The sequence below is a fragment of the Salvia splendens genome, chromosome 4 (assembly GCF_004379255.2).
Source record: "Salvia splendens isolate huo1 chromosome 4, SspV2, whole genome shotgun sequence".
NCBI classification, from domain to species: domain Eukaryota; kingdom Viridiplantae; phylum Streptophyta; class Magnoliopsida; order Lamiales; family Lamiaceae; genus Salvia; species Salvia splendens.
In genome coordinates, this window is record NC_056035.1 from 33,179,850 (window position 1) to 33,251,938 (window position 72,089).

Genomic DNA, 72,089 nt, shown 5'->3' on the forward strand with positions numbered 1-72,089 from the left:
AGCCTGCAATTGCTTCAAGTACTCTATCACCTCGTCCAACATTGATGCTTTGTCATTCTGAAACAAATAATAGTAATAAACAAAGCTCAATTGAGACCCATCTATCAAAATTAATTTTTCATGAAAGGTAAAAAATTTCTATTATTGATGTAGGGATAGGCATGCACATGAATGATTGACAGAAGCAGACAAGCATATGTATGTAAGTAGACATGTAATTTTCCAAGTCCCTACATAAAAGGACTAATGTGGGTGATTATTGTCTTGACAAGAAGCAACTCTGTGTCTATATGTCTGAGAATGAAGATTTGTATGTGGACTATATTCTTTCTATAGCTATGCTAAATTGACATTCACATCAAATTATTGAATAATGCATAGCCAATCATACAAATAAAATTTGTAAAAGACAAACAAATAGTATTGAAGTGCAAGAACATATGATTATAATTTTAACAATAATTTTATAATAAAAATGTATGTGTGCATCAAATAAGTGGTGCAAGCTGATGGGGTCAATAGCTTTTAATGTGGTTTGGTGTCCGCATTGAATAAATATTTACCTTCCTATAATGAAGGGGACATTTTGATTTATTGCGGCATATTCATTTAAGTGCCTAAAAAAGAAAAATTAGGTATACTTTCCATCAATGGGTCAAATATACATGGAGTAATAAACAATCATCACACGCAACAAAAGAATACTACTAATGTTAATGAATTTTCCCCAATAATTGCAAAATGTGCTAATTGCTGTAAAATGATTGATGGTCCTTTTAGAGAGTGAAACATAAATGTGGATGAAGTGAATTTGTTATTTAGATCAACAAATTAATTAGACTAGTCTTCATCAACATACCTTGCTGGAATTCGGGACCAATTTCTGCAATGTCTTCATTCTTTGGTTAATTTTGTCTCTTCGTTTCTGAGGTACCAAAAATGGCCATGTTATTAAATAGAGATGGAATATATGGTTGAGTTTAATAAAAAAATGTAGAAAAGCATAATTGCATTTTTCCACATTTTTTAATTCAGCAAAAAAGTTAAAAGAAATGATAACGAGTGAGAAAAGAAACGTACACGTTCGGATTGGTTATGAATTGCGGCTGCCCTACTCCTTTTTGTACAAACTGAGGATTTTCCATTGTCTCTTCTTCGCCCCTCCTCCTCTTCTCCATTTCTCTATAATACAATGTTACTATTATATGCCAATTCTTATACTACTACCATATTTTAAACAAACCATATATTCTGCTACTTTCTAACGTCAATTCTTATATGTTCCAAAAAATAATACTCCATGTCGCTATAAAAAGTATATTTAAAATATTGCACCGTCTATCTATAAAATAATACTAGCTTAATTTATTATTTTGATATGTTTATGATTTAAAGTCTCATTTATCTCTTTTTTTCAATTTTAGATAAGGGACCCATTATATATATAACTTATTCACTACATTCACATTCTATTATAAAACTAATATATAAAAATAGGATACACTTTCCCCTAACTCATTTTTCTATTTTGAATTCTATTATAAAATTAATATATAAAAGTTGATTCCACTTTCCATTAACTCATTTTCCTATTTTTTCATAAAATTAAATAATTTCTTAAAGTAAAATAGAACTATAAATAATGAACTAAATGGAGAGAGTATTAGTAAAATAAATTATACTTTTATATATTAGTTTTGTAATAACTGTTAATAGAATGAGTCTTTAAATAGGTGGTTTCATGTGTACCAAAGATAATACTTAAAATTGAATTAAAACGACAGTATAATTGGACAAATATGAAAAAGATCATTAATGGGAACTAGGAGTATTGTCTATATTTTCTTTTACTGTGAATGCCGCAATTTCTAACGACTTAAAAAAAAACCACAAATGCGATTTGGTATCGTAAATGCAATTTTTTAACAAAAAGAAAAAAATTCAAAACAAAATCAAAAAAAGAAAAGAAGATAAAAGAAAAGAGTTGGAGCGTACATCAGATGCCCGAGACCTGCTGTGAAGAGAAACGGAGTCACGGTCGTCGGCGGAGGTCTTCGTGTACTCTTGGCCGGAGATAGTGTTCTCCATCGACGTCGTCGACGTGAACCCAGCCCCACCGAACGTCTGGACGCTCTCGCGCGCCACGTCCAACGGCGCTGCAGCGCCACTGCACGACCCCACGCGCGTGGAGCACGCCGCCGCGTGCTCCTGGCGCTCATGGACGTTCTTGGCGCAGGGCACGAGGGCGTCCATCGTAGCGGTGACGGACCCCGTGGGGCCCGGGTTCGCCATCGCGCAGTGGCTCTCAAACCACGGCATCAGGTCGGCCGCGGGCGGCGGCGGGTAGAAGGTGGCTTGGTTGACGACGGACTCGAGCGTGCCGCCGGCGCGTGGCTTGTCCCAAGTCGCGGGAGAGGACGACGCGCTTTGTTTGCCCACCACGCGCGGGACGCCGAGGCCATGCATGGCTAGTTGACCATTTTCCCATGTTAGCTCTGCAACTTCATATTCCAACCTGGAATAATTGAGTATATAATCATACAATATATTAAAATTCTTAATATCTTGTACTACGTTGGCTTAGTGATGATCATAGCTTATCTATTAAAGTGCGGATAACCCTCCCTCTTATAAAGCTTTTTAAGGAGTGAGTGGCAATATTATTTAACACTGTCTCTGTTCCATAGAAATAGAGATTACAGTAAGCAAGAGAGAAGGCTTACGAAGGGACATCTTGAGGGGAACTGGATTTGTACTTAATCTTGGAGCAATCGTCGAGATCACAACTCGGTACACATTGATTCATCTTGAAAGATAGAAAGTTGATCAATAGTGTTTGAGCATTTGGGGAAAAATATATAAGGGAGAGAAGGTGAGTGATACTATAGAAAAAGGGAACACTTTCTTTTTAGGTTCAATATATGTGGGTGTGGGCTCTTTTAGAAGGGATCTAATTACTATTCATAAAGATAAGAACAAAGCATAATTTGAGATAGAGAGAGACAGGGAGAGGGAGAGGGAGAGGGAGAGGGAGAGGGAGATGATCCATGAGAAGAAAATTATGGTATTATTTAAATTGTGAAAGAGATCTTTTGTAAGGAAAAATGGTACTTGAACCGCCGGTGGACTGTCAAATAAAAAATAAAGGTGCATTGAATAACTTTTTTGAGGGCGAAGGGTTGAATAAATAAGTAATCATTTGCGTATGCACAAGGAAATAGATAGATATACAAAATATACTCCCTCCATCCTTAAAAAATATATATTTTAGGGTCGACATAAATTTTAATCTAAAATTGGTAAAGTAAGTTAGAGGTAAAGAAAAAAAGTAAGTAAAAAATTATTAGTGCAGAATGAGTCTCACCTTATTAAAGAGAAGATTTTCCAAAATTAAAAAGTGCATATTCTTGTGGGATGGACTAAAAAGGAAAGAATGCATATTTTTGTGGGACGGAGAGAGTATATATTTATATACAAGTAGTGATTTAGGGAAATCATTTTACTTAAATGCATAACTAGAGAATATGAATTCAGTTCACTATAACAACGATTTAGTTCACTATAAGAGTGATTTAGTTCACTAAGGAGTGAACCAAGACGCCATAATAGTGAACTAAATCCTTCACGGAGTAATATAATGGTATTTTGGTTCACTCTTTTTTTTCAAATTCATATTGTGAACTAAAACGCTCATATAGTGAACTTGATCATTTTGATCTAATGGTTGAGATTTGTTCTCTAGTTATGCACTTAATATTAGTTATATTTTTATCATTTCCCTATATATATATATATATATATATAACTTGAATTTCAATAATATATTGTTATTAATGTCTTCGTTATAGGTGTTATTATGTTTTAAGACCATCTCCAACCATTTATCTCAAACTCAATTTTGAGTATAAAATATTAATTTACTCTAACTATTTATAACAAATTCAAATTTTACCTATTTTTGAGTATATGTCGCACAAAATTTTTGCGAGACTTGTAGTATTTGATATTGTTCTGTAGAAAAATACAAAAAATGAGTTTAAATTTACAGTATAATTGGAGAAATTTTCTACATCAAAATGAAATTTGTTGCATATTTATAGATGGCCTATTATAATCTAGATAGAGCCCTCGTTTGATTGGGGAAACTGACTAGCTAGTCTGTTATTTTCTTCTATTTTCATCCCACAATAAAAAGTCTCAATTTGCTATTTCGATTAGTGTTATATTAAGAGTCATATTTCACTTTTACCATAAATGGTAAGTAAATCCCTACATTCTACCAATTTGTTTCACACACATTTTATTATAAAATTAATAAATATAAATGAGATTTATAATCCACTAATTTATTCAATTTATTTTTCTTTATATTTCTTCAAACTTGTGATCACAATAAATGTGAGTTATATGTGAGATGGAGATAGTAATAAAAGTCATGATCTTTTAATGGAATGAAGCATCACGATATTTTTTTGACATGTCATGTGCTTTTGCTTATTTTATGCACTTATTTTCGGGTCAGTATTCAGATTTTACAACAACTGAAAATGATGGGACAACTTCCTTACTGATAATTAATTTTTTCAAATAGTCCCAATCATAATATAGCAATATTGGTCGAAATAAAAGCATCTCTCCTAGTGATATCGATATAAGCACTTAGTCCAGGGTTATCTGAGGATATTTTTAAAGTGCAGGGACTATGGATGAGATAAACCCATAGCCCATGGATTATTTTTAAAGTTCACTCAATAAATAATATGGATATTGGCTCCTAATATAATGGAACTCTTTAAAAGTTAGATTTTTACCATGAATTTTAAATTTGACAAATAATATTATGAACTTTATCTTAGTTTGTTATTTTTTACCGGTGAAAATATTACGGCAAGTAATATCATGATACGAATATTTTTTTCGAAATTTCTCGACAAAAATTTCGAGAGCTTCAAGTTATTTCTTACCGGTGAAAATATTACGGCAAGTAATATCATGATACGAATATTTTTTTTGAAATTTCTCGACAAAAATTTCGAGAGCTTCAAGTTCTTCAATCTTTGATGATAGTTTTTCTTGAAGTACACTCTCCAAAGTTGCTCTTCAATCCATTAATATAGTAAAAAAAATTCATCAGTGGAAAATAACAAACTCGATAAAGTTTATGATATTATTTGTCAAATTTAAATTTTATGAGAAAAACCTCATTTTTTAAAAATTTTATAATACTAAAACCAATATCCCTAAATAAAATGAAAAAGTGCACAAAAATCACAACTTAGAGTCAATTAAGTTGGAAATTGAACACGAATTTTAAATTCATGAAAGATGACATGTATTTTCAAAATTTTAACACATTAAATTAACATTTTTTCTTGCGAACAAACTACTCCGTGGCTAACAAACTTTTACCTCGGTGCAAACATAGGCTACGATGAACAAATAATGCCGTTTTGGACAAAGACTTTGCGGAGTAATAATGAAAAAAAATCACAACCTTTGAGAGTAGTTCAACAAAATAATTAAGAATGGTTATATTTTAATAAAACTTTAATTAAATTTTAAGGAAAATAATAAAAATAATGGAGCATTCACTTTTACCAATTGCAATATACCGACTTTCCATTTTTGTTCTCTTATTACAAATGATCGATTTTCTTTTTTAAAATAAAAAAATAATCCATTTATTTTTTCTTATATTTTGATCTCATTTAATTTCTCCACTTTATCATATCTACTACTTTATTCTTTTTTATCAATAAATAAAATTTTGTGTAAAAAAATTGATTACTTATGATGGGACGAATGAAGTAACAATTATAACTAAGTTAGAAAAAAATGGAGAACTAATAAACTCTAATTACAACATTAAATAAGAGTTTCATTGAAGATTAATTCATCTCTTTTATAATTATTCATTATTCTTTACATTGCAAGTTAACTGATGCTTTTTTTTATATTGTGAATATAGACAATAAAATAGAAAAAACTAGTAGAAAATAAATTATATAAGTTGCTTTTTTGATAAAAGAGAAAATAACTTATTTAACTTATACATCACGAGAAAACAAATTTATTAACTTGAGGTGAAAAAAATAATTAGTTATTCAATATTAGTTGTTGACATACGTACAATTTAACGTGGAAATAAATCGGACTAGGGGAGTACTGATTGTAGCGGCAGGCTCGGACTCTCGACGTGTAGATATGTACAACTGCAATTAGGCAGTTGGTTTATGGAAGCGCGACGGATCAATTTCACGAGTATCTCCATGTTGCCGATATAATTGGGCGCGAATTGTAACGATCCGATTTCCAAACTGACAGCTGTCCCTACAGACCAACACAAGTCTTTCTAGCATGCTTTGTCATCACTCACATGCTCCCCGTGTAGCAGCTTCCCAGGGAACCACTCATCTCACAATTGCTCCAAACTAAGCACGATTAACCTTGAAATTCTTATGAGACAAATGTCAGAAAAAAAATATGCATTTATTGGTATTAGTAGTACCTATTGAATTTGTTAAGCTCTCCTCGATTATACAGTCTCATACTAACATATCTCCGGAATCCCTCTTATTTGGGTGTGTTTTGGTTCATCCATGTCCCTCTCCGTTTCAAATGTAAGAGTCGTTCCTTGTCTGTATCTCTGCATCGGCACTCCCAACTCTTGCCCAGAGTTTTACGTGAATGCTTGAAGAAACTTTAAATCTATGTTATTTTGCTATTTTATCTTATTTGCTAACTCAAAATTTTTAAAATAGGATGAAAAATGGTGAAATAAGTTGTGACTAGTTTTGGGGCTAAATATTACCGATGTTGTGGCTTAAATTTAAAATTCCAGTGTGGCAGAAGAAAAATGAGTTGTAGTTGATTTTGTGGCTAAATTTGAAATCTTTATTGTGAATGTCCTTATACTATACTATAAAATAGTAAGTGTTATATCGACCTGAAATCAAAAATTGTAATTTTAATTTTTAGGATTTCACTTATGTAAACTTTAATTTTTAAGAATTTGTAATTGCATTTTGGATTTTTTAACAAAGCTTTATTATTAAGAAAATATTTTTAGTAATTATAATTTTTAAATTGAATAAATAGAATAGTGGGATCTATGAATAATGAAGAGCATGATTACGAGTGTTGTGCCATAGCAAAAAGTGAAAAATAAAATATGAATAAAAATAAGACCGTAACTCATAAACACTGAAGAACATGCTCTCCGTGGAGATCGCGTTGTGCATGCTCTTATAACTAAATTTTGGAGTGAATTGAGATTCATCGAATTATGTCATGCATGGCGTAATCCGAGAAATGGGCAAAATTGGAAAAACAGAAATCCACTTATTTTTTAGAGTAATGATAATAGGAAAAATTGTTACAAATTGATATGAAGGGCTGCACTGCACTGTGAACTCGAGATTTTGGTAGCGCGTGTCAGCAGGTGAGTCAGATTGCGCGTCGGGAATGCAAACTTTGTACGGGAGCAGGCGATGAAATGCCCGCGTGTATTGAAGCTCCTGTAGACACGAAGATGGAGAGACGTCCACATACAATTCCACGCGCTCTGCATAAGCTGTCAATTTACGCTCAGGATAAGTGTTCCCTCTTATGTTAAATAATACATGTACTGTACACTTTGATAATTTAATTTACTGACATTCGGATATCTATGATCTTCAATTTAATTTTATCGAGGTTGATAGTGGACTGTTTTGGCATTATTAAATGAACAATTTCCACAAACAATTTCATTCCGTCATTAGCTTATGAGAATGATGACGTAGATGTGACACATGTCATGTACCAGTACGTCTAAATGATTAGGTCATCCACAACGCTATTCTTATACCTTCCTAAACCGTTTCTTAAATTACTCCATTCCTTAATTAAGGAACGGAACCTGCAACCCTCCGTTTCTTATCTGTTCCTTAACCGTTCCTTAAATTACTATTCATTCAATTTCATTTCTTATTTTTATTTCCAACCCAATTTAATTAAAACAAACACACTTTATTAAAAAACACACAACATTAAAAAAAATTACAACTTAAACTTAAAAAAATAAAAAAACACACAATTAAAATCCTAAAAAAATAAAAAACACACAATAAAAAATACACAATTAAACGTGGGAAAATAAAAAAACTACTCCGAAGCGATCGAGGTGGAGGGGGAGTCGGAAGGCCAAGTTGTGCCGCCATATGCACAATTCCGTTCCACCAGGCCACGTATTGGGAGTGCGAGAAGCGGGAAGTGTCCGCCATTGTGGCGGTAATGTACGCCACCATAAGTGTGTCCGAGCCTCCCCGCGAGCCCGATCCCGAGGCCGGCTGGCTTGATTCGCCTCTGCCCTTCCTCTCTCTAGCCGCCTTCGCCGCCTTCGTCCCTTGCGGCCGACGGCTCCCACGGCTGGATCCCCCGTATTCGCCGGCCGTACCCCCAAACACTTGCTGTTCACCCTCGCTGGCTTCACCGGTGTCACCAGACGAGTAGTTGCCGCTCGCCGTGTGCTTCGTGCGCTTTGAGGTTCAGCTCGAGCTGGAGCGGACACCGCCGACCCACCTTTCCTCGTCCTTGACGATCTGCCAAATATCAACAAATTTGAACTGTAGACCGGTGTCCTGGTGGAAGGCGCGCAAAGCCTCCCTCAGAATGTCGGCGCCCGAAGCTCCGCTTTGGTAGTGCGCCGCTTCGGTCGAGTAGATGCCGCAGAATTTTTTGACCTGTACGTCGACTTGACCAAAGTGAGAATGTAGCATTGTATATTTGCGCTTCCGGGCCCCTTTCGGCTTAGTCTGGTGGTAGACATCACAGACCTTTTCCCAGAAGCACTTGGCGGCTTGTTGATTCCCGACGATGGGATTGTACGAGACAGTGAGCCAGGCGTCGCCTTTGTTTCTTCGTTGTTGTACGGATGCCGGCCCAGATCCTCCGGTTCCTCCTCCTCCTCCTCCTCGGCCGCCTCAGACGCAGCCCTGAAGCTTCCACCGCCTCGGCCTCCTCCCTGGGTGGGTTCAACGGGGATATCCTCCCGAATCTGGGACAATCCCTGAGAAGGCCGCGAGGCGGAGGGTCGAGCGTATGCATCCACATCGAAAGTGGGTGGTTGGTACCCACCCGGCATCGCCGACCCCTGGGTGCCCGGCGTCGACGAACCGGAACCACCAAGTGTGTTGTACATGGTCTCCCAATAGCCGAACGCGTTGAGATCCCACCCACCGGAGCCGCCACCGCCGTAGTTGCCGTAGCCGGACATTTTGTGAAGAGATTGAAAATGAAAATTGGAGAGGAAATGAAGTTGATTTAGGAAGAATAGATGTGTAGTTGTGTGTGAAATGAGGATGAATTAGAAGTATTTATAGAATAAGAAAATAAAAATAAAAATTTTAAAAAAATTAAAAAACGGTAAAAAAACGGTAATATTACCGTTAAATTTTTTTTTTATAAAATTGATTTTTTTTTAAAAAAAATTATTATTGCGTCAGCACGTGATGTCGCCCACTCGCGGGCCGGCGAGTGAGCGTCACGCACGACGCGGGGAGAGCCAAGTCGCCGAAGCGCGTGGCGGCACAGACCGTGCCGCGAGTCGTGCCGCCGGCACACGGCACGGCATGGGAACGACACCGCGACGAAACCATGCGCCGCAACGCGTTCCGCTGCGCTTTCGTTCCGGAGGAACGACAAGCGGAACGCCAGCGGCCCGCGTTGCTGGTGCTCTTAGTAGCACTTCCTTCGTCGAAATATTTGTGTTTTAACATTAGGTTTTATATATTAGTACTTCTTCCCACTGATGGATTTTTTTTGACACGGACATTAAGAAAATGATATATATTAATTTAAGTTAAAGTAGAGAGAGTAAAGTATGAGAAAGGAAAAAGTAAGAAAGATAAAAAGATAATAAAGCAAGAAAGAGAGAATGAATAAAATAAGAGATGATTGAAGCTTTGTTTTTAACTAAAAAATGAAATTGATCAATCGTGGTGGGACAACTCAAATGGAAAGTTGATCACTTGTGGTGGGACAAATGGAGTATTATTTTATGATTAAGTAGAAAGAGAGAATAAATCGACATAAGTATTATTTTTATATGAAGAAAAAATTATATTTTGTAGAACAATAAAAACCTTCTTCCCATTTAAAATATCCACGTTCTTAAATAGTAGTATAAGATTTTAGGAAGAATTCCTAGAGGAAAGAAGTAGAAAGAAAAAAAAATAAATTAAATAGTCTCATTGCAGCTGCGAACCCATCAATGACTATAGCAAGAGATGCAGTTTGGCTGTGGTTTAAATTGTTTGTATTTTCAATACTATCGTCTACAAGAAAATAGTTTTATTTTCTATTTTTAGTACTACACTAAAATTAGTCTATATCTATTAATTGTAAAGATTTTATTTCCAAAATAAGGTGACTTTCATTTTCACTAACAATACTTTAATCAATTCACCATTTCTCTTATTTTTTCAATTTTTCTCATATTAAAACTCATAACTTCCATAGTCAAAATTATTTGGCTTTTATTTTCACTAACAATCCTTCAACCAATTTTTTTTCTCCATTTCTCTTTTCATTTTCACTAAAAATACCTTAACCAATTCTCCATTTATACCTTATTTTTTCAATTTTTTTCATATTAGAACTCATACCTTCCATAGCCAAAATTATTTAACTATCATTTTCACTAACAATACTTCAACCAATTTTTTTCTCCATTTCTATCTTATTTTTATCAATGTTTCTTGTTTGTCGATATAGCGAAGGCATTGTTCAATTTTCATGTTTATAAGTTGGGCTTAACCAGGAAACAGTGCAAGGGTTTTTATTGGGTCTTGACATTGATTATCTTTTGAGTCCAGGCCATATGCACAGATCTGGGGCGTGACCATAATATGAAAAGTTCATAAATCCCACTTTTTAGTACTACTTTAATTTTTATAGTGATTAAACTTTTAGTTTTAGGATATGTTGGTTGAAATTAATTTTTCATTTTACACAATCCATTGCAGACCAAATGTTTCGGTATTTGATCTTTCATCGACATTGAAAGTTTTTCCTCCAATGCCTAACTCAGAAAACATTGACCTTATTAATCATCAAATCAAAAATGTTTAACTCAATTCAATCACATTGAAATACTACTACTGAAAAATTGCATTATTTTTTCATAACTTATGCATTTTGATTTAATATTTTAATAGCAAGTCTAACTAGAAAGAGAAGTTAGCGAGTTGGATTTATACAAAGAATTCTTTTTATATTTAAAAACTTTGTGTGGTATCTGAATTGTAGTTATAAAATAAATAGGAAAATTAGTATGACAAGCATAAACGTCAAATAACAAATTATCCAATACTATGACACATATTGCTTTTGATGTTTTTTTTTTAAATATGATTTTGTAACATGGAATGAGGAAATCTTTACTTGGTGATATTCCGATTCCTCTGTCTTTTAATCTGGAGCGGCCACTATTTACAAAACAAAAAACCCAAAAATACCGAGGCAAAATAATCTCCTGAAAAATTAATTATTATACCGAGACAAAGTAATTTGTGAAAGAGATTTTTTGAGTTATTATTCATAAACCAATATATAATTTCAGAAATTCGAACCAAAATGCCGCCTTGTATGACTCGGCTTCGGATCCGTCGACTTGGTATACGTGTCAGGATTTGATTGGTTTTGCGCATGTGTTCGAACCCGTAACGTAGTTCTATTGTTCAATATATAGCTTGTTTCTTTTCTTCCATTAACGGCAAATCTGTATCACCTCAATTGCGATAGATCTGAATTTACGAAGACTTTAGAGAGACAAAATCAAATCAAGTCTAATTCAAGGTCAGCCCTGCATCTCTTAAATCGGTACTCGAGCGAATTCATTCATACATGTTGCTCTATTTTTTCAGTTGTTGCTTTAAATTGTAGAATTGTTTGTTTGGCTTTTGATCTTGTTGTGATTGAACGGATGAGATCTGGCAATTAATCTGTTAGATTACTTTGTTGTTATAGTCCTACAGAATATTGATCTGGTAATTAAAATAAAATTTTGTATTGAATGTATGAAGTAGTTGGTGCAGAAATGGCAACGGGAGGAGCGGCTCCTGAGAGGGGAAGTGCTGCAGCTGCCGCAGCTAACCTCCGTAGGAGGAGAAGTGGAGGCGGAGCAGGAGGGGCTGCCGGTGGAGCAAGTGGAACAATGCTTCAATTCTACACAGATGATGCTCCTGGGCTCAAGATTTCCCCAAATGTTGTGCTTGTTATGAGCATCGGTTTCATAGCTTTTGTCGCACTTCTTCATGTCATGGGCAAACTCTACTTTGTTCGCAAGGAGTAGATTTCTAGGAGAGACTCATTCTGTTTTTTGGGCTTTAACCATTCAACTCACTTTTTTATATAACTTGCACCTTATGATAATTTGTCACACATCTCCAGATTTTAATTCAATTGTATAGAAGAACCCCTATAAAGGAATTGGAGAATCTATACATTCACAAGAGGTTTGCAATGGACGAGGCCTATTGACAATCAAACGTTCCAATAAATATTTCTAAGAGGGTTAATAGGGGGAACCAAACAATTCGCACCTGGTTTGATTCAGCAAACAGATAAAGAAGAACGGAGGAGAAGTAATGGGTATGGTTATTTGGATAGTGCAATTGGTTGGCAATGGCATTCAGGAACAGGTACCGGCCCTCTCTGTCGAGATCCGTTTGGAAAACATCCAGAGCAGCACTCACCAAGAATGCACTCATATTACCCATGGTTTGAGCATGAGGGGGTTTTCTCGCTTGCAGTTGCTGAATAGCATAAACATGATTTTGAAATGATTTTTTGTTTGGATCATAAATAAAAGAAAACCACAAACATACAAGGTAAACAGGTAAAAAAATAGCAAATATTCAAGAAATAGTAGTGGATTGAGTTTAATAGGAACTGGAATCTAGAATGACAGACCTGCATCCCCACATAAAGAACAAGGGAGTTAATTAAAGGAGCATTGTAACGAGTCCCAGCACATGCAGCATCACTTGAAGAGAGTAGAAGCTTCTGCTTCAACTCAGCATCACTTAGAAACGGGGATCCTTGCTGCCTAGTCTGCGACAGAAATTGCTTATAACATAAGAACCACATAAAAAGTTTTGAAATTCATTAATTTTCTTCTGCTCTTTACCTTTAAATACTCCTCCACATCATCCTTGATCTGCTTTGCTTTAAGTGCGGTATCAACATCTGAAAGAATTCTTGGCGTATGATTAATCTCCGCCAGAAGGTCCATCTACATCATCACATAATGTGTCATTCAGATACCAACTTTACAGTCCAAGCAATAGATCATATTAAGTTAAGTTATGGACCTTTAAGTTGGGAGTAGAAGGATCTGGAAGCCTCATATTGCGACGAAATGCGCTAAGGATTATATTCCGCATTTGTATGCAGCTGGGGGGGGGGGGATGACATCACAAAAGCTGAAATGATAATCACAAAGGAACTCTGGAAAATCATGAAGTAGCACCAACAACACTCGGAGTGTTCCTTTGTACAGAAATTGCACCTAGCGATATACAAGATTCATATTGCATCAATATCAACACACAATAATGGTTGAGAACATGGAAATAGTCCAAGAACTGCATTCAAACCGGTTCCTCAAGTTCAGTCTTCCTTAGGAATGGTTCCATGAACTGGAACAAGTCCACCAGTAACCTCTGAAAATATGGCCATCCTTTTTGTGCATTTGCAGTAAGCAGCTTTGGCATAAAACTTCTATGACTAACCAACTCGAGCCATGCAAAGCTGAATACAAAATTGAGCAGCTTTAGGTAACCCTATGGTACTGGAAGGAATAATATTATCATCCCTCAAAATAAGCAGCTGATTTTCATTTCTATATGATAAGATATAATATGCAAACAGTGTTTGCAATTCGATAAGTACATCAATAAAAATAAAGAACAAACATAACAAATCGAAGCATTCATGACAACCTATATTCACAATTCTGAACTTAAAGACAATGGTTGGCTGGAGTTAAAAATAGAGTACATAGGTATTGGTTCACCAGGCAGTTTTTCGGGGAAGAAGAAAATAGAATCAGGAATACTAACCACAAGTTATTCTTAGATGTGAAAGACCTAAGATTTTTATACTTCTAGAAAGCAGAATGTAAGTAATAGATTGAGTGCTATAGATGCGAGTTTGTGTCAATGTATAAGTGAGTAATATAATATTGTTCAACCAAAATCAAATCAGTTTGAAGCTATACAAAGCGACTCAAAAGCAATATGCAGATCCCATATGCAAACAATTAAAACTGAATTCTTACAAAGACAGCAAAAAATAATTTTAAGTTTATCTAATTGTTCAAATCATACATTCTCCCGGGATCAATAGGAGCAATTAAACAACCATTCGCACAAACCTGAACCCTGGGACCTTGAGAGGCTGAATTGCATGGAAGGAATTTGCCAAAGCAGTCAATGCCTGAAAATTTTATTCTTTAGTTAGAAAATAGTAGTTGTACGATGCAGATAGCTTTAGTTAAAAAGACACCTAGGCTAGGAATTAAATCTCTGAATGAGAAGAAAGCTAGCAAAGTTTGACCCTATAGCTGAATTAAATGCCAAATACAGTACCTGAAAATTGCCACCTTCAAATACAGGATCCAATGAACACAAATCAAGCAGCCAATTAACAAACAACCTAAAGTAGGACCTTGGATTAAATGACGCCTTTCTCTCCTCAGCATCTTTTAGAATATATTTCACCGTAAGAGCAAGAACTTTAAGCAGCCATGGTAGAGTACATTAAAAATCTAGACACTTAACATTAAACAATCAAGCTCTGATCTCAAGGTCGTACCTTTGGCAGAAGTGAAAGTTTCCTCGAACCTTGATCCACAGGGCCAAACTGGAAGGTTTGAAAGAGTAAACACAGATAGTATGAAGGGCGGAGATTTCAGAGAGAGACTGTATATACATTTTATTCCCCAAAGTACCAATATGAGATGCTACCTTCAGAACTGAGAAAACTAACTTCGCATTTATAGACAATGTGATACAGAGAGTTCCTGAATTCAGGACGTAACAAATAAAATACCCATTACACTTGAACTAAATCGTTTATTACAGTAAGAGTGGAATAGGACCTCACCATAATCCTGCGGAAAAATCGATCAGTCATATCATCTCCTTTAAGCTGCCCTCTCTGTTGCAAGAGTGAGACATGGCGAGCACAAGCCACATCATTTGCTCCAGGAAGTTCACATATATGGTACCATTCAGCAAACAACCCAAATACCTAAGTCGTGTATCAATTTCAAAACCAAAGGTCAGAACATATGATTTGAAAATGGGGAACCCGTAACAAAAAGCTGTAACTTTCCTAAAAAGAAAAAAATATCTGACTACCTTTAACAGAGGAGTATGGGAGAACTCTCTGTACTAAATAAAGCATACACAAAGCAGTAAACTGCACATATGAAAAACACAATAAAATTTGAACTTCTAGTTAATGCTGATTAACAAAAATGTAACTATAACCTCAAAGCTTGTAACGAAATGCTCCGTCCGTCTCTCCATTTTGGGCTGTCCCATTTTAGACGTCTCATTCTATTTTTAGGATAAAATCAAATGGGCCATATCACTTTTTTAACACTATACATGTGGTCCCTGGGACACCACTTAATAATCCAATTAACCTTCTCTCCTAAATAACCTTTCCCAAAAGAAATTAAACATTTAAAATGGGACGGAGGGAATACTCAGTTAAGGAGGTTTCATGGAATCAGCTAAATGTTAAACTGTGTAAGCCAATGTGCCCTTTTTTGAGCTCGAAAATCAATTCAAGACAAGAAGACAAATTGATGGGACTGCAATGCAAGTTATCGGTAGATAAAAATTGCGAAGCATTCATTTGTGTTCAGGAGACAAAATTGAGAAAAATCTCTAAGCACGTCCTCTTTTATGAATAAAAACAAAGTAGGTTATATACAATGTCAGATTCAAGCATAATAAAAAGAAAATGGGAGACAAAGAGAAAGAGTTGGGAGATAAAACCATTATGTAGTATGTGTAGAGGGCAGAAGCATTATCAAACCTCCCCATATGACAAATAAAATACATAAAACCATCAAATATCTTCCAGAACCAGCATTGTACTACTGCTGCCTGCATACATAAATATAAAATGTTAGGTAGATCCAATATTTAGTACCTGTTCAGAGAAACCAGCAGCATCAAAATCCACCAATTCTGTCACATTGAATTCTTCACTGCTTGTCCCAGGAAGCCCAGGTTCCACCAACTAAAAAAAAGGTTTTAGATAGTGTGAATGTGTGTGTTGGAATGCACCAAGTGTGAGATAAAAGGAATTTCTGCGAACCTTTTTGTCCCTGGAGGTTCGTGCAATTTCTTCTTTACCAACAGCCGAAGGAGACAAATTTCCAGCATTAGCAGGGTTCATAGCTATTTCAATCAGCTGTTGTAACGACTCTGGGGATTCAGGTCTTGCAGTAATCTAAAAAATTAGGAAAATAGTTAGGGACTCTAGATATAATATATAATATCTAGGACATAACTGAAGCAGACATGCCTTTTCCAGAGCATCAACAAGATTGTTAAACTCTGATATCACTTTAAATTATTTATAACCAAAGTTTGTATGAGAGAAATGGAAAATAATTATATAAACATGATATAGCCTTTTTTTTTACCTGAATCTCAACCTCTTTCGCTTCATTAGCCAACTGAATTTCTAGCTGAAAGAGGTTGTTACAAGTTAGTTAAAAGCCAAAAGAAAGAATACAGTCACAAGAAACTCTCAACAAATGAGTTAAATCCATACAACATGAAAGGCGGATAGTAAATATACCTTCTCTGAGATATTCTGGTAGTTACCCAATGTGTCACCAGTGGTTATTAATGGCTCAGAGACATTTGTCCCAGGATGCTCAGAAGCCAGAGTTGCATTAGTAAGATGTGAAGCATTTCCAGGTTTCTGCATTTATGAATTCCTATGTTAAAAAAGTGCACATGCAAACAATGACAGATATATAAACAGAATGTACTCACTTTTGCAGAATGGGAAGGTTCTATCTGTAGCATACCCGTGTCCAAAGCAGGAGGAAATGAAGGAATGATGTCATTTTCAGGAGTTTGTGGACCATCGCCAATTGAAATATGAGATGAGGGAACACTGAAAAATGATCACCATAATTTTACTAATTTGATACCTTTTTGTTTTTGTTGCTCGCAGGTCTTACTCATAGGAAAACAAGAATTAATAATTGATAAATTATATAAAAATCAAATAAAACCTTGCAGGAATCTGGCATCGAACAGGCGCTATCTCATCAGAGTCAATTTCCAGTGTCTGGGGCATAGCACCAAATCCTGTGCTAACAAGGCCAGATGAGTAAATGCTACCACTCATTTTGGCAGAAGTAGGTGCAAATTGTCGGGACAATCCACTTTCTGATGAAGCAGTGGGGCCAACTGGGACTGCATTTGAGCTCTGGGTGGATCGATTCTGGCCTGGGAACCGAGCAAAATCCTGCAAACAAAATGACAAAATGAAATGAGATACAATAAAGATCACAAAGATGAACTAGATAAGACATATCTGACCACGTGAATCAACTTAGATGTCCTAGAATTTGTCAAAGAATCACCTCATAAACTCGCTGTTGTGCATGTGACAGGTGGCCTGGCTTAGGACGAAGGGCCTCAGGTAAAATACTCATTTGACCTTGGGCATAAAGGCTAGCATAATAAAAAGCAGCACCAACACTGTCTCTATGCTTTCTCCTAATAGAAAGTTGTTGATCCATTTCCCCATCAATAATTTGGACTGCCTGTAAACGAGGTTAAAATGCAACAAGGATAAAATACAAGCACTATGTCCAAACCCATATACAATGGACTAATATAACACAAGACTTAACTAAATTTATTATATCAGTTATTTGCTAGTAGTATTGCTCTAATAAGTAAAGCCCATTCAAAAGAGAAAACATCAACAGACTCCACGTTCACCACATAGAAAATATCAAGAGACCTTTGTAACTCTCCACACATATAACTCATGAGGCCGTACAATCAGGATTTAGGACCCACCTAATATACTCTGGAAGGAACTTCATCATCCACTTGAGTTAAAAGTGTTTTTCAGACATGATATGCATAAGCTTACTTGACACTGAAACATGCATGACCTATACATTGCTTTTATCTTGATAAAGGCTTCCAAATTCATTTTAAATAAATCATGAAAATTACCAGTGGAAAAAAGTCACAAGAAAGCCTAAATTAACTTTTCATCCACAAACAGGCCAAAGAGAAAGAGTAAGAGGACTGGGAAATATAAGAAATGCACTGGGTCAAGAGCACCTTGTTCAGCAGCAGTACCAAGTCATTTTCATATATTATTAAAATATTAAAATTAGGTGTTTTAAAGAAAAGGAGGGGAACTCTTTCCCAACAGCTCAACTTGAAATCTCAACTACTCTAGTGTAATAATACTCCCTCTGTCCATAATAGATGAAACACTTGAGTAATGGCACGAAATTTTAGAAGATGTTTTGTGTGTTAAGTGGGAAGAGAAAATAGTATACTTTTATTAATGTGAGAGGGAATTTAAAAAAAAATAAAAGAAATGTGACATCATTTGTGGGACAAACTAAAAAGGAAAGTGTGACATCTATTATGGGACGGAGGGAGTATAATATAACATTACATATCATAACACTCACAAAATAGAGCTCGATAGCATAGGTATTTTTACTTTGAAGTTTGAACATTATTAATACTACTTCTTGCTTTCGAACTCAATTTTTAAATATTTATCAATATTGGTTGTCCAGAGACAATTGTCATAATTGTAAATTTGATTGAACCAACAGATAACTCATAATAATTTCAGTTTACCTTCTCAGTTGCAGCTTGTTCAATCAACACACAGCCTAGGTCCAGATTTCATTGATCACCAGTTGAAATGCCTGTTCTAGAAGATCACTTGCTATGGCCAAGCCCTGAAGTGAGCTTCTAAGCTGGCTTGATATTGAACCATGTAAAGGTTCCTAAATGTGATGAAAAAGCCTCTTCAATCAGCATGCAAGGTATATTAAAGTGATGTTCTGACAATTCAGAAGATCATTAACATTTTAAACCTGAAAGTAATAAAACAAAGGTCATCTATACCTTGCAGGTTACATGAGCAAAACTTCCCGCCAACCTTGCTACCATCAAATGTGCTGCATTTCGTATAAGGGTCTCATCAGGCTCCATGGCATAGTCCTGCCATTTAAAAACACATAACTTCTTTAGTAAACAATTCGCATTGTTATATATACACTACTGAAAAAAGGACCCTTCAGAATCAATGAATTTGAAAGAAATACACCTTCAAGACAAGTTCCTTAGTTGTGTCAGTCGCAATAGAAACACTGCATGGCACAATACCAGACACTATTTCTTTAACAGCTCTATCCATGGCAACTGGAAGTACACTGAACCAAATAAAACATGTAACTGAAAAACATTTGATGATTTTCATTGTCAAATAGAATTTCAGTTACTAATTCAGACCTCTGAAAATGCAAGTGTAAGCCATAAGCCTGAAGCCTTTGACAACCACTTGGTGTTCAATATTAGCTGCTGTGACAGGAACCTGCAACATTACAAAAATAATAGATCATCAGTCAATATTTAAACAGAAAAACATCGGAAGCACATACAAGCGGAATCTGGAGAGACCTGATTAACTGGATATTGTGACTGTCCTTGTAAAAGGCCTTGAGCAGAAGGAAGCTGGTCAGAATAACCCAAGTTAACTAGCTTCTCATCCTCAGTCAAAGTTCCAGATGAATGAGGTACAGCTGCAGCATAACTGTTATCGTGATCACAAAATCAACCTCCAATCATGCTACTAAATCAAAATAGAACAATTGAAGCTCTAACCTGAGACATAATACGAGATCGGCTGGCAGTATGGGGAGAGGCAGCAACATCAAGGGGTATCTCAACTTGGTTAAGTGTCGAAATAATTCCAGATTTCACCTCATTCATTCTTGGTGGCTGTGAAGATCCAACATCCTAATTCACAAAATCAGGATTACCTTCAACTTCTGGAACTATGTCCTTCAGAAGAGAAGTGGGTGTGACATCCTTGAGGTCAACACTTAAATGCATAAACAGAACCTGAACCAAAGAGATATCAACAAAGAAAATCATCCCAAATTTAAGATGTTTGCTCTGCAAGCAAAGAATAACCAGATCTGTGTATACAGAATCACCTCAATCTCAAATTTGAGATTCATCTTCAAGTTCGGCATCACATATATCTCAGCAAGCAACCCAAGAATTCCCAATGTCCAAGGGTTGGGAGGCCCATATGCAATACTGTTCAAACAAGGTACAAGAATCTAAAACAAGCACATGGAGTCAATAAACTTGGATTGGCAAATGCATAGAAAATAAACAATAGATCGTACCTTTGAGATAAAAGGAATAACAGCTATCATGAGTCCCTTTTCATATGCCTTCAAAAGCATACAGCACATAATATATATCCACGTGTGAGAAAAAATCAAATCAAGAAGATGAGATAATCATGGCAACATGAGGATCTCAGACAATTTAACTCCAAGTTTATGAAGTGAACTCAAAAACAAAATAGAAGAAAAGAAACCTCTATAATCAAAGCTTTTGGATCCATCTCTCGTGCCCTTAGAACTTTATTTTTTCCGATAGTAATCTTCCCAGGCCAGCTTCCTAAATTTTTCAGCAGTGATCGTTCTTCCACACTAGATTTTATAAGTTCTGATCCCAAGAGAGCCTAGACATAGTACAAATACCAAGAATAAACACCAGCTTTCCAAAATGAATAAAGTAGAGTGAAAAAAATCAGACCTTGCAGTTTTCATAAGTGGCTTGCACAATCTCTATGTTCAAAGGTTTCAAATTTACTTTATCAAGAAACTTCAGGTACAAATCTTGAAAATTTGGTTCAATGCTTACCCTGCCAAAAATAATAAGACAAAAAGAACCGAAAAGTTCAAGATGTCATTCTATTTTCTTTCAAAATGCCAGACAGGAAGAGTAACTCCAAAGGTAAATTGCATCTAGAGAACTGTTTTAGGTAAGAATGTATTGGCAAGCTATATCTCTACCTATTCATAACCATATACTGCGCGAACCAAGGATAGTATCTCTACCTATTGATAACTCTTTAGCTTTAACCTCAACATTTGCAGTCGACAAGTTATTTATAATAAAAGATATCTTGTCCTGAGCTTCTGATGCTGGAGCCTGTTCCAAAGATGGACGGAAGAGTCAGATACTGAAAGAGAATAACAAAACAGCAGATTAGACAAACATCATGGTAGTGGAATAGAATGTCAGACTATACACCACACATAATTTGTATACAACCGGAATATAGTCTAAGTAGGACATATCAAGTACTCCCTCCGTCCCACTACAAGTGATAGATTACTCTTTTTGGTTGTCCCACTACAAGTGATTGATTTCCATTTTTAGCAAAAAACAACACATTTACTCTCTCTTACTTTATTCTATCTCCTACTTTATTTTCTCTTTCTCTATCCTACTTTATTCTCTCCAGACTCCACTTAACTCAATAAATATCATTTTCCTAAATCCTGTACCCAAAAGAAATCAAGCACTTGTAGCGGGACGAGGGAGTACATCATAAAACTCCAAATTATCTTAGAAATACTATGAAATTAACATTTACAGTCCTACCCAGGATTGAGGACAGTAACCAATGCTCCAGAATATAAATTAGCTTTTACCTGTAGTGGATTCTTCAATGACTATTTGATACCAGAAAGCACAGAAGCCTGGAAATTTTGTGGTAACATGTACCAGCATTTATGTATTGAGGTGTCATGTTGTGCTAAATATTTGAACTACCGGTATATGCTGGCAGCGAGAAGCAATTAAAGCATATGAAATATGAAAATTAGTCTAACTTTGTTTTAAGGAAACAATAAAAATATTTGAAAATTTGAGGATGGCAGTGAGAAGCAATTAAAACAAAACATTGTTTTCTAAATCAGATCATGATTCATACCAGTGGATTACCAATGATCTTTCACTTACTTCAGAAGGTGGCATTCAAACATATGAAGTATGAATATTAGTCTACCTTTATTTTGACGCTCAGCAGATCATAATATTCAATCAGCACAGTCATAAAATGAGTTCATAAGGAATGTCACAAGTACACACTTAAACCCTAGTTGAGACTTCATAAGGTACATCATTGCTAGAGAAAGCACACTTCCAAAAAGCAACATCTAACTGACAGAGCAAGCCATCATCATTGTTAGAAATGGGTCACTCACCCCCTTAAAAGGCCTTTTAAGGGTGTGAGTGCCCATTTCTACAGGTTTTTTTAACAAAGAAACCCATCACCGACTTGGGCCCGCTCTTACAACATTACCACGGGATTTCTATCATGGTGTCAGATAGGCCCAAGTTGATGTTGATCTCTTTGTCTGCGTGTATGGAAGTCTGATGTGCATTCCAACCCACACGTGCGGGGGTGCGTTGAAAACCCCCATTCTAGTCCCACATCGACTTGATGATGATCATGTCTCGTCAATATATACCTTGATAAACCTCCCCCACTCTACAATTATTACATGAATGCATGTAGGATCTATATGTCTGATTTAGGCTTTTCCTGGCAGTTCCACATAATAAGCTTCCATGTACATGGTGGATTGGTGGTCATCTTTAAATCATCATTCATCATACTTGTACAAGTATCTAGATGAACATAGGTAATGATTGATAATTCAAGAAACATGAATTGAATTGAGAATGCAACCATTTTTTTCTATGATGATTGAGAGAATTATAAGTTAGCACGTAGGTAACCAGAGAGACCGAACAAAATTACAAGTCATTCAAGAAAGGGGTCCATAAACAAGGAATAAAATTCTCCAAAGTAAAAGCACGCGAAAACCAAAAGGGTGAGGATCAAGTATAAACAAAGACTAAAAAGTATAAGACAGCTACATCCAATTACCTCTATTGGAGTTTCTCTTCTCTCAGCTGCAGCAACTAGGGTCTCAATGTTAAATGCAGAGCCAGACTCTGTAACACCAGTCCCAATGTTAATGTAATACATAAGCACACAACGAGAAAAGTAGCACAGCTAAAAGTGATAATTTACTTGCTGAGGCTGATCTAGAAGACCGTGAAAAACTCGACGAAGCAGATTGTATTGACAGCCCAGCGCCACTGCGTGACTGCATTGTGGGTTTGAGTATATTAGCACTCGAAATACAGAAATAACAAGGTACAAATAGAAAAAAGATCAAGTGAACTACATCAAAGTAGACAAAGACCCTATTACTTGCCTTAGGAAGGGTAGGTGTACTGTTCAAAGGAGCAATTACAGGCTGCACATAAGATTATTGTGCTGGCTTCATGTAATTAGAAAGAGTCACAGAGGGTTTTCTCTCATCTAGAGAGCTTGGTGGTCTCTGTGGTGGTGGGATCGAAGAGGAAACTGGTAATCTAGACACTGTGCTGCCGGGTCCGATCAAAGAAAATGGCAGGCCTGCAATCTGAAAACAAAAGGACACAATTGCAGTGATCATGAGTTCATGCAGGAGTAAAAATATTATCCACAACCACATAGACAAGGCGAAACCAGAAACCACATATAGACATGTGGGGAGACACGTTTGGATGATGACATCCAGATAGCACTTTAACATTTGTCATGTTTTCTAGGAAACATTCAACTGTTTCTCATATATGCAGGTTCAACTACTTAACAGGCCGATAACGTTACTATGTTTAATACCTCCATATTTGGAGCAGAAGATTGAATAAGACCCTGATGGTGATCAGTATTGGCACTATGGCCAAGATCGGGCTCACTATGAGCAGCAGAAATCCTGTTAAGTGCCCTCTCTATAAATGCTACAAGGCCTGAATGAGATACACGGAAATGAGATATTTGCAGTATATGACTGCAGTACTGTGGCCACTCAATGAGCCAGTCGACAAACTGCTCCAATGCCTTTGTCCCAAAGGAAAACATCTGTGTGTTATAAAACCAAGGTCAGACTGAAATTCACAATAATAACATTAACTGATAACCTAAGAAGGAATGAACTTTTGAATCTGCAGGGTTCTTTAAAGCATCTAGAACAGCTCGTAAAGCAATACCCAGCGTAAGGTGAGTCACGAGTTGATGCTTAAAGAGTGATCCTGGAGCAGAAGCATTTATAAAGGATAAACATTATCAGCAAGCTGAAAATTTTAGAATAGGAGAACAATACAACTAGCATAGTTAGGTTGAAAGTATTTCACAACACTATTTATCTTTGCTCATGTTCACTCAGTAAAACAGAATTTATTGTTTAAAACAGAATTGAGGAGTATCAAATATAATTATCAAACGGACAGGTAATATAACAAACTCAAAAACACAGTAGACTACTGTATAAAACTACCTAACTGACATATAACAGATGTTCAGAGTCAAATTAAACTGTTGAGGAACTTGACCAAACATATAAATTCAACAGAAGAGGAAAAAAAACCTCTTGCCATCAAATATGCAGAAATCTGAAGTGTAGAGTCCATACATTGATATTAAATTAAGTAAAGTTCATTTTTGGTACTAAACATATGGTCATTTTATGATTTTGGTACAATTACTTTATTATTTTTGAATACCGAACAAATGAAAACGGTCCTGAAATGGTCCTTTTTTATGGTCCCATCAAAACTCAACGTTCAAAGGCAATTAATTTACTTTTGACTGGATACGATTACTTATCCAAAATTAATTAGCAACTTAAATATTAACTAAAATTAATAGCAATTTAAATATTGGCTAAATATTTCAAATATGAAACTTATGCTATGATAGCATAATCCATTAATTACCATTTCATACAAAGAAATTGACTTCAAAATTCCAATTTCTGAATCCAACAACATATATAAGAAAAAGAAATGATAACTAAGATGCACAAGATGTCACAGTAATCAGTATATGAAATTTTGGCTAAACATCATGACAAATCAAACAACAAAACCAGCCTATGGATTCAATAATTCCATGCACAGATCATACCAGACAACACATCGCACTATTTTGAACATAAAAATAGTTTCAGTATATTAGAACAATCAGTATATAAGATCTCACCAAGAAGTACTGCTGCAATCCTCAGCTGCCTTTCAGGGTACTTTGAGAAAAATTTGTATTCCTCAAACAGATTAGCAATCATGCACTCGTATACAGACTGTTCCCTTCAGAGAGTTATGCATTAACTAACAAAATGCTAAAATGCCAGAAGTATTCTCAATCCTAGCATCAGTATGTGGCCATACAATTCAACATATAGAACTTTGAAATACTGATCACTTACAAACTAATTTCTTCCAATAATGTGCTCAGTTAACTATAATTAATTCTAATAAGATACCAATCTTTTAGATATAAATTCCACCAAAATGGGAACATGGTGATGTAGAGTAATAGATTCCACTAATAAAATCAGAATAATAGCTCGAGAGAAACAACATGATCAGCAAAGTGAAGGTCTGGTTTAGTGGTATCAGCATATTCATAACAAACAACCACAATTTTGAATCTATAAACCAAAGTTGTGTGAAGCTTTTCAAGCAACATACCAGGGGTGATCTTGTAATTTATGGGGTTGAAGTACCTTTTGTCCGGAGATTCCTTGAAGCGAGTGAGCATCTGAATCATATCATCGATAGACAGATGACCAGAGAACATTTGATGGAAGTATGAGTTTGCTTCTGTTTCAAAGTCATCAGCATAACTATCAGCAGCTACATCAGAACCCCCAGCACTTTCCATTCTTGAATTAGCATGCATATGAGAGACATCCAATTTCTTAATTTCCTCAGACAAGTTATTAGCAGAAAGCACACCAGCATGACTCTGAAGTACCTGTACAGCAATAATGTGAAAGGTCACATACTAGTAATCAAGCTGGCTGAGATGAAAATGTAATAATGTATGTGACAATAATACCTTTAAAACAATGGGACAAGCTTCCAAATAGATGTTCAAAAGTGAACCCAAAGGTTGAAAGTGACTAGGAGAGAGGTCCTGATCTCCAATTTGAACATCCTTTAGAAACTTGATGCATTCCTGGAGGCATGTACATGAACCAGATCTTGGAATTACAATTATTAAAGGACACAAAATGGCACTGAAATTCTAAAATTAGTCTTGGCTATAATATCTTAGAGAATGATTTCTTTACACAACCACAGACGTCAACTTGCTTTTCTTTGTATCTTAGGAATCTTAACAGGGAGGGATTTTAAAAAGAGAAAACACTAACCTCATAGAAAGCATCTTTACTTGACACTGATTGAGTGCTCAACCAGCTTTCAAGGTCCATGATTTCTTTTTTAGATGCAAGTACAGCCAACCGAATGCCAAAGTAAAAAGGAAACATATCTAGTACTTGGGAAAGAGCCTGTAAAACATTTAACAGATATTAAGATGCCAAGATTTGACAATCAATGGGGTATATATATCAAAGAAACACTAAAATAGCACATTTATGGTTGGTAAGAAGTCAAAACCTTTATTTCCTGGAAAGCATCCAAAAACCTAGTGACACTGTCTGGATCAAGATTGACAGTCTCTATAAGTCCACGTAGCAGCATGTTTTGATTTACATGCCAAAGAGTGTATAATAAACCACATGTAGAAGCCCTTTTAAGAGCCATTGGGAGCACAGCAGATGCCACCTCATTTTGGATGAGATTATATGCAGTCTACCAGTCATAGTTTGGTTAATAAACAATAAACTGCATAAAAAGCAGAACAAAAAATCAAGATCATTTCTGATGTCACCTACATTAACATGGGCCATTCCAAGAAGTAATACTTCAGGGAAGTTATTAAGAGGAGATTCAATGACAGATCTCACGAAACTTGCATGGCACATCTCAGATAGCTGGCACAGAACCACCAGCAGATCATGACATGACCAAGCACGATTTGGTCCAGACTGCAATGTATGCCCAAGCACAGCATCATCATAGGAGTGCACAAGGAAAAAGTACAATAAGCTCATTCCAAATGGCATAACTTTATTGAAAAACGATAAAAGAAAAGTGACAAGTAGTCACTAGTTCATTTGGAAACAGCTTAACATTTGGAGAAAGCATACCAGCTGCCTTTCAGAATGAGCAAAAGTAAATACTTCAGGTGGTGCAGCGACTGCATTTTTTAGAAAAGATAGCTGACCCTCAACATTTTTCCAAATAGATCCACAAATAGTATGGAGAGGGAATGGTTCCTGACAAATTAAACCATCAAATGAGATATTTAGAACAACAGATTGGATATCTTGCTTGATTCTTTACATTAATACATTCCTACAGTAATAGATGAAGGGCAATAGTTTGATAATCAATTTCTACCTGGCATGCATGCTTGTAGATTGACATAAAAAATGAAAATGCTGCCTCATTAGGAATATAAAATCCCTCATGATCCAGATTCTCCATGACATTAATCCAGTTAATTCCCGGAGCCTGAAACAAAACAATCAACCAAAATAATGGGGCACTTTTATAATTGGTGAAGATAGATAACATGTTACAACTTAAATGATAAACTATAAGCATGGAACTTACAAGTTGCCTGATTGAATCTACAAGGACATCAACATTCCAAGAATTCAAAGATGGCATATCCAGGACAGTATTACCGCCAAGGGCAGAGCGGAATGTAGTATAGACATTTTGGCTGTTATCAAGACCTGCATAAGTTCTGGCAATCGTACCAAGTATCTTTGCAATTGTGGCATCAGTAAGAGGCAAGAAAAGAGAACATTTCTTTGCACTGAGCCAAATTAGCAGTACACCCATAACCTAGCTCACACATTACATCAGCAATGCTAATTTCTTTCTCCATTTCTGCTAGAATGGCATCAAAATCATCTTCACCCCCGTCATCCAATCCACAGCATATAAACAAGCACAAAGGTAAAAATAGTTTCCGAAATATATTCCAGTCTATGTATGCACTGAGAACTATCACGAAAAGCACCTGAAGAAGTTATCTCCACGTAGTTCATTGTGAAGAAAAGGTGTGATGACAAATTGAGTCTCGGCCTTCAGTTGCACAAGATATAACATTTGCAAGAATGAATCTAAATGCTTAGAGAGGCCTTCAGACCGACAAAGTAACACAAGAATATGCTGAATTATCTCAGTTGACTCAAATGCAACAGGATTGGCACACAGCTCCGTAATCTGACTCAAACAGAAATTCTTTCCTACATACAGCCAAGAAAAGGGTTATAGGTTTAGCGGAACATGTAGAAAAATAAACTGTTGTATGTATTCCACTTCCTGCAACTAAACAAAAAATTATATCTACAAGGAAGAGAATAACTAACCACACATCCTGGTATCATGATCTTCAGAATTAGACAAAGCAAGACCAACTCCAATTTTATCAGGTACCAACAAGTGTAGAGCATCAGAAAGATTCTGCAGTAGTTCTTCATTGATGGCTTTAGTCTGAAGTGACTCACTTAATATTGAACTAAAGTTAGGTTTATTGAAGCAAATATCGGTTGCAGCTTTATATCCTTCAACATGCTTGAATAAATATTGAGGTGGTCAAAACAGGCTTGGAGCAGTAATACGCTACCCTCCATTTCGTCCATTGTATACTGTCCGAGGAACATAATAACATCAAAATCAGCATATAAGTAATAGCAGAAGTCAATGCCAGTGTCAGAAACAGGAATTAAGCAACACAAATGCAACAAATTTTGCATACTGGAGTCTGGACTGGTTCAAAGTCTCATCACTTGCTAAATCTCAAAAGGCACCTCGCATTAACCAGATTGCATGACCTAGGCCTTCTTCTCACTGGTCTTTTATGAAATATCATGTTTAACTCTTTTCTTGAAAGATTGAAATATCAAAATAATTGAGCCTCATAGTTTTGACTTTTGTAGCTAACAAGGTGAGGCAGGCTCAAAAGTTTTTACGAAAATCTAAATCCAAATTCCAAAGTATAATTCAGCCTATGGCTACTTCGTGTCCAAACAAGACAAAATATAATGTCAAAGCAAGTCTCATATTTCATTCATCGGTAACAACTGACTTTTATATGAGAAACGAGCTCAGTTTCTAATGAAGTTATCAACACAGATCATGAACGAAGAGACACCCACCTATCTCAAGATAAATTCTTCACTGCTGTATTCTATGTCAATTTGCTTATAACATTAAACATGGTTGTTACAGGATTAAAACTCAGAAAATGCATTTAGATCAACCTGCTAGGATTAATGTTGTAATTTAAATGAAATGTGACAATCATGGCAACTACAATCAAGACAACTCCACGAGAATAAACACAATCTTGTCAATACTGCAATTTATTTCAGGAGTTCTGCTACTTTTCAAAGAAAAAAATATCTTAAATCAGGCCTACCTCAAAAAGATAAAATCATTTGCACACAATATATCGTAACCCCGTCAAAAAGGGAAACAAAGAAAACGAGAATCATTTGCCTTGGCTATAAAACAAACGATTCACTATTAACTGATGCCAAAACCAGAGAGAATAAACTATCTGACTACACCCTGGCCAGTGGCCACCACACCCCCCAATAAAAATGTTTCAAACAAAATCATTTCCGATTATTAGAGTGTGAATAACACAAGTACTCGCAACATAGAAAACTACATTCTTATAGTATTTGACGCATCAAAATCAACATGAATGTGCACAGTCTTTACTTCTTGAAATAAAAATTAAAAACACGTAAGAAAGAATCAATTGCTTGATTAATATATGGTAATATTTTAAAAACCAAAAAAAATAACAGAATCAATTATGAACTGTGCTTTAAAACTGAGCATGTATCAGCATTAGAAAGGTCCAAAACCATATACAATACTTAATACACTATAGTGTTTTTTTCCAGTAAAAAGGAACTATATGATGATTAAAGCAACAATTTCCATTAAACGTATCAGTAAGAGGCATAACGAACCGTGATATAAAGGCTTACATTGACTTCACAATGGAACATAGCACATATACCATAAATTCTCACATTAGACGTAAAAAAAACTCCATTGGAACAGAAAATGCAAACCAAAAAATTATAAACCAGTGAATATAACCCAAGAAAGAATGAAAGAAGAAAGGTAAAGAACAATTGGTTATAACAGATTAATAGATGCAGCAGTTGCAACTGTTTGAAGAGTTGCAGCTAGTAAACAAGATAAATACTAGATTAGAGCTAAGATGTGTAATCAGATTTGACATTTGGTTCAATGAATTTTGGATAATTCTTGAGAAGTTGCATCTCTTGTTCATCATTCGTATCAGCAATACAGTTGTTATAACCTCTATATATATGCAAACAATAATCACTATCAGCTCGCGCACAATGCTTGAACGTAGTTAAATGCTAACGGTTTTACAGTATAAACACAAGATCATCAGTCAAATGAGAAGAAACAAGACAAAATGAGAGGCATGCATTTGATAAGTTTAATGCAAAAACACTCAAAATTAAATGTGCTTACATTGCATAGCTCTTGGAAAACCGAATCGGAGTTGGAATCGTTCAAGTTGGGCAGCAGAAAGCTAATCTGCCGGGAAAGCTTGGAGGAGAAGTTAACCATGTTCAGGCGAATAGCAGATTACCCTCTCCTCTGTAAATTTTAGGAGATTCACGATCAGAAATTGATAGGGCTTGATGAATTATTATGCAGTTAATTGATTAGTCGAGTGTGTTCCCGCCGACCCGGTACTGTTTTTGGCAATGTCGAATTGTTCGTTGTTAGCAAATTTAGAATTACTACGATGCTACTACTATAACCATAAGCCTTCCACAACGATGTCTCTTATCCGTCTCTTAATCGTTTCATCTCTTAACTATTCATGGGCTCTACTATACTTTTCACTTCATCTCTTAACTAAGAGATAGCACCTGCAACCATTCATCTCTTATCCGTCTCTTAACCATTTCATCCCTTAACTATTCATTCAATTTCATTTTTTATTTTTATTTCCAACAAATTCAATTAATAAAAACACAATTCATTAAATAAAATAAAATTACAACTTCAAATTCTAAAAAAATTTAAAAGATACATAATTAAAATCCTAAAAAAATATTAAAAATACATAATTTAATTTCTTCCGCGCACTCTACTGGTTGCCAAAGTTTGCCCAAAATGTGCTCCATTAGATCATCTTGGAGTTGGGCGTGGGCGGTAGAATCACGTGTCCTTGCCCGAATAAACAACCGATCTTGCATAGACGGATGCACTCCACTGCGAGGCGGACTACTTGCGGTAGAGCTTCCCGGGGTTTCAGTGTCGAACCAATTTCCCGCCTCAGGTCCTTCGTCGGCGACAATTATGTTGTGCAAGATTATGCACGTATACATGATGTCGACCATATTCTCCATAAACCACGTGCGAGCCGGGGCTTTGATAATGTTGAAGCGCGCCTAGAGAGCCTCGTACGCCCTCTCCACATCCTTGCGAGCAGCCTCTTGCTTCTGCGCAAAAAGAGCCTGTTTTTCGTTCACCGGCCTGTTGAACGTCTTCACGAAAGTTGGCACTTCGGGTAGATGCCGTCGGCAAGATAGTACCCCATTTTATACCGCCGATTGTTAGTGATGAAGTTTTTTTTTTTTAAAAAAACAATTATTATCAACGAAGCATCAATTGATTAAATAGTAGATCCAAAATCATGTAGTTCATAACCAACTAGTATGATATAACAAAATTCGAGAAACAAAATACGAAAACAAAAACGCTGGGAATTGGGGAGACTACTTGGATCTCTGCCTCATCTTTCGGCGCTTCCTCTTCAATCTCCTCATACGCTTCTTCTTCCACTTAGCTCTCATGGTTGAAGGATGAAGTCTACTCTAGTGATAGAATTATCTCTTTGAAGAAATTGGGATATGGCAATTCTTGTTAGCGATTAAGTTGATGGCCGGCGCTTTACCATCCAAAACTTCAGCGAAGAGGTCGGATTGGTTGAGCACGTTGACGTCGTTGTTCGATCTGGGGACCCCGAAGTACGCATGCCAAATCCATAGCCGGTAGTCGGCAACGGCCTCGAGTATAACGGTGGGGTGGGTGCCTTTGTGGCCGCTCGTGTATGACCCCCTCCACGCCACAGGGCAATTCTTCCATTGCCAATGCATGCAATCGACGCTGCCAAGCATCCCGGGGAATCCGTGCACTTCTTCGTGAAGGTGGAGCAGAAACTGACAATCTGTCGTGCTTGCCTTCTGGAGAAATTCGTCGATGAAGGCTGCCCGGACGCCTTTGCAGAAGTTCATCAAGCACATTCTCCCAGTGCTTTCTCCAATGTGGAGGTATTCGTCGAACAAATCCGTCGTTTGTCCAATAGCAAGCTGACGGATTGCTGCAGTACATTTCTGCAGCATCGTGTGGCTGGGACGGCCAACGGCGTCGAACCCTTCTTGGAAGAACTCTTCCCGGGCTGCCAATGTATTTGCGATGTGCAGAAATAGCGGTTTCCGCATGCGAAAACGACGACGAAATTAGGTCTCTCCCCATACCGGGTTATCACAGAAATAGTCGAGTACTAACCTTGCGTCGGCTTCCTCCCGGTTACGATGGATGTAAGTCCGAGATCGTCGTTGGGGCGGCGCGGCTTCCTCCGTCTCCCTACGTCGATCTTCTTCAAGCGATTCTTCCATTATTCGACGCATTTGCTCAAATGGATCCATGAATGGATTAAATTTGGGAGAAGAATAAAAGAGATGATTTGAGTTGAAAATTGGAGAGGAAAGAGAGATGATTTGAGAAGAATAGATGTGTGTTTGTGTGTATGAAAGGGGAGTATTTATAGAATAAAAAAAGAAAAAAATATTTTTTTAAAATGACTGTTGAACGGTCATATTACCGTTTTTTAATTTTTATTTTTTTATTGAATTTGATTTTTTTAAAAATGATTTATTGCGTCAGCGTGACGAAGCCCACTCGCGGACCGGTGAGTGGGCGTCACGCGAGGCGCTAGCGCTCGCCAGCCGTCTCGGCGAGACAGGGACGAAACGGGACGCTGCAACGCGTCTCGCGTCCGTCTCGTCTCAGAGGGACGAGATAAGAGACACCGGCAGAACGCGTTGCGGGTGCTCTAACAATTTCCACAAATTTTCTTCACCATGCCATAACAATTTCCACAATTGAACGCCCTCTCCTCATGCCTCACTTCAATTTACATTATTTATAGTATTTATTATTTTAATTGTAAAATTAAATAAAGAGACTAATACTATTTCCTCTGCCCGTCATTAGGAGTCTCATTTCTTAGCAAAATGAGTTTTTTAAAATGTTAAGAAAAGTGAGTGCAAAAAAGTTTGTGTAATATGAGTACCACTTGTATAATATATTATTAATTTTAAATGAAATATGAGCAGAATAAGTTAGCGGAATGTGAAATCCTATTACGATTTATAGTACTCCCTTCGTTCCATAGTAGTGGAGTCATTTTGTCATTTTGGTACGTTCCATAATAGTGAAGTCATTTCCATTTTTAGTAAACAAACACATTCTTTTCACTTATTTTACTCTCTTACTTTATTTTTCTCTCCATCTTTTTATCTTTTTTCATTCATACTTTATTGCTCATTTACTTAGCTTACTTAACATAATTTTGCTTAAATCACATGCAAAAAAAATTGCCTCCACTACCACTGAGCGGGTAGAGTAAAAATGAACCGAAACCCCTATTCGCGGACGGGCTAAAATTCAAAATTATTTGACTTTTTGAAGAAAAATACGTTAATGTGAGTCTCATTTTTATATATTTATTTTATAATAGAATGTAAATGTGTAATGATTTAAGTGAATTGTAAGGATCAGTTATCTAAAATAGAAAAAATCAAATGAGATTTTGAATCATAGACATCCTACAATAATAAAATGATACTTTTTTTTTTCACAGATTGAGGGGGTATGTTTTAAATACAGTTTTAATTAGTGATTGTGGTTCAAGCGGAAATTCCATCCACTAATGTTAAATTTTTCACAAAATACGCAAGCTAAAAATATGAGTTATGCTCGACGTATGCATGCATATTCAAATAAACAATCTTTTGAGATTTCGATGCAACTTTGGAGAAAAGTGGATGTGTTCATTCCTCAATAATGCTGAATGAGAATTTATTCAAATGTATTTTGTAAACCCCGATTAGCCAAAAGGCCCAAAACAAAGATGTCATTATAACGGTAAGGGGCTTTTTTGGAGTAAACCGGTCTTCTGCAGCAGGGGCGGACGCAGAAATAAATAACGATAAGGGCTGTGATTTCTAAAATTTGTTGTAAAGTATATTTTTGGGTGTTTTAAATTATTTATAGGGGCTTTTACATGATAATTTGCATTAAATTTAGATAAATTTTAAAAATTTACAAAAGAAAAAAGGTTGAAAATTAATTTTATTAAGGGCTTTAGCCCCACACCCATTGTACATGGGTCCGCCCCTGTTCTGCAGAGTGTTTCAAGGATAACAATTTTAAATGAATAAACATCCATCTCAAAGGTGAGACAAATTTTTCTTATATATCTCAACAAAAACAACAATTGCACTCCTAGTTCCCAAGTAAAAACAACTGTGTTAAGAGAGCTATAAAGCTAAACCTACATAAAAGTTCACGCCGGTGCAATTTAAACATAGATCATCAAAGACGGGGTGTGATCCTCTGCTGTGCTGAAATGCACCGCAGCCCCTGCGGCTCCTCACAAACCATTAAAATAATATTATATTTATTTAATTAATTTATTTATTTAATTTATTTGATTATTTTATTTTTTGTGAGGGACAGCACGTCGACTAATCACTACTGAAGTTCCTTCTATTGGGCGATCTCCATCCCACCAAAGAAGCCATTTCCACCTTTTTTTTTCTTTCCCAATAAAAAATGATTCCACAATTACATCAGTAATACAACAATTTTCTTTTATTTCAATAAAACATAGTACATCAATTTAAATTAAATCACCAATCGTAAATAATTTCACCAAGCATCATCCTCTCTTTCCCTCTGTGCAACCTCATGGATATCGGTTTCATCTACTGAAAATCAATTTCCCCTTAACAAAAACATGAAGAAACTAATTAGGAGTACATTAAATTTTAGATACTATGTGGTCAAAATACGGACTTGGATTATGATCATTACATAATAATATAAGTAAAGTTTTACCTTAAGGAAAAGATTAACAAACGTGACGATCAGTTGTCATATTCGTCCTGTAAAATAATTCAATCCCTATTAATTTTTTTTAAAAAAAAACGAACACAAGAAAAACTTAACCCTAACTTTCCGAAGGGGAGGTTTAAAACCATTCCAACAGTACACCATGCAGCGATCGCCTAGAACCCAACTCAATCCTCCCCATTCAGACTTTCATCTTTGAAAAGCTTGATCATGTCATCGATCCGAAGGATAGTAATAACAGCTTCCGTAGCAAACTGACCAGAAGCGGAGTAGTTTGAGTAGAAATTTGTAAAAGTTAATGACACAATTATAGTTTGAGTTAACATCAATACCATAAAAGGTTGTGTCAAGCATCGTGTTTGAATTATTTTTACTTTGCACATGGCAGGTTCAATGACTCCGGCCTTGACCAAGTCTAGACCCATGCTGCAGCAATCAGATACAAAAACAATCAAGAGATTCTAAAGTATTAGCACAAACAATAAAGAGCCAACATAAAAAGATACTGCTTGAAAACATGGATCAATAATCATGAAGAAGTAGCTAAGCATTGATAAACAAGAAAATATGTGACTGAAGTTTCTGTTTTGTTGAATTGTAAAATGCTTACAACGTTCTCATACATATTGAGGCTCATGGAACAATCCAGAATGTTTCACTAATCTACTCTAGTACAAGATTAACCACTTAATCATAACAAACTATCTAAGCTACATTCTTCTTTAATCCTCGGATGACCACGTCTCTCCAACTAACCGAATGGTCCCCAATCTGAGCTGGAATCTCCGGTACAACCACAAGTGGAGCTCGTGACTTTGTTGGCTGTAAGGAGACATCAACAACTTGTGTCGAGCTGCAATCTGGATTCATTTGTGTATGGAATATTCCATCACTTGCATTCTTCTGATCATGTAACTCCATATGATGAGCTCCAGCATAATCAACATGGCCTTCACTTCTAACACGCCCCCTCAATCCGAGGGAGGCCAGAGAGACTAGTCCCAAACGTTCTCTGAGTCTCACAAAGGATTGATGGCACAGTGGCTTAGTAAAGATGTCAGCTATCTGATCTTTAGTCGGGACATGCCTCAGCTCAAGTTTATTGCTTAGAACCTTGTCTCTCACGAAGTGCATATCCAATTCTATGTGCTTAGTTCTTGCATGAAGAACAGGGTTTGATGCTAAAGCTATAGCACTTAAGTTGTCAACCCATATCACAGGAACATGCTTCCTTTTGATTCTCAACTCACTGAGCAACGAAGTTAACCATGCCACTTCAGACGCTGCTTGAGCCAAGCTCCTATACTCAGCCTCAGTACTCGATCTTGCTACAACAGTTTGCTTCTTCACACACCAAGAAATTAAGTTTCTCCCATGATAAGCACACACTCCAGTAGTAGATCTTCTGTCATCAACATCAGCTGCCCAGTCAGAGTCTGAAAAAGCTGAAATTTCACCATTTGAACGATGGAGTTGTATGCCATAATCAAGAGTTCCAGATAAATATCTTAAGATTCTCTTCACTGCTCTCCAATGTGTATCCAATGGGCTTGCCATGTACTGACTAACTTTGTTCACAGCAAAATTAATATCTGGACGAGTGATGGTAGCATATTGAAGTGCTCCAACCACACTCCTGTAGAGCTTCGGATCAGAGATGGGATCACCACTATTCTTACTCAGTTCACAATTAGCAACCATAGGAGTTGGACATCCTTTTGCACCTGTCATGTTAGCTCTCTTTAAGAGATCTTTGATGTAATTGGATTGAGACAAATGAAGACCATTACCAGCAGTTTTAACAACTTCAACTCCTAAGAATAGGCTCACCTCCCCAAGATCTTTTAAAGAGAAATGGGAGTTCAACTGAGAGATTACTTGTTTGATGGAGGCAGGAGCATTTCCAGTAATTAACATGTCATCTACATAAATTAATAGATAAATCACCTCTCTGCCTTGTAATCTAAAAAACATTGAAGCATCAGCCTTTGATTGAGTGAAGCCAAGAGTAAGAAGAGTGGAGTGAACAGTGAAGAACCATGCTCTAGAGGCCTGCTTCAGACCATAGATAGCCTTATTAAGTTTACATACAAGATGAGGACCTCCTTGCTCAAATCCCAGAGGTTGCTTCATGTAAATATCTTCCTTTAATTCCCCATTCAGAAAAGCATTGTTGACATCAAGGTGAGTGACATCCCACTCCAAAGAAACAGCCAGGCTAAGTATGATTCTGATAGTAGTAGGCTTCACAACCGGACTAAATGTTTCAGTAAAGTCAAAACCAGGCTGTTGAGAGAAGCCTTGAGCCACAAGCCTAGCCTTGTGTCTAGCAATCTCTCCAGATAAGTGTAATTTAAGCTTAAAGACCCAAGTACAACCAATGAGGTTCTTACCTGGTGGAAGAGCTGTTAAAATCCAAGTTTTGTTTTTGAGTAAAGCAATAAATTCATTCATCATGGCAGATTTCCAGGCAGGCAAGAGTAAGGCTTCTAAGGCAGTTTTAGGTAAAGAATAAGCAGAGATGGTGATGGTGTAAACTTTAGGCTTGAAAATCCCAGATTTGGATCTTGTAGTCATGGAATGAGTGGGCTGAATTGGGAGCAAAGGAGAAGAATCAAGATGAGGTTGATCATGTAGAGCAGCAGCTGGACTAACAGAATCAGAGGCAGTGTGAGAAACAGAAGAAGGTGGGGAAATAGCAGCAGATGGTGGTGTGGATGGAGTAGGAGAATGAGGAGATTCTGGGATATGAGGAGGAGCGTGATGAGACACATGTATAAGATGAGATGGAAGAAGTGAGGAAGTACTCTCAGAGATATCAGGATGTGAAGAGACAGAGGAAGTTTGAAATGGAAAAACAGATTCATCAAAGATGATGTCTCTAGTTACAATGACTTTCCCATTAGGAAGAAGTGCTTTATATCCCTTGTAAGATGGACTATATCCTAGAAAAGTGCACTTGACAGATCTAAACTCTAATTTGTGCTTGTTATAGGGCCTAGTAAAAGGAAAACAAAGACAACCAAAGACTCTCAAGAAAGAATAGTCTGGTTTCTTAAGAAAAAGCAATTCATGAGGTGATGAGTTTTTGATAGTTCTTGAAGGCATAAGGTTAATCAAATGAACAGCAGTGATGAAAGCATCATCCCAAAATCGTTGAGGAAGATGAGACTGAGCAAGCAAAGCCAAACCTGTTTCAACTATGTGCCTATGTTTTCTCTCGGCTAAGCCATTTTGTTGTGGTGTATATGGACAAGATATTTTGTGAACAATCCCACACTCCTTAAGATAAGGCACCAATCCTTGAAACTCACCTCCCCAATCGGATTGAAGAAACTTAATCTTAGAGCAAAACAAATTTTCAACCATAGCTTTGAACTGTTTAAACACAGTGGCAACATCATTCTTGTTTTTAAGCAGAAAAATCCATGTGTATCTAGAAAAGTGATCCACAAATGAAACATAATAAGTGTAACCATTTCTAGATTTAATGGGTGAAGGACCCCAGAGGTCACTGTGAATAAGTTCAAGAGGAGATAAAGTTTCAGAATTGGAATGTGAATATGGTAATCTGTGAGCTTTAGAAACTGAACATGGAAAGCAAAGTGAGGAATCTTTCATTTCATCATAAGGAATGTTACAGCTATTAAGAGCAAATTTTACTACATCAAGAGTGGGATGACCTAATCTACTATGCCACAGAGACAAAGATAGCTTAGGATCATGGGAAGAACTACTGCTTGATGAAGAGTTGGCCAGGCTTAGAGAATGGACGGCTGGAGATCCTTGATTTGAAGAGAAAATGGAGCTAGTGCTGCTCTTGATTGGAGAGTGATCAACTAAGAAGTGGTAAAGACCTCTGTCAAGTGTTCCTTTGAGCACAATTTCCTTGGTATTCAGATCCTTGACAAAACAGAATGATGGGTGAAATTCAAAGAACACCGAGTTGTCTTTAGCAAATTTAGACACACTAAGGAGATTTTTAGTAATACTAGGAACATGCAGCAAGTTTTTAAGGTGCAGCTTTCTGGTGGAGAAAGATGAATGAGGTTTAATGACAGTCTCACCAACATTTGCAATTTTAACAGCTTTTCCATTACCAAGAAGAAGATTCTTACCTCCTGTGTATTCTGAGCTTAAGTTCAGATTGTTGAGATCATTAGACACATGGTGTGTGGCCCCTGAATCTGGAAACCAACTGGATGATGAATTTGATCCATAGCTGAACTCAGATGAAGTTCCAGCAGGAAAGGAGTTGGATGGAGCTCTTGGTGCCGACTGAACAAGATGAGCAGAGGGATTAAAAAATCCTTGCTGTTGATATTGTTGTGGAGCATTTCCTCTGAAAGCAGGCTGAGGTGGTGTGTAATTGTGCTCAAACCTATGCCAACATTTGGCTGCAGTGTGACCTGGTTTCTCACAAAGCTGACAAATAATCTTATTACCTCCTCTACCAAAGCTTCTGCCACCACGACCTCCTCTTTGACCTCTTCCTCCAAAACCTCTTCCAAAACCTGATTCTGGTCTGCTATTGTTGGAACTCTGCATATCCTTTCTTTGCATGGATTGGTTTTGAACAAGATTGAGAGTGGGTTGTGACCCCTCTGAACTCACTGAATGAGCTCTAGTAGTTTCCATCCTAGATTCAAAACTGAGCAGAAAAGCACTTACATCACCAATGCTCCAAGGGTCTGTTCTTGAGGTCACTGCACAAACGGCCGGATCATAATCTTGACCGAGACCTCCCATAATGTGTAGCACCTGCTCTGCTTCAGATATTCTGCATCCAACAGAACCAAGTAAGTCAAAATAATTTCTCATCTTGGCCAGATACTCTCCCATGGTCAGGCCATCCTTCTTCAAACACTGCATTTGCTGCCTATATTGCATCACTTTAGCTGTTGATTTACTTGCAAAATTTGTCTCGAGTGCACTCCATATATCTCTAGCAGATCTTAGCCCAACAACCAAGCTTAGTGCACTCTCAGATAAAGAGGATAAGAGCCATCCGGCTACTCTCCTATCTTGCCTCTGCCATGTCACAAAGGCTGGATTCTACACCATTTCTTCTTTGTCTTCATCTGGAATCTGCCTCTCAGGTGGATCAGATTCTCCAGTGAGAAAGCCTTCAAGGCCATACCCATATACAGCTACATCTACTTGCTGTTGCCACATAAGAAAATTACTATCATTCAACTTAACTGAGATTGGAGGCAACTGTGAGTAAAGTGGTGGCAGTGTTGCCAAAGGAATCCTATCGTTGGCTTCAGCCATTTTTTTTTTTTAAGCGAAAGAAACAAAATCAAAAATCAAAACAAGGGAGAGACAGGATCATGAGGATCCTGCTCTGATACCATGAAAACATGGATCAATAATCATGAAGAAGTAGCTAAGCATTGATAAACAAGAAAATATGTGACTGAAGTTTCTGTTTTGTTGAATTGTAAAATGCTTACAACGTTCTCATACATATTGAGGCTCATGGAACAATCCAGAATGTTTCACTAATCTACTCTAGTACAAGATTAACCACTTAATCATAACAAACTATCTAAGCTACATTCTTCTTTAATCCTCGGATGACCACGTCTCTCCAACTAACCGAATGGTCCCCAATCTGAGCTGGAATCTCCGGTACAACCACAAGTGGAGCTCGTGACTTTGTTGGCTGTAAGGAGACATCAACAACTTGTGTCGAGCTGCAATCTGGATTCATTTGTGTATGGAATATTCCATCACTTGCATTCTTCTGATCATGTTACTCCATATGATGAGCTCCAGCATAATCAACATGGCCTTCACTTCTAACACTGCTGAGGCTGAGCCAATATTATCTGTTAGTTGTAAACAGACATGAAGATCCTACACAATAAGTAAGCATTGAGCAACTGACTTGAAAATCATTAAAAGGAAGAGAACTCTCTAAAAGCGAATAAGATCTAGGAAAACGTGTGGATTTTCCAAAAGGATAGGCCTTTGGCCTTTCATATGGTGTAACCTCCAAATGTTTATGAGGTGTCCTAATTGCAAGACCTTTCACTTGTTTTTCCTAGCCTATAAATAGGCTTGTTTTGAGAGATGGAAGAGACAACCAACAAGCATTCTCTCTTCATCACTCAAGCATTCTAGTGGGCATTCTAGGAGCATTGTCTAGCTCGGTTCTCGCCTCCAATTCAAGTTCGCCGGAGCCTACGAGTTTGAGGTGCTTCAACTCGATAGGAGGAAAGTCGTTTCATCTTTGGGGACATTACGCCAATCCGTGAGCACTAGCCGGGGCGTATTTCGTCTTGCGGAGAGAGGGTCACCTCGACTCGACTTGAAGAATACTATAGTTTGCATCTCTTTACTTTCGTTGTAATTTTTATTGTTATATTTACCTTCCAGTTTTGTTCTTTTGTAATAGCAAGAATTTTCCCGTGTAAAGGCTACAATATTTCCAACAATCGCAAGATGAAATATTGTACTCTTGTTGAAATAATGTCGGTCGATGCTGGAGGAAACATGAAATTCAAAGCTGGAATAAAGGAACGAACGGTCGCAATGTCGATGCGCTATGGAGTGGTTAGTTCCTTGAGATCTATTCTCTTGAGAATGATGTTTATCGTTTGTCATTTGACAAGCAAGACCAATTTAGATTTGGTAGTAGTAATTGGGATGCATGGGTTGATGAATATGCCAATGCACATTTGGTTCAATATAATTGTGTACTTATTGTTGGAAACAATACTGTACAAATTATTTGAACGTGTTGTTATAAACAACAAAGATCACGAGGTGATCGCAGTGGTCTCCGACGTGGACCATGGTAATAATCCAAATGAATGGTTTGTTGATACGGGTGCCACATGTCATGTGTGCTACGAGAGAAACGTTTTTTTCTACTTACAAATCTGTTGGAGGTAGAAAAGTACGCATGGGAAACCTAGCCTCTTCTGAGGTGGTTGGTGTGGGAAGTATGTTCCTAAAATTAGGATCAGGAAAGGTTCTTACCCTTAAAGATGTGCTGCATGTCCCAGACATCCGAAATAATTTGGTGTCAGGCTCACTTCTAATAAATCATGGATTTTCACTAGAATTTGAGTGTGAAAAAGGTTATACTGACCAAGTATGAAAAGTTCATAGGTGAAGGTCACCTAGTGAATTTTGAGATACTTGAAGTATACTATTAACTTTGGGTTGCATTACACAAGATATCCCCAAGTACTTAAAGGGTACTGTGATGCAAATTGGATCTCTGATTCAAAAGACTCATTTTCGACAAGTGGGTATGTGTTCACTGTGGGGGTGGTGTTGTTTCGTGGAAATCAACGAAACAGACGTGTATTGCTCGTTCCACCATGGAATCTGAGTTTATCGCTTTGGATAAAGCAAGGGAAGAAGCCGAGTGGCTCAGAAATTTCCTAGAATGTATTCCATGTTGGAAGAAGCCAGTGCCCGCAGTATTGATACACTGTGATAGAAAAGCAGCTATAGGTAGAGCACAAAGTGACTTTTATAATGGTAAGTCTCGACATATTCGTCGGCGACATAATACCTTAAGGCAGTTGATCACAAGTGGCATTATCTCAGTTGACTATGTAAAGTCAGTGGATAACTTAGCGGATCCGTTAACAAAAGGTTTAAACCGTGATCAAATGCAAAAATTGCTAAAAGGAATGGGACTGAAAACCACATTTTAAAAGATGGGTATAGTGGTAACCCAACCATACGATTGGAGATCCCATGGGATTGGTTCAATGGGAAAACGAAGCTATACAAATCTAGCTGTAACCCTCAGAAGATTTTAATCTTCGCCCATTCTTTAGAAGCATTGAGTGTTGTAACCTGCACGTGGTAAGAGGTTAAGTCTTCTGACTTTTAATGATTCTTGAAATCTCAAGGAGATGCAGTATGGTAGGATACTCATGAAAGAATCACCTATATAAGTGAGAAGTGAGGCCGCTTCATGTGTGTGAGTCACTTATGAATTCTAAAGAGGTGTTCCACGGCCGAAACGGACACAAACGTGAGAACTGATGGAGTTGAGACAATATTGTGTTGATGCTATTGACTAGGCATACACCAAGGAGGAATAGTTCAAGGCATCGCGTCCACTAGTCCGCCGGTATGTCCGATAGTGTTGACTATGGAAGGTTCAAATTCACAAGTTACCTCTCCAAATACAGTATCGTTTCCTGAGAACTGAGCAAAAGAGTCTGCATACATGCATTTGTGTCTGGTGTTGGTTTGAGCTTGCAGCGCTCTAACCAATGTGGGGGATTGTAGGAAAACGTGTGGATTTTCCAAAAGGATAGGCCTTTGGCCTTTCATATGGTGTAACCTCCAAATGTTTATGAGGTGCCCTAATTGCAAGACCTTTCACTTGTTTTTCCTAGCCTATAAATAGGCTTGTTTTGAGAGATGGAAGAGACAACCAACAAGCATTCTCTCTTCATCACTCAAGCATTCTAGTGGGCATTCTAGGAGCATTGTCTAGCTCGGTTCTCGCCTCCAATTCAAGTTCGCCGGAGCCTACGAGTTTGAGGTGTTTCAACTCGATAGGAGGAAAGTCGTTTCATCTTTGGGGACATTACGCCAATCCGTGAGCACTAGCCGGGGCGTATTTCGTCTTGCGGAGAGAGGGTCACCTCAACTCGACTTGAAGAATACTATAGTTTGCATCTCTTTACTTTCGTTGTAATTTTTATTGTTATATTTATCTTCCAGTTTTGTTCTTTTGTAATAGCAAGAGTTTTCCCGTGTAAAGGCTACAATATTTCCAACAAGATCTACAAAGATGGAGAAGATAACACAGGAATTGCTAATACAAGTTGCAAGGTAATAACTTGTACTGCATCTTATTAGATGTTTATTGAGCTTACAAGATATTATAGTTTACTCACTGTCAAACGTGTAGGTACTCACTGTATTAGATTCCAGTGTTCTCTTCACAATGCATATAGCGTCATGCAACGCCCTATCCATCTCATCAAGCATGAAGTCGTTGGCACCTCTAAGTATCAAAGAAACCTGAACAGAGTGAAATAGTATTCGTACTTTTAACTCCTTGGGAACTACAATGGCTGTAATAAGTCTTCATTTGACATAAGAGAAGGAATCAAAAGTGAAGGGTGAAAGAAAAACAAACGCAGTGTTAGTTCAATAAGAAAAAGGGTAAACAAGTTGGCAGTGTTTCGTAACAAATCGTGGGTCCATGCCTGAGGACAATGATAAAACTGACTAATCATACCGCGCTTGAGGTCTTGGTCCCTTTTATCATAATTACATCATCATCAGCAATTCGTTCCTCCACTACTTCATCTGAATAGCCTAGAAGTGATGAATCGAATGTTTCTTCCCCTTCCATATCTGCGAAAGTTGAGACCTGAACAGAAGCAGGAGTCAGGACTAAAGCATTGTCGTGCAATGAAGATCATCATCATCATCATTCTGTCACATGCCAGTATGCTACAGAGTACACAGACTGTAGTGACAATCCTTCAATTTTTTTCCATCAGTCCATCTAAAAAGAATTATCGATCTTTTCACACATTTTAATGAGCAGATCACTAAAAATGACAATCTATATATTCCATCACGTAATGGTTCCACAGAACAAAGTTACTGATTGTAATGACTGCAGTGAAAGCACACTGTTTCAGTTTTTTTCCAGCTACAACCGTTCCAGTCTTTTCACGCAATTCCGATACAGAAAACTAAAAAAAGAATTATATATCATCACATAAAAACTTTTCAATTGTATTTGAAAACAAAGTTTTCAATTTTTTGTAAATAGTTTGGAAGATGCAGCAGGAACCAATTACTTGAGTAAATGCTTTCCATAAGAAAGCAACAGTCAAGACCTAGGGACAATAAGCCCTGACAAGTATTTCATACTTGAGTACACAAGTATGATTAGAAGCACTGCAACATTACTGTCTTTGGGAAAAAGGAGAGAAATATGCATGAAACTACTTTGGTTGAACTAAACTATTCTCTAGATGCCCACATGATCACTACTTGATTGGTTTAACTTTCTCTAGTCCTTTAACAACACCAAATTCTGAAAATTTTCAAGGCCAAAATCCTAGCATGGTAATACTTATTTCATATCTAGACTTAAATTTCATAGCCATCTTCAAGTCCTAATCATGCAAGTAGGAAGGCATGAGTGATGAGCCACATGAGATGAGATGAGAAGAGAAAAGAATGTACCGCAGTAGCACCAGTTGCCTTAGCAACATGACACAGGTCCTCCTTGCGAACACGTATGACAGCTATGGCACCAGCCTCCACGAAGTACTGAAATAACAGAGGAAAAATCTGTAATGCTTACAGAATCAATATAACATAAAATCACTAACATACATTTATACAATACATACACACTACCCATAGCCTATGTTGCAGATTGGGGAGGAAGCATGAGTAATAAGAAGCACATACCATTGAAAGAGAGATTAATTAAGCTACAGATTAGTAATTCCATCGCTTTAGTTGATCTAAGAAAATCCATATCAGATTTTAGGAAAAAGCTTGCCTTAAGTGCCATGTCATTGATTCCTTTGGTGGTCAAAACAACATTTGCTCCTGCCTTAAGAAGCTTCTCAATACGTTCTTTTGTCATGTCAGCTTCTCTGCAAGACAAAAGTTGCAGTTATCAACTCTGATGCATGGAAAAGCACAACAAGAATGCTACTTGGATGATTATGCATCAAACTGAGATGCAATCTCTCAATTTATCACTACAACTTTTTAAGTAATAACAGGAGCAAGCTTGTTCAATTTCTAAGAGCTCTAAGAAGCCACTATTCAAGCTGCATAGCTGATTCTGTTATACTTATTGTTGTCACTTGTCAACATGCTCGTTAATAGGCAATTAACTCAATAATACATGGTCGACTAATGTGATTTTTCTTAGAGATGATTGGTGAAAAAAAAAGTACTCACCTCTGACGAATCTTATCCAACTCCCAGGGGTCAGTGACTAACACTTGGACTCCCATTTGCATTTTTGTCTTCTGAAGATTAAGATCAAGGCAAGCAATTTTGGCAGGGGCAACCCTCAGGGGCATCCCCTGTGCAGCACGCCCCGTATTGAGAGCATATCCTTTTAGTAGATAGCTATCTCTGGCACTTTTCCCATGAGCTTTAAGAATATTGATTCCTTGATCAACATGGAGATCATTAAAACTTCCATTTTCTAGATGAAAGGTGCAGGTTTCTGGCAAAATCTTTATTTCAACTTCCGATCTTAGTGAATAAAGTCTGCAAGGTGTCTATGCCCAATTTCTGGCTTGCTAAAGATAGTATTACAAAGATGAACACTTCCCAGAATAAACAATGTACGCATGATGTGCACATACAAGAAAAAATCTCAGTGGGAACAGGTACAAGCTAATTAGTAAACCATCTATGGGAGAGAAACCAACCTTGATAGGGCATCTAACTTTTCTTGCATTTGTCATTTTTACTGATTGTACAGCATCCACAATCTACACATCAGCACTGTTAAAGTTAAAGAAAAGGTATGATTTGAGACAAGGGAAATAAGAAACTCAAACATGTAAATGTAAAAGTATCAAGCATGGATGGCAAGGAAATCAAGAGAATACAATGAATATCCTGGCCAGAAAACATACTAATCATGTAAGGTTTAGTTGAAATCATCTTCCATGGGGAGAATAACTAATTACTTTACAATAGACTACTAACAAAAGATATGCAGCATGGCAGGGGAAATCATAAGAAGCAACATTTCACTCATCCATCAGCTTAAGCTTACCACACTTGCAAAGAAGTCGCTATCACCACCAATCAACTTAGAGGACATGCAGGTCCTGGCACAGTTTATAAGAGAATCTTTACCAAGTTTCTCAACCTACACATTTGAAGAAGTGTCCGTTAGGGGAAACCAAGATCCTAGAGAAACGATTCTGAAGAAATGTGCACCATCCCTAGATGACATCAGAACCATATCCTAATGAACTCCAGAAGGAAACAATCTTCTCATATTTATTCATGCACAAAAACAAGTAAACAGAATGATCAAAGATTTATACCTTTATAGCCAATTCGAGTGAAAAAATGTAGAAAAGGTGCAAACTGGCCAGTATGAGCAGAAAAAGTGCAAACTGGCAAGTATGGGAAGAAAAAGGTGCAAATTGGCCAGGATAGATGCCATGGAGTTGGACACGAGAAGGAAGGACTTGCTTGGAACAATCACTATCTAAAGAGGGGCAAAATTATCATTTCGCATGAAGAGGCTGCCCAAAAAATTAGGGCAAGCCACCCTATAAATAGGAATTGAACATAAAGTAAAAAGAGGGGATCCTCTTTTAGGAGAATAGCTCCATTAGTTCTTAGTTTCACTCTCTAAACCGAGCAACCTGACTTGAAGATAAAGGGGAATAGCTCCATTAGTTCTTAGTTTCACTCTCTAAACCCAGCAACCTGACTTGAAGATTCCGGCCACCTGCCGGCGAGGAGAATCATGTCTGATTCATTCCAACCGACGTAGTACCAGAAGTTCTTCCAGTTTCAATTTCAGAGGAGCCAAACAACCTTTTACTTGCTTTGATTTTAAGATTTCTTAGCTTAAGTACTAGTTTTGCTTGCATCTGACTTGAATTCTAATAGCTACTTTAGTTGGAACATCTTTTGGGTTATAATCTTGAATGAAATGAAGTTTATTGTGGTTTTATTTTGTGTTTCGGCTTGTTTTGAGTTTAATCTGGCCAGTTAGATAGATCTGGTAGTTTATGTGAATTTCTGTTGTTTAAGTCCTTGAATCTGCCTAGCTTAGTTAGATCTAGTTTTTCCTCAAGTGTTTACAAGTTTTAATCGGTATAAGTTTCTAAAAAATGCATGGAATTCATTTTTGTTTGTTTCTGTCACCCTGTCCTTGTTGACCAGTTTGCGTAAATCTCAGTTTTTCTTTGCTTTCGTTCTCAATTTCAAGTTAAATATTGCATTTATGAATTTTCAAGCTTGTGCATTCATCAATGGAGTTTGTTAGATCCTGTTAGTTTAGCTTGTGAAGAAAAAATGTCACAATCAAAGAATGGGACCACTTGTGTTGCTTTTGTTGCTTTTTGCTTTTGTACTTGCACTTTTTCAGCTTTTCTGCACACCCAGCAGACAGTCTGTCAGCATGTCCTTTGATTCTCTTTACCTTTTGTCTAGCCATTTTTAGTCAGTTTCGTCTAGTAGCTTCGAACATGCACACTCGCTCTCTAGTTTACACACGCACTTTAATTTCTTTTAGCATTCAGCATTTAGAGCCCACCATGACCTACTGGTCAGGAGGGGTATATGTCTCATTTTCACGTACTGGTCGGTTTAGATATAGGTTCCATTTCATTTCACGCCTAGTTTTAATCTCAACCCCATAAAGCATGGTAGCAAACCAACTCTTCCAGGATGTCTTCACAATTGCACACGTCCTATCCATCTCTGTGGGATCGACCCTTACTCCACTATTCTAGCCAGTAGAAGTGGATTGAGGTTTTTTTTGTTGACAAGATGTTTTAGGCACAGACCCAACGACACGACTAGGTCTAGGTACCCTCCTGACTAGTCGACACACGCATAAGAGTAGCCGCCTAAAAACATTTCCTTCTGTCAAATACGTCAGATAAAAATTAGTAATATTGACAACGAAAAACTCAAAAAAGGTACTCCCTCCGTTCCTTGTTAATAGAGGCATTTCTTTTCGGCACGGAGTTTAAGAATAGTGTGTTAAATGGATGGTGAAAAAAGTAAGAGAGAGTAAAGTAAGAGAGATGAAGAGAGAATAAAGTAAAAAGAAGAATTACTTTTTGCTAAAAATAGAAATGACTCAATTAACTTGGAACTTCCCAAAATAGAAAAATGACTTTATTAACATGGAACGGAGGGAGTACTAATATCTTCAATACTACCTTAAGCAATTCTGCAGCTATGATGACCACAGAAGTTGTCCCATCTCCAACTTCCTTGTCTTGTAATTCTGCCAACTCAACAAGCACCTACAATTATAAGAAGGCATGACATATAATACCCAATTGATTAAATAAAAATAGTCAAAATACAATGAAAGAAACAAAAGGTTGGCATTCACCTTGGCAGCAGGATTCTCAACTTCAAGCATGTTTAGGATTGTGGCACCATCATTAGTGATCGTTACATCACCGATATCATCTACAAGCATCTGGAAACCATATAGAGAGGAGGGGAGACAAAAACACATCTAACTCTGTAAAATTTTCATCAATAACTTCCTAATTTTGGTCGAACAAGCAGGATTTCAAAGTAAAACCATCATTACGACCCCCATACTAAGAGGTAGATAAAATTAAAGAAAAATCAAGCAAAGGCTACCGAGAAGCAAAAGTTAGTATATATCTCAGCATTCCCACTGCAGACACAAGGACATATAAGCTACCAATAGTCTTGAGTTTTCACATTTCATGGTCACTAAAAAAAATCATTAGAAAAAAGAAGAAAAAAAGTTGGAAGTGCGAGAAGTACATCTTAAAGAAACACATCTCCTGTGCCATGAAATCACAAGGATACTATAGAAAGTTCAAGTCATTTTTTCCAGGTGGTCTAAATATACTTCAAACTCCATCCAAGGTTTAGTATCTTGAAGAAGTAAGACATTTTTCCGCAAGGCGTATCCACAGTTTTAGCCCACATATGTTAAAATATGTTGCTATAGCTACATACAAGCAGTAACCTTACATTGCTTTGTAATAAACGGAAATTTGCTATTTCATACATAGTTGCAGGCATTCTCTTGCACTAGTTGAAGACTCCAGATGTCCAGCAATCACTAATCAATAATTAATTCCATGCATTATTTCTCTTTAACCATGCATACATACTACAAGTTAGCGGCCAGTAAGATGAACCAAGGATAGGCATACTTGGTACAGGAACATGCACTGATGCACCACCATAGGAACAACTTAAAAGAAAAAATCTTTTCAAACAGAGTCCTATCATTTGATAAAAGAAATAAGTTGTTGACATCCCACAAAAAATATGATAAATTTTCAGTAGCTTAGCCTCACGTGATATTTATAGGAACCATTTGCAGAAGCTTGTAGAATGGTTTTCAGAGACAGGTCATGTCTCATGAGACGGTGTGTTGGACAGACGAGGCGATGGAAAGCTGCAAGACCAAGAACTGAAATCTATCTCTCCATAAATCAAAATTCCCTTGTTTGCTGTGGAATATTGATTTGAATAACTATAACGAGTAAAGGCGGATACATTTGACAAAACTACAGACATAATCTGCAGCTTCTTGTAGGAAATCAGCTTAAATTCGTGGATTTAGCGTAAGCTCAGCCCAGTCCCATAGAATATGGCAGAATACTGAACTATAAGAGCATCCACAGTGGGACGGATGTCCCGATGGACCTCCCAAAAACACCTCCTGCCACGTCATAAGGATATCCTACTGCACAATGGCGGACATCCCAGCGGACATCCCGATGAACATCCACAATAATAAAAATTCACAAATTCACCAAATTAAATAATTTACGGAATTAAAATTTCGACACGAATACGGAGAAAATGCAACCACTTTATTTAAAACAAAAAACATACATAATTATTAAAAAAACATAGTTAAAAAAATAACCTCAAGCTTCGACAAATGCCGTCTCACTCCTCGTCGTCCAGGCCGCCAGTCCTGTCGTCCCCGTCGCCAGTCCTGGCGCTACTCTCGGGCAGGGGTGTCATCCCCAAATCGCATCTCATAGTGTCGATGACATCCTTCAACATGATCTTGTATAAGGGATCAGTCGTTGCATGCCACTTGTCCATGGTGTCGAGCATACTCTGCGTTAGCTGCACACGAGCGAGATTGTTGAGCTCGGGAGTGACGAGGGACGGAGATTCCGATTGGACCTCGTGGGACTCGCTGGCGCTTCCCCTAGCCATCCGCATCGCGGTCTTTTGCGCAACCGGACGACGGCGGCGGGAAGACGATTGAGGGGTTGGGAACTCTGCCTCGGCGTCAGGGAGTTCGTGCGAACCGGCACTGCTGCTGTACTCCCCGGAGGCATTGATCTTCGTCCGCTTTGGCCAGCCAGCTTCAACACCCACACTAAAATTGGCGGAAGTCTGCACCACAAGATAGACCTCCCAATATTTGAACTCCCCGAAACCTAATTCACTGTCGGGGTACTGCTGGTGAGACAGAAGCTTCACATCATCGGCGGACATGCTGCTTGATGCCGTGCGTAGGTTGTTTTGGTAGATGCCGGCAAATCGGTTGAGCTGCCTCCTCAGCCGCTGCCACTGTTACCGGCATAGCTCTCCATCACGAAGCTTCCTACCTGGCGGTTTGTATTGGAGGTAGCTTTGGCTAATGCGCAACCACATTTTATCGATGTGCTGGTTATCCCCGACGTAGGGATCCTCGACTACACCAACCCAGGCCTTCGCCAGCGCGACGCACTCCCCTATGCTCCAGATGGTCCTCTTTCTCCCGCCGGCTTCCTCCCCCACCCCACCCTCGTTCCCCGCATGCGAGGACGAGGTAGTGCCCTTGCCCTTCCTTCTCCCCTGCTTCCGCATCCTCCCTGCCGCTGGTTGCATATCAGTAGGAGACTCCCTAACCGGAGATAGTCCAAACTCCTCAAAAGAGAAAGTCTCGATGCCGGTGAACTGAGTCTCTAGAGGAGTACTCTAGGGGGAATCACTCGACAATAAATCCATGTAGGGGCGATAGCCATTGTCCCCAGGTGATTGGGGGACCCCCTGCCTGCTCCCCCGCAGCGGCAGACATGCCTTGCATCATCCCGGGCATTTGGGGCATCATCCTCGTCATCACGACACTCACCTCGGGCATTTGGGGCATCATCCTACCCATCCCTGCACACCAAGGAGGTACATATTGTAGTACCCCTGCATCATCCCCGCCATTTGGGGTTGGGCATCATCGGCGTTATTCTGGGCATCATCCCGGACATCGGTGCACTTCCGCCGGCGTTTCCCCCAACTCTAACGGGAAACGCCGGCGTTTGTGACTTGCTCGTGGCCAATGTTATCAAATAGCGGATATGGCGGCGCTATGGCATGGCGTTCGGTGGTGGAAACGCCATAGCACCATGTCGCTGCCATAGCACCGCCATATCCGACATTTGACAACATTGCGTGTGTATTGCATTTAGGAATATGGCATTATGCAAGAAACATGGTGGTTAGAGTGGTATATTATGCTTTATTAATTGTTTAAAGTGTTTTAGATGTTATATTTTTTAATTTTTGAATTATATATAAATATAAGTATTATTTTATTTATTTAATTTTTGACCGCCATATCTGTCATACTAATACGCCATATCCCAGTGGCGGTTTTTAGGCAAACCGCCATAAGCCGCCATATGAGATTGATAACATTGCTCGTGGCGGGGAATCACTATCGTGGTGCTCCATTTATCTTCAAAAGAAATGAAAGTATAGAGAGAAACTCGTTAAAACAAGTGGTGCGAATGAAATGAAGTTCAACGAGCCGTATATATAGAAGTTTTTTTTTAAAAAATAAAAAATAAAAATCAGGACATCAGCCGGGACGTCCGTCGGGAACCCGCAATGGCAGACGTCCCGACGGACGTCTTCGGAAATCCGCGGAACTCCGGTGTCCGCAAGCGACGTCCGCATCCGCCGGTCGTTGGCCTAATGGCGGACGTCCCGCGCGGACGTCTGGCACGCCGGTTCAACGCCCGCCGCTGCGGATGCTCTAAGGTTTCTACTCTAGAAACAAATCACAAAAACCTAAGAATTTGAATATACATAACAACAAAAACCTAAGAATTTGAATACACATAACAACATTTCCCAAACCTAGAATTACTTTGGTGTATGCATTACATTACATTACATACGAAGTAAAGTTTGGATTGAAAAAAAGGGTCATTCCCTAACGAATCCAACTGTAGGCCTTATCCCCATTTTAAATGTACTCTACTGGATCATTAACACTTAGTGCACCTTTTTAGCTACAAATCCTTGTATCCGTACAGGTCCACGCTTAATCCTAAGTAAACCCATATATTACTCCATATTCTCATCAAACAAGCACTTCCAATTTCACTAAAAACAAATCAACTTCCAATGTGAGAAACAACCGGTACCTTGTCGAGGCCAACAGGACCAAGCGATGACTTGACAATATTCGCAATTGCTTGGCACGCCATGACTGCAAATTTTTTCAACCCAAAAAAAAGGAACGTAAATGAGGACGTCACTACCCACACACTATGTTCAAATGCAAATGTACACGCAAAAATAACTTGCATAACTATACTTGAATGAAGAGGTCGTTACCATTTTGTGTTCGAACATCCTGGCCGGATTGCCGGTCGCCGGAAATATCAGGAGTCGACGACGAAATAGCCATGAAAAACAACTAGCATAAACAACGGAAAACCCTAGATCGGTTCGGATGAGGAGAGAGAGTTGGAAGGGCGAGAGTAGGACTGAGTTTCACTCGGAGAGCTACAGTTCAACGTTGAGAAACCTCAGTTGGTGTGGGAGAATGCTTTTCGAAGAATACGACGTCGTCCCAATCTTGGGCGGCTTGTTGGTTTAGGGACTTTAAGGAATGGGTAACTTGGGCTGGGCTTTTAGGATGTTAAATTTTTACGATTTTTAAACTTTTAGAATTTATATTTTTTTATTTTTAAGGATATAGAGTGAACTATAAAAATGATCAATGAACTATAGGTTTATCTCGACAATAGTCCTTAGACTTTAAAAATATCTACAGTAGTCTCTGGACTAAGGATTTATTTCAAAATCGGTCCTTTTGCATTTTTTTCACCCGAATATGCCCTTTTGGGGTAGGGTAATTTCTTCTTTACACAATTTTCATTTTTTTCAATCTGATATTATTTTAATGAGGTACTAAATCTGATAGTACTATTTCAAAATTATATTTTCTTCCCTTTGTCATCCTTCAATTTATTTCTTTATTTCAATTTAATTTTATAAAATTAAATCTAAAATTTAAATTTGTAAATACTAATAAATTGTTTTGATTTAAAATTTCGGGGATGAGTATATACAACTTTTTTTTGTACGAGCATGGTGTAAACACCTCCTTACAACAACCATCAATTTTCTAACAATTTTAGGTTTTTTGTTCGTATTCGATTAATGGAACTAGGTTGATATAGAAGTGAAAAATGTGAATAAAGATTTGTAAATGCTGCTTAAAATCTATGGCTTCATGCACTTTCACGAAATTATATAGTCACGTAGGGAGTGTAAAGGTAATTAAGAATAGATGCAATGCTGATTTATATTCATAGAATCAAATTCATCGGAAGTTCGTCAGCCATTCTTTATAATTTAAGAATACTAAGCTATCGCAGACTTTTCCAGTAATTAAGGCAGAATATATTTATGAGAATAAAATCTGATTCTCTGTACATGTAAAAGTTGGTTAAATTATTCATAATTATTATATACTCCACTTATCATAGTTAGATCTTCGTGGGATTATTATATCATTAGTATAGTACAGATTTATTATATTGTCCCTCGTTTCGATGGCAAATTCTTTTTGTCGTGCATATATGCCTTTTGTCCACGAAATGTTTAGAACAACTTGGTACTCCCTCCGTCCCAAAGAAGATGGCACACTTAAGAGATAACCTGAGATTTTAGGAGATGTTATTTTGTAAAATAAGTGGTAAGAAAAAATATAATTTTATAATTAATGTGAGAGAAAACTTTTTCTAAAAGAGAAAATGTTATATCTTTTATGGGACAAATTGAAAAGGAAAGTGTGACATCTACTACGAGACGTAGGGAATATTTAATGGCAATGGAGTTTTATTTTCCCTTACCAAAATGATGATGTTGATAAATCATATTATGCCAAATTTTATTTTATACTATTATAAACTGATCTTGATTTTGGACGTACAATGACGAAAGAATTATAGACGGACTCTATAATTACCGACGTACAATAATGCACCGGTAATTACCAATGACGTAGTCCATGGTAATACCTCGTTGCTTATTTCAAAGCGTTTTACCGGCTGATCTGCTCAAATTTCACACTATTTTGGAGGATTTAATGATAACTTAATGCTTAAATTAATCTTGATGTTGTCTATATTTCTATAATATACTAGTATTTTGACTATTTAGTTGAGATTGTATAGAAAAGAGGCATAAAATAGGTCCTGAATACACAGTGTGAAAATTAGAGTCGAAAAGGCGAGCTAGATTACTTATCAAGAAAAAGTTATGTAACAGATTCATTCTTGTTCACTTATCGTACTACAACACTCATTTGATTTTTGGCAAATACATCTCGACGCCCATCGACTAATATGGAGAAAAAATCATTTCCAATATCAAGTATACAATAACTTTTGTTGTCTTAACAGTAGATCATGTTATTGATACGCACGAATTTTGCATTGTTTTAAGACAATTAGTTGATCCGTTTTAAGTGTCACAGTTGCATTACATGTCCAGTATTTGCATATTTTTATCTATTTTGGTATTTGTACGTGTTTTGTGAGAAATGTGCAAAATAGAGCCTAAAAAGATAGCAAAATCGAGCCATTACGTACGTTTTGTAAAAAATGTGCATCTATGATATATGTTATTGATCCGCCATCGAGCTTCCATGGGGTGCTCATTTCATATTTGGATCGAGCTGACTCAACGGCTCTTGTTACTGATGATAGTATGGAATAATTTTTTATTTGAAATAATGTGAAATTATTAAAATAGCCCTGATTATTATTAGATTATTTGAGGGCCTATGGATCCCATAATTCTATTTGCAAGCGTATCATTTCTTTATATAAAAATATCAAGAGATTCCTAATAGAGGATGTATAACACTTTTAGGTCAACTTTATGTAATGTAGCATAATGCTTAATAAGATTTCCAATCAAAGTTGGATTGATTTGTGAAAGAAATATAGGTTTCCCTAATGAATTTTTATTTTAGATATTGAATAAAAAAAAAGAGAGAAATAAGATCTAAAGTTGGAAAATAGTTTTTCATAGGTGAATTTTCAAAGGTGAATTAAGAAGCTCTTCCACATATGTTACAAAGATGCGCATCCATTACATACGTCGTATCAAATCTTTGATGATTTAGGTTCTTAAACTTGAAAAAAAATTTCATGTAGTTTCAGTAGCATTCTTATAGACTAATATACTAATCACGGTGCCGCATAATCATGTTATTATTTAAATCTCACGATAATATGACAACATTAAATTAATATATTGAGCCAATATCACGAACTTCAATTCGACCCATGCCTTTTCTTAAAGTGGTCTAAATTTGTGAACTTGAATCAGATTCATATTACTAAGATAAATAACAGTGACATCAATTAGTTCATTGAAATATTTCTTACTTAAATTTGGATTAACTATAGGTTACGACCCGTGCTTTCAAGCATTCTCGAAAATGATACCAATGTTAGTATTTGATTTATTATGAGCAATAGCAACAGCCGGCCCAGCCACCGCCTTGCGGTTCGGCGGTATGCTGGGCGCCTATTGCATGAGGCTAGCCGAGAAGAGGAGAGAAAAAGCCTGAGAGCTCGGGCTTGGGCGGATGGCGGTGGCTAGGGTGCTTATTGCGCCTAACCGCCCAGTCGAGTCAATTTTTCATTTTTTTTATTTTTTTATTTCTATTATATATATATAATTCATTGCATTTTATTTTTTAATATTTAATAAATACTAATTAATTTTATATTTTTTATTAATTTGATAAAATGAATTAAATGAGAGGACTAGGCTGGGCTATTTCTTTTGCTAATGATCTAGAAGTGAACTATAAATATAAGGCATGTACAGATATACTTTTATTGATGTACATTTGCGGTTATATTTATAAAATATCATTTCAATCAGTATACCATACTTGATCCATATTTCAAGATCCTATTGATTTTTTCTCTTTTTTTAATTTGGACTAAATTAGAGGGTAAATTTGTGCATTCAAGATTCTCTCTCTCCTATGTAAACTTTTCTTCTATCATTCTTCACTTTTCTCTTGTGTTCTATATTATTCACTCGTATTTTTATTTCATAATTAAAATAATAAATAATGCAAATTAATAAAGAAAAGGGAACGAAGAAGGTGTGGTGAGAGGATGTCCAGTGTGAAAAGTATGAACTAATATAGAAAAATAGAGGAATGATAACGTGACCTCAAATTGTAGGGAATCCGCTGTTGTGCTCTAATATGGTGTTCGAATTCGTAGATAAAATAATACCAAAATATAATATAGGATTGACTTGTGAGATTATTTTAGTCATAGAAGGTTAGCTATAACTAATTATTCCATGATTATCCATCTAGAATTAAGTTATCTCATGAACCAAACACACTACATATTTAATCTCATAAAACAATTTAGCAAACCAAACACCCCTAATAGAATTACGGAAAATGCCTAATTTCTTATGACAATGACGGTGTTGTCTACCACAAAACTTTAAAGTGAGGATGAGGAAATTTTTATAAAACTGTGACATAGTAATATTATAAAATTCCATATAAAAAATGATTAAATGACAAATACCTTCCAACTATGAGAATATGAGATGAGACTGATGTTGACGGGATTTTACTTTTGAGTATAATTATAATATTCTTTTTTATCGCCATATCCCAAGATTAATCTTAAATAGAAATTGTTTCTATTTTTAAGAAAGTATATATATTCTAAAAAGTACTCCCTCCATTCTTTAAATTTTATTAGATATTTTTTTTATTTTTGTTAGTTCCATAAAATTTGCCACTTTTCACTTTTATCATTTTTTATAGTGGACCAACATTCCACTAAGGCACTAACTCATTCGCACTCTAATTTTATTATAAAATTAATATACAAAAATAGAACCTCACATGACACTAACTTTTTCAACTAATTTTTTAGTACATTTTTTAAAATTCGTGTCTGATCAATGACAAAATTTAAGGAGTGGAGGGATATTGAACGTTATTGTTTTGTAGTACTAGAGTACTTTGTTGTGCATTTGTATTTTATCGATTTTAATATTATAGGGTAACCTTTAGATATAAAAGAAATGCAAATATATTAAATAACATTAATATTTTTGTCCTTGTCCAGAAGAGTGATGGAATTGAATCTGACACGCTCCCAAGTAGTTTGGGTGTAAAAGGCAACAATAAATAAAGATAGATGTAGAGATGGAAACAGAGCAAAGGCGGTCACCGGAGTAGGGATATAACTGTCATTATCTACTAATTTCCCCCTTAAGTGAAAACGACTGCAAGCAACCTGTGGTCTACCTGCATATCTCTATCCCTCACACTACAACACATTAGTGGAGTATTATTTGTGTGCGTGTCGTGCACATATATATATATTTATATATATATATATATATATATATATATATATATATATAGAGGAGATCATGCTCAACCTCAAACCGACTTCAACACACACCACTTAATTGTACCTTTTCTTCTCTCTACATCTTTTTTTTTCTCTTTAGACATCTTTAATTTTCATCTGATTTTGGTAAAACCCAATAAAAATGGTAGATGTGTGTAGTATGTGTGGCGATGTGGGGTTCCCAGACAAGCTCTTCCACTGCTCAAAGTGCCGCAACCGCTTCCAGCACTCGTATGTCTCTCTCTCTTCATCTCATGCAGTAATTTACTACCTTTTGATTGGAGATTTCTTCCTTATTTACATGTACATATAATTAATTTATTAATAATAATCGGAGAAGAAATGGAATCCACAGCTACTGCAGCAATTACTACAGCGAATATGCGGAGCCAATTGAGGTTTGCGATTGGTGTCAATGCGAGGAAAGGAACCAATCATCATCATCAAGGAATAACAAGCATGCAAATGAAGCGAGGAAATCCAAGCAACAAAGGAGCGACCACAAGCCCACCGGTAAAACCCCCTCGCCGCGACCCTCCGCCCGCAGGTACAAGCTTCTCAAGGATGTTATGTGCTCAGCTGATCACTCCATCCAAACATGGAAATTTAACCAATAAAACTTAATTGTGTTCTACTACTTGTCTATGTAAATATAACTCGTATGATGTTTTTGAGTTTGTTTTTTTTGCTTTAAATGAGTTTTACTAGGCTCAATGTTACAGACTCAATTCCCACATCGGTTTGGTGTGAGATATATAGACTAAATGTGTTCTCTCTCCTAATAGACTAGTCTTTTGGGATAAATTTTCTTGTTTGGTCTGTATCATTAAACTTGTACTATCCCAATAGTATTAGTATGTTAGTATTATATATGTGGAAATGTAACTTTATATCTTGTGTTACACTGCTCTTCTTGCTTCTTTCAACCTCAAATATATAGTCAGAGCCAGAGATGATCTTGGAGTTTGTAGAAGTATATTCATAGAATTTGTATAATTCGTTTTTGGCTTACTTAGTTGATAAAGCCTTCATCTTTCATGCGCCATTTTAAGTACACAGCCCTCAAATTTCCATATCCAATAAATGGAGTAATCAATGCACAATGCTTAAAACAAAGACAATTGATCAAAAATAATTGGAGAAGAGTAGGGTTCGTAGCTATAGCTAGGTGGGAGTGGAATAAGGAGTGGGGGAATTGAATGCGATTGGGTTTCGTTTCCTTTTTCCACAAAAACAAAATTCATAGTACCTAAAGCTGCCTCCTTTATCAGATTCATTGATAGTATACTCGACTCTATCCATTATGGTTCTTCCTTTTTCACAAACTATTAAAAACACATATATCCTCATTCGTACTACCATATATAATTATCCGTTAATTCCTGCACTCTCTTATTGTTTTTCTTTTTGTAACTATGAACTATATAAATCTCCTAGGAAGATTAGTATAGTTGTATATTAGCTTGTACTGTAATTATGATGATGATGATGTCAAATAAAAATATGATGTACAATTTTTTTAAAGACATTGTGGGGTCAAACAATATCCCACGTTGAAGAATGGGCAAGAGTTGCCCCAACTCCTTTAGTATGAGGCTTTTTGGGAAGTATCCCAAGAGCAAAACCGTGAGGGATTTGCCCAAAGCAGACAATATCATACTAATGTGGAGTTCGGGTGTGTCCCACCGATCCCCAACAGTGGTATCAGAGCCCTGGTTCAAGGCAGGGCTTGTGTGGCTCGGGTTTGGTAGACCACTTGCAAGTTCTCCAATGTCTCTGTGTGAGCTCGACCAAGACCTGTGGTGACTTGGCGACCTGTAACATGTGTGGTCGACATGTGGTGTTGGTTTGAGGGGAGGATTGTGGGGGCAAACAATATCCCACATTGGAGAATGAACAAGAGTTGCAAGCATATAAATGGGCTACCCAACTCCATTATTATGAGTCATTTTGGGAACTACCACAAGAGCAAAACTGTGAGGGATATGACCAAGCATACAATATCATACTAATGTGGAGTTCGGGTGTGCACCACCGATCCCCAACAGATATAATTAACGAAGTTGGCTCTGAACCCAATTGTTTGAGTTCTTATGATTTTAGATGAAGTGCGCAAAACTATTAAGAGATTTCTAAATTTCATACTCCCTCCGTCTCATGCTACTTGCATATTTCATTTTCGAACTGTTCCAAACTATTTGCATCATTTCTATTTTAGATAAAAAATTATGGTATGCAATTAAGATATTAGAGTTAGCTCGTGTTTCCTTTATCAAGTGTTGCCTTATTGCACTTAAAATTTTAATTTAATTACACTAATTACTCATGTTTAAATTTATGCTATCAATTTAAAAAGTGCGAGTAGCATGAGACGGAGTGAGTATAAATCACTAAAAAAATCACTAAGGACATTTTTTAATGGAATTAAAGATGTTAATTTGTGTTTCTAAATATATTATCAACGTCTCAAAAAACGTCCTTATTGTTTATATCCTTACTAAAATAAAAGGATGTATTCCCAAAAAAATAAAAAATAAAAATAATTTATCCTTAATTTGGAAGCATCCCAAATTATTGTTATTCTATTTTTTTTTTATAAAATTTCAACGCCAGTAATTATGATTTAATTGTTTTATGAGTTAGTTTTTTTAGTGACATACCATGTTTATAATAATGAATTTGATTGACTTTTGAGGTGACAATTATTTTCCTGGATTTGTAACTACCGAGTCACCGTGCGTGACTGCCTTATCTATTTTTTGTTTGGTCGGTTTTAACCCCCGAACAATAAAAACCATAAATTAATTTACATTTTTTTTATTTAACCCGCCATTTAATGTTATTTTAACTAATCTTTAAAAATAATTATATTACAAAATGAAACTTGAAATCAAAACTAGTGAGGAATAGTGGCACTGTTTCAGTAGGACAGTCAGATTTGTTTTCTATTTCACATTTTCAATAATTATAATTCGTTCAATTTTGCTTCCAAATTAACAAAACCAGAGAAATCTGAGGCCATGCACATGCAAAAAATTGCTTTTATCACTATTACTTCGTTGTACAGTACACTTGCAAGGTGCTAACTTTTCATCTCTGCAAGTTTGAAAGCAAGTTTTTACTCGATTTTAATTAAATGTATATTTTAGTCACAAAAGAAGGCTATGAGAGTTTAGCTACGTTGATAGGAGTTGTTCAGCACATTTTTAACGAAATTTAACATACAATAGAGATTATTTTAGACGAACACACGACGAACACACGATAGAGATGTTCAGCACATTCTTAACGAAATTTTACACACACCAAAACTTGCCGTTAATTAATGTATACTGCAAATTAAAGTCTTAAATCTAATTTTAACTATTCAATCCAATTTATTATAGCCGCAATTAAATGTTAGCCATATCTATCATCTACCGAATTTCATCACATGGGTAATATTGTGAAGACGAAAAAAAGGCAATTCATAGTTAACAAATTAAAGCTAGCTACTTTTTTTCTTTTCAAACAATATTCTTAAAGATGGTAATGGAGAAAGATAGAGAAAGATTGGATAGGCATATTACTGTAGAAGGTAGAGAAATTGTATTCCTTGTATGTTATTTTTAATATGCTAATTTACCTAGTATTTATAGGGAAATTAGAGCCTTGTAAATTACATCAATAAATGAGTATTGGAAACATACTACACTAGGAACTCTACATTTATTAAATGCTCTAGGAACCCTCCTATATTCAATGTGGGCGGACATCTTCCTTTTTCCAACACTCCCCCTCAAGTTGAGCAACGATATCGCCGATACTCAACTTGCCGAGAAATTCTTTGAAGACTTTCGGACACAATGCTTTGGTTCATATGTCTGCGAGTTGTTCCTCAGATCGAACAAATGGAAATTCGATTATGCCGCTTTTGAGTTTTTCTTTGATGAAGTGACGATCAACTTCGACATGTTTCGTTCTGTCATGCTGTACGAGATTCTCTGAAATGCTGATTGTCGCTTTGTTGTCACAAAAAAGTTGGCTTTTCCGTGTAGGTGGAAAGCCAATTTCTGTTAACAATCTTCTAAGCTAAATTATCTCCATAAGGCCACTCCTAATCCCTCGAAATTCGGCTTCCGGACTTGATAGCGCCACGACTTTCTGCTTCTTGCTCCTCCAAGTGACTAAGTTACCCTCAACAAAGGTAAAATACCCTCCATTTGATTTTCTATCAACAGGATTGCTTGCCCAATCGGCATCGGTGTATCCATCAATTTCTAAATCTTCATTCTTTTCCAAGAATACCCCATTTGTTCCCTTTAAATATCTCACAATTCTCATGACGACATCCATATGATCTTCCTGAGGCTGATGCATGAATTGACTGACAACTCCAACTGCATATGTGATGTCGGGCCTAGTATGAGAAAGATAGATAAGTTTACCTACTAACCGTTAGTATCTTTCACGGTCTTTAGGCTTAGCTCCATCTACAATCTTCAGCCCATGGTTGGGTACCATTGGAGTTTCAGCAGGCTTGCAGTCCAGTTGTCCCGTTTCGGCTAGCATATCAAGTACATACTTCTTCTGCCTTAGGAATATTCTGTGCTTGGATCTCAACACTTCTATTCCTAGGAAGTACTTCAAAGCTCCCAAGTCGTTCATTTCAAATTCCTTAAAAAGATTCTCCTTTATATTTTGGATTCGGCATCATCTCCTGTTATGATCATGTCGTCAACATAGATGATTAGACATGTCATATTTTCGTTTCTCATCTTCAAGAATAATGTGTGATCTGAATGGCTTTGTTTGAAGCCATGTTTGAACATTGCTTGACAAAATCTTCCAAACCATACTCGGGATTGTTTTAACCCATAAAGGGTCTTTCTTAGTCTGCTCACTTGTCCTCTTCCAAATTCTTCACCAAAACCTGGGGGAACCTCCATGTAGACTTCCTTGTTTTTCTTAAGTTCTTCATGAAGAAAGGCATTTGTAACATCAAACTGGTATAATGGCCATTCGTTACATGCAGCTACAGAGAGAAGAGCTCTTACTGTATTTAGTTTGGCCACAGGGGAGAAAGTCTCCTCGTAGTCTACTCCATACACTTGAGAATATCCCTTAGCAGCCAATCTTACCTTGTATCTTTCGATTGAACCATCTGCACATCTCTTTATGGTGAAGATCCAACGACAACCTACTGGTTTCTTTCCCATAGGTAGAGTACACTTCTCCCATGTCTCATTTTTTTATCAAAGCATCGATCTCCTTCTTCATGGCTTCCCTCCGATGCTTGTGTTTCATTGCCTCCTCGAATGACTGTGGAATTTCTTCTTCTTCATAAAGTACAGCTTCAAATGCCCTAGCCATTTCGGTAAGGTGTCCCTAGGTAAGATTTGCAACAGAGTATCTAGATATCCGTTCTTTCCAATCTGGTGAATATCTTCGAGGATGAATGCCCCTCGTACTTCTGTGGGGCAATCTGTCGTGCGCTGTCTCTTGTTCTCTAGGCAGCCCATCTGTATCACTTTTGTTTTCCCTGTCACTGTTAGTGGTTTCAGGTAGGGTACCAATATTGGGATCAGAAGCATTTACCTCAGGACTCAAAGACTGGTAAGATAGCTCGGCAGTGTCCTGAAGCGACATGTCTTGTCCTTGGGGATTTGACTGCCCTATGGTACTGCTAACTTCCTCTATTGGGCCATTTTCTATAACAGGATTTTGATCTGGTAGGTAAGTTTGGTTGTCTCCTTCTTGAATATCCTCCCCCTGAATAGTTTCTCCCCATAGAGGTATCCAATTTAGTGTGTCACTGTTAGGGCTTCCTGCCTCACTCTCCCCTGACCGCTATATTGGCTATAGAAATATTCACTCTCAACAAAGTCACAGTTCATAGTAACGTACATGTGATCTGTCGATGGGTCATAACATCTATATCCTTTCTGATTCTTTCCATAACCCAAGAAGACACATTTGACAGTACATGGTGAGAATTTATCACGTTAATGCTTGGGTATGTGGACAAAGACAGTGCAACCTAAAATTTGGGCTCAAGGTTGAGGGATGAGGGAATTGAGTGTTGGGAAGAGAAGACCTCTAGGGGGGTTTTGAAGTTTAGGATTCCTTTAGGAAGACGATTGAGGAGATAGACATCAGTAGCGATGGCTTCCGGCCAAAAAGATTTTGGGATGTTTGACTCAATGAGGAGGGCACGGGTAATTTCTAGGATATATCGATTTTTTTGCTCAGCTACCCCATTTTGTTCTGGTGTATATGCACACGAGGTTTGGTAGACAAGGCCTTTTTCAGTGAAGAAAGATGTCATCCTAGAATTCACGTATTCCCTCCCATTATTAGATCTAAGGACTTGAATTTTGGAGTTATACTGGGTTTGAACAAGACGATAGAACTCGGTGAATTTCTCAAAAACTTCTGATTTTATTTTCAAAAAATAAATCCAAGTCATACGAGAAAAATCATCAATAAATAACAAAAAATATCGAAAGCCTTGTCCTCCAGTAACCGGAGTAGGAGCCCACACATCAGAATGAACCAAAGTAAATGGAGATTTTTCTCTAGTGTTGTTTAATTTGAAAGTATGTCTATGACTCTTTGCCAAAACACAAGTTTCACAACTCAAAACATGCTTAGAAGAAACTAACTCAAGATAGAGGAGGCGAAGATATCCTATAGATGGGTGCCCTAACCTGCGATGCAAGAGCCAAATCTGTCAATCAGTAAGTCCGTGAGTTAGCATTGCAGTACTCTGTTGGGCTATCTCGTCCACGTAGTACAATCCATGTCGTTCAGTACCACGCCCAACTATCGTCCCCGTCTCGATATACTGTAACATGCAAAACCGAGGCTACATAAGCAATTCGCAATTGAGATCCTTTGTGACATGACTAACAGACAAAAGTTTGTGGGACAGTGATGGAACATAAAGACAGTTCGAGAGATGAAAGGTTGGTGAGATAGTGATAGTGCCCGCCCCCTGTACTTGTGATAAATCCCCACTGGCAGTTTGGACGAATTGTTTTGTGGAATGGGAAATATTGCGAAAGTCCGATGCATCAAAGGACATAGTATCGGTTGCCCCACAATCAAAAATCCAGTGATTGTCTTTAGGTCCTATGGCTAAGGAAGATGAGTATGCAAAGACTTGGAAAGTGTTTGAACATGTAATTGAGGGTTGGAAATAAAAAATTTGGTGTTTATTTTCCAATTTTTCGAGAATTGGAGGTGTTATTTCGGTATTTTGGATAGATGGGGGTTTTCTATGCAATTTTTCGGTCAACTGGGGTGGGTTTGGAAATTTCTGAATTTTCTGGGGTGGCTTTGGCAGTTTCGGAATTGGCTGAAAGGAATTTTGTGAGAAATAATTGGGGTGGGGTCGGATTTGAGAGGGTGTAAAAGTTGGGGGGTTATATGCAAAGTTGGGGAAATTTTTAAAAATCCCACAAATGATCCCCCAGCCCTAGTCGTTCCCCCAAATTTGATTTCCACTGTCTCCTCTTTGAATTTGTGACTGTCGGGAGGCGGTGGTGGGTTGAAGATGTTCGTCGCCGCGCTGGTTTGATCTCCACATTCACGTCCGCTGGGATCGTGTACCCGCCCAGCTCCATTAGAAACCTCTCCAACCGGAACTCGCTTGGGCTCTCCCACATCTCTGGGTCCTCCGTCAGCCACGCCGTATAGATCTCCATGTTCACGTCCGCCGCTGCTGGTACCGGTGCCAGCGATGGTTGTTTGGTCATCACCGCCTGCCCAAATCCCGCGCCTCCTCCGTTTATTTGTTCTTCCCCGCTGCAAAGCCTCCGCCGCTAACGCTGTTACCGCCGATGATGCTTCAGCCTGTATCAGGTGCTGCCACCGACTGGTGCTGCTGCTTTCACCGCCAACGCCCCTGTCTGTGATAGGTGGCGCTGTAGACTGGTCGCCGGTTACAACAGCCATTCGTCCCTCTATTTTTCTACGGCGACTGGTACTGCTCCCACCAGTGGTGTTAAACCGTTGCATACCCCTTCCCCGCCGTCAACGAGAGCATTGGCGCACGTCTTCTTTGGTTCGAGATTTCTTTCCTCGTTGTCTGGCAGCGATACGTCGTTAGTCTTCTTCTAAGTGGGTGCTAGATTTAGGTTTGAGGCGGTACTCCTCTGGCTGTTCATCGGAGTCTCTGCAGCAGTGCGCTTGGACCCTACGCTGAGGTTATTCAGCTGGTAGGAATTTTGGGTTTGGTTTGTGTTGGCTTTGTACAAATCAATTAGATTCGAGATTGTGTATTTGGATGACCTCCATTGGAGATTTTTGTTGGTTTCCTGCTCTGATACCATCTTAAAGATGATAATCGAGAGAGATATAGAATGATTGGATAGACATATTGTTGTAGAAGGTAAAGAAATTGTATTCCTTGTATGTTGTTTTTGATATGCTAATTTACCTAGTATTTATAGGGAAATTAGAGCCTTGTAAATTTCATCAATAAATGAGTATTGGAAACATACTACACTTGGAACTCTACATTTATTCAATGCTCTAGGAACTCTCCTATATTCAATGTGGGCGGCCATCTTCCTTTTTCCAACAAATGTAAATAATTTTCTTTATATAGCTCGGGGAGTATTAAGGTCCTTACACCTCTTTAGTGTTATACACAAAACAAATATCAGCCATAGGATGGATGGATGGATTGGATAGATATGATTTAAATCATCCGAGCTACATTATTCGGTCATTTTCGTACATTTTCGGGGCAAAATTGGTATCACACAAAAATCTGTAGCAGTTTCAAAACTGCATATCTGAGATTTCAGCGGTATAATTATAGCGATTTTTCACAACCCACTCTCTCTCTATCAATTCAATTCTCGTTCACTCTCTCTCCCCCAGTTCAAACCTCTCCCCAAACCCTAGCCGCCACAAAAGCTCACCAAGAAATTGAAATCACTTCCATTTTCACTATCAACATGAAGGAAATTGTATATTATTCGAACATACGACAACTTTTTAGCATTAGATGATCGTTTTTGGTGATTTTCACGTCGGTGAACAATAGATTCTCGATTTCAGGTAATTTTTGAAAATAGTTTATTAGGTTTTGGCAAATGGGTTTATGTTCATTAGAGATTGTTTTGATTTTTGGTGATTATCGAATCCATTTGTTTGTGTTTCCGTTCATTACAGATATTTGGTTTTATGTTGATTATCTATTCCAATTTGTATGTTTTTGTTAGCAGGGTAATTGTTTGGGTTTTCAGTTTTTGGTGATTATCGATTCCAATTGTTTATGTTTCTGTTCAATACTGATATTTTGGTTTTATCTTCATTATCGATTCCAATTTCTAGGTTTGTGTTTAGAGGGTAATTGTTTGGGTTTCTAGTTTAGGTTTCTGTTCAGTAGGTAATGAAGCATGAGTAATTGTTTGAGTTTTTTGTGTTCAAAGGGAAATTGTTTGTGTTTCTGTTCACAATTACACTTGTCATCTGATGATTCTTTGGGCTCTATCATGTGCATAAATCTGTTACATTATGTCCATACACAATGTTACATTAATGAAATGCTATACGTACATTAACACAATAAAGTTAAGTTTTCTGAACTAGTAATGTACACGAGGTTCCGTAGTAATGAAAAATTGGTTAGATTTAATTCATTCTCCTTAGTGCATCATTGCTGTATATTATTACATTATTCCCGGTTACGTTTTTACATTATGTTTTTTAGTGTACATTGTTTTCCTTAGTAATGTAAAGCTGGCTACATTATGTTACTACATAATAGTACATTATTAATGTTCATTATTTTGATATAGACTGCTACATTATACAGTCCCGGATATACATTATTTACCTCTGAACTTGTACATTATTATCTGGATAGTTTTCAGAAGTACACTGATGGAAAACATTAGATTAGTCCTTGATATCTGCTACATTAATATGTGTTATGGTAGTTTGAGTTACACTGGTGATCATGTTTTGTACATTACGTAAAATTTATTATCTACATTATTATCTGATGTACTTTTGTTTGATGCTGCTTATAATGTAATCTCCCCGTACTTTGGTTTGATATTGCTTGTAGTCTAATCTCCTCAATGTCAATATTTTTGAATAGGTACAAAGCACCCAAAAAATCTTGGTGATGGGGACTTTGAGGAGGAGATGCAACCTTCCCCAACCCATGATACATTATACGTGTATAATTGTACATGACTTTAAAATACCATTCATTGCGACAAGATGTAGCTATATATGTATATACATTATTCAGTAATTTAGTTACATTAATGTCTGGGATTCATTTTCAAATTACCATTTCATACATTAACATCGATATGAAACTAATTCTGTCATACATTAAACTAAGTCTTTCGTACATTACAAAACCATATCCGTACATCAACTTCTGTATAAAACCAAAACCAAAGGATAAAAGCAGAAATTATAGGAAAGTGTTGGTAATATGCCCTAACCTAATAGATTACTAAACCCTATGAGAAAAGAGTTATCTCCTTGCACTTGGTGAAGTTTTCATTAGTCTGTCAATACACTACAACCTAGCCCGATGGATTGCTAAATCCAAAGGGTATGGATGCAACGTGCTGCAAGACAATAAACTAAGCCTTTCGTACATTAAACTAAGTCGTTCGTACATTACGAAGCCATATTCGTACATCATGTAGTCATTTATTGCCTAAACGAATGATGTACATAAAATACATAACTAATGTATTCATTCACTAGTGAATAATGTACGAAAACTTATTAATAATGTAATCATTCGGTAGTAAATAATATCGATCTCAAATCATCTATTAGAAATAATATGTTTGGAAAACAAACGAAAAAATATCAAGATTTCTTCTTCCCCTTACACTTCTCCTTGCCTATATCCATATATTTTTATTGACATGATCTCGAATCATGATGGCACTATCACGACCACAACTCCCTAGTAATAGAAAGTGTAGCTATTTCGCGACTAAACTAATTCAATGGTCACAAGCTCGTCATAAATAAGTACCCAATTCAAGGAAACAATTGTCTCATAGTGAAAGGGGACAACCTCATCGAAATCAGAGTAATTAACTGAGTGCATAGTCTTTTCTAAAACGATGCTTAGACTTGCAGCGGAAGGTTCCAAGGCGAAGTAATATGTATGAAGACATATTAAATCAGCTACCTAGCCACTTATTATAAGATCTTTCCCAACACCTTCTCTGCTTTGCTCACAATCAACCTGCACATTAAGAAAAACAATATGCAGAGCTGAGTATTTGATATACTCTCAGTGGCTCATTGCCGAAAATATTTCTCTTTTAGTTGTCAGCCAAACTTGAGTGAGCTCGGGGTTTTTCTGAAAATAATTCCCGATCACTAAAACTTCTCTCTTTTCAAAAGGTTGACTGTGCAGTCACATAACATCTCGTGATATACCATATCTGATCTGTGTGAATCGGGAATGTGTCCACATTCCACGACGGTCACTGGACCGGCCAACTCTAGCGCTAGCACACGGTCCCTATGTGTACACTAATCCGAGTAGGGTTTGCGGCCCTACTGGGACCCGAATTAGATTTAACTTGCTTGGCATAGGCAACAGATAGGTAATCATAAACAAAACCTGGCATGACAACTCATTCAAACATATTCACGTTTTCACATAAAATCACATTTTGAAAGAAAAGCCCACCTCGTTTGCTTAAACTCTCAAACGAGCGTTCCTTGACTTGAGTTTACTTGTCGTGCGACGACGCCCCTTCATAAACAAATAATATACTTACTTTAGGCTTAAGTAATTATTTATTTAGCCCCGCGTCGGCTCCCTCCGTCGTCACTCCGTCGGACGGCCCCCGTAGACCAAGCTAAGCCCCCTATCTAATTTGCTACTTACTTAGGATTAAGTTCGATGTTTGGCAGTGGTTATGCTCGAAAATTTCAATTTGAATCTTGTATTTACAGTTTGTCATAGCAAGGTGAAGTTCTTGATCCAATCAGCTTTTTTTGATCTTGTTCATGAGGTTGCTTAGCTATTTTCTTTCCAAAATGTGTGCTGTAACAATTATTAGGCTTTAGAAATCTTGCGTTTTCATCATGACAGTTTGGTGCTTGTTACGGTTGTAGTTGGGGCTGTCAAACCTATCAAATATCAAAGGAGCAATTAATGGAATCATCGAAGATTACCTTACCTAAATCAGAGGAGACATCTCATGGAGAAGATATATAATTGATATGGCATTCAATAGTATTATCTTATACCTAAAATATATTGTACTCCTCACTCTATAAGGGAGAAGAATTGTAGTATTATAATCAATCGAAAAAAACACAATTATCTCATTCTACCACTCCCAATATGCAAAGCCCTTTCAATTCTCTCGATTACCATCGTTAAGATGGTATCAGAGCAGGTATCCTCGGGAGTGAGACTCAGAAAAATGTCATCGTAGTCTCAAATACCTTTCCCGGCCTATTTACCTGCAAAAACAGAACCGAAAACCATGTCAGATAGCCCACCAAAAACCAACCAACCGGTGACCCTCTCAGCCGAACAGTTTGCTGAGTTCATGAGACTCGGCATGTCTCAGAAAAACCAAACCCAGCAGCCTCAATCCTTTGAACCACTAGGCGAAGTGCGCCTGGCCGAAAAACTCAATGGAGACAACTACCCCTTGTGGGAAAAATTGATTAGCAGAGGAATTCGTGGGAAGGGTCTGGCATCTCACATAACTGGAGTTCCAGACCCTCCCCTACCAACGGACCCGAGCTACAACCGATGGCAACAGCGAGATGATTGCTGCTTCAACTGGATTATAAGAAACATCGACGCCAACCTCGTAAACGAGGTCTCCCAATACGAGACAGCATTCGACCTATGGGACAGTCTAGCCACAACATATGGGAGCGGCGCCGACCAATTCCAAATTTCAGACCTACACAGGCAAGCGTACACAATCAAACAAGGCGAAATGACATTGGAGAGTTTATGGCAGAAACTTCAAGATCTCTGGATATCAATCGATACCAGAGATCCAAACCCGATGGACACACCGTCAGGCATTGAAAAGTTAAACCAAAACACACAGAGGCACAGGCTATATCAATTTGTATGGGCATTGGACGATCACAAATATAGCAAAATCAAAAGGGAAATCCTAAACATGGACCCAATCCCGTCGGCAAGGAAAGCATACGGGCTAGTAAGACGAGAACCCGTCAATGAAAAACTATTAAATCCAGAACCTGGAATTAGCATCGGCCTTGCCGTTTTCGACCGAAATCGAACGCCCAACCAACCACAGAGGAATCCCAGGGACGAAGATAAGAGCAAATTGGTGTGTAGCCACTGTGGGGGGGAAGAAACACACCAAGGAGATGTGTTTCCATATTCACGGCTTCCCGGAATGGTGGGAAG

General features: G+C 37.3%; 2 protein-coding genes, 1 long non-coding RNA gene and 1 pseudogene across 5 annotated transcripts in view; all 4 read right to left on the bottom strand.

The window, feature by feature from the left end:
• Positions 1–3,063, bottom strand: part of LOC121799898 (transcription factor UNE10-like) — a 3,864-nt gene extending 801 nt beyond the window's left edge. The window contains exons 1-5 of one of the 2 annotated variants that reach the window (XM_042199417.1): positions 2,724–3,063; positions 1,996–2,495; positions 1,081–1,182; positions 860–925; positions 1–57 (exon numbers count right to left, since the gene is read on the bottom strand). The exon at positions 1–57 is cut by the window's left edge and continues 279 nt beyond it. In XM_042199417.1, the coding sequence (XP_042055351.1) occupies positions 1–57; positions 860–925; positions 1,081–1,182; positions 1,996–2,495; positions 2,724–2,733 (735 nt within the window). In that variant the 5' untranslated portion in view covers positions 2,734–3,063. Of the gene's footprint in view, positions 58–859; positions 926–1,080; positions 1,183–1,995; positions 2,516–2,723 lie in introns of both variants that reach the window. The other variant, XM_042199416.1, reaches the window with a different exon arrangement.
• Positions 3,064–12,431: 9,368 nt separating this feature from the next.
• Positions 12,432–30,847, bottom strand: LOC121801009 (annotated as a pseudogene).
• A 4,168-nt stretch (positions 30,848–35,015) lies between these two features.
• LOC121800377 lies at positions 35,016–35,864 on the bottom strand. The gene is made up of 3 exons (XR_006050490.1): positions 35,624–35,864; positions 35,277–35,545; positions 35,016–35,163 (listed from the first exon to the last, which is right to left on the bottom strand). It is a non-coding gene; the product is annotated as an uncharacterized LOC121800377 (long non-coding RNA).
• A 4,909-nt stretch (positions 35,865–40,773) lies between these two features.
• LOC121800375 (T-complex protein 1 subunit alpha-like) lies at positions 40,774–53,823 on the bottom strand. Of its 2 annotated transcripts, XM_042199945.1 has the most exons (9): positions 47,333–48,840; positions 47,056–47,151; positions 46,703–46,778; positions 46,221–46,437; positions 45,811–45,907; positions 45,486–45,572; positions 44,521–44,655; positions 44,196–44,300; positions 40,774–41,153 (listed from the first exon to the last, which is right to left on the bottom strand). In XM_042199945.1, exons 3-9 carry the CDS (start codon positions 46,713–46,715, stop codon positions 41,004–41,006), a joined length of 804 nt encoding a protein of 267 aa, XP_042055879.1. In that variant the 5' UTR covers positions 46,716–46,778; positions 47,056–47,151; positions 47,333–48,840; the 3' UTR covers positions 40,774–41,003. The 2 variants fall into 2 exon arrangements, with proteins under 2 accessions (XP_042055879.1, XP_042055880.1); XM_042199946.1 differs by lacking the exons at positions 40,774–41,153; positions 44,196–44,300; positions 44,521–44,655; ... (1 more) ...; positions 45,811–45,907; positions 47,333–48,840 and adding exons at positions 49,193–49,279; positions 49,372–49,461; positions 53,405–53,469; positions 53,598–53,823 and having other exon boundaries at positions 46,259–46,437; positions 46,703–46,765.
• Positions 53,824–72,089: the final 18,266 nt, after the last annotated feature.

Excerpts from the sequence above, each read along its gene's own strand:
- LOC121800375 (XM_042199945.1), bottom strand. Across the intron at positions 44,656-45,485 it reads AGGCAACTGGTGCTACTGCG|GTCTCAACTTTCGCAGATAT; the intron begins GTACATTCTTTT and ends GCTTCTGTTCAG. Across the intron at positions 41,154-44,195 it reads GAACACTGGAATCTAATACA|GATCTTCATGTCTGTTTACA; the intron begins GTGAGTACCTAC and ends CTTATTGTGTAG.